Source organism: Eleutherodactylus coqui, chromosome 13, assembly GCF_035609145.1.
Source record: "Eleutherodactylus coqui strain aEleCoq1 chromosome 13, aEleCoq1.hap1, whole genome shotgun sequence".
NCBI classification, from domain to species: domain Eukaryota; kingdom Metazoa; phylum Chordata; class Amphibia; order Anura; family Eleutherodactylidae; genus Eleutherodactylus; species Eleutherodactylus coqui.
In genome coordinates this window covers 12,751,339-12,810,502 of record NC_089849.1, presented here as the reverse complement: position 1 = coordinate 12,810,502, position 59,164 = coordinate 12,751,339, and the positions used below count along the sequence as shown (strand labels likewise).

The window sequence follows — 59,164 nt, the reverse complement described above, 5'->3', positions numbered from 1 at the left end:
GGCCTTACTCAGAAATCTGCAGAGAATTACCACATAACCCATTGTATCGTTGTGTAACGAAAAGTTCGGCAAGTTTCTAATATACTTTGTGTTAGAATTCCTGACCATTTCAGATCACCGTTTGCTGTCAGTGATTGAATACATTCAGAGTATTGCAGTAGATTGTACATGCAATCAGAAGATCCTCAGTTCAAGCCCCCTATGGGGACTGAAAAAAAAAACAAAAAAGAAGATTAATCTAATAATTTTTTATATTAACTAACAACAAATTCTTAAGTGACCCTCCAGTTTGGGGACAAAATTCTGTTCCAGGACCGTAGTGAGGAGAGGTATCTTGCCTGTACTTTATCTTCGCCTCCTGTCCCTTCATTCCGCTGGTTCCAGTTTTGTTTATAAGGTGGCCAATGTGGCTGCTGCAATCTTTAGACTACCAGAGCATCTACTGCATATTGATAGTGTTAGGACTACCGATGCACTGTAGCCACTCTTTGATTGACCATTGCTGCTGATATTATCAGCGCTGGCCAATCACAGAGCACTTCAGAGTCAATTAGATCACTGGAAAATGGTGGCAGCCCCATCATGGTTGTCTGAAAATGAAACCCCAAACCAACGGAACAGAGGCGTTAAAGCATAGGTAAGATAACCCTCCAGTCTGGAGGATTATCCCAGGAACTGGAAGGTTGCTTTAAGTTGAACCTAAAACCCTTTTTCTCAGTCATCGCATCAAAAAAATAAGTATAGAATTTTTTTTAATAACACATTTTTATTTTTATATAATCCTATTTATCGCCATGTCCCTAAAAGTCCGGTTTATTTATATATCACATTATTTATCCCGTACGCTGAGCGCCGACGGAAAAAAAAAAAAACGCGCAATGCCAGAATTGTTACCCCCATTTCCAAATAATTGTAATAAAAAGCAATAAAGGGTAAAGGTTGCCCCACAAATACAAGCTTTTCACAGAGCTCTATTGACAGAAAAATAAAAGTTGTTGAGGTCAAATGACGGTGACAGGAAAGTAATTTTTTTTTTAAAAAGGTATTTTATTTTTGGTAAATAGTACAACATTTTAAAAGTTATAAATGTGGCTCCATAAATGTACTAACCCACAGGAGAACGTTAACCTTGTGAATGCTGTAAACATCCCCCCCACCCCCCCCGCCCCCCCAAATTGCATTTTTTTTTTTTCCTTTTCATCCCACTTAGAATTTTTTTTAAAGTTTTCTAATTCTTTACATGGTACATTAAATGGCATCCTGCGAACTAACAGGCCCTCATAGCAATGATGCTGGAATAATAAAGTTATGACTTTTTGAAAGCCGAAAATAAAATGAGAGCGAAAAACAAGAAGGGGCTGCAGCGGGAAGGTGTTAAGCAGGAGCGGGATCGGTTTTGTGTTTGGTCTCTGGATCTCAACACAATGTTTACATCAAATGCTAGTAAGCATGGACCTGGAAAATGATGAAAAATACAAATATGTTAGAAAGTCAGAAAATGTTTGGCTATACATTGAATAAACTTTATTTACCTCTAACTGGTAAAACCCTCTGAAAATAATAAAACGCCCACGTGCCAGAGACCTTACATACTGCCCCCCCAGGACCTTTCGTACCGCCCCACCCCAGGACGCCAAGTCATTAGTACATGGACTCTTCATTGCTTCATGCAAGTTTGAAGCTGCAGAAAAGTTGCACTGTGCCGACGCATTTCAGAGCCGAGGTCCATAGACTTGCACTACATAATAATGCTAATTCCTGATTGGTAGCTAGGCTTGTGACACCTAGATGCAATGTTACGGTGCGGTGCTGGCCCTCTGAGGGTGTACTGCATGCAGACACTCCCTGCTGAAATTCAGAATAAACATGGCGCAAAATGGAAGACGGTGGACAAAGAGCGTAAAAGTGATTGTTTATGGACTCCGGTATAAGAAAAAAGTTATATGAGACGATTAATTTATATATTTAATGAGCACTTACCGATCCGCCAGATCAATGTCTGTTCTCAGGAGACTGCTAGACGTAGAAGATGCTATAAAGGCATAGTACATACCTGGAACGCAGCTTCAGTGCAGCCCTTTATAAGACGCTTGCCGTGCAGACAACCGAGGTGGCCATTTTTATTCACTACAGTGGCCACGGGAGTAATCTGTAAGAAGACGGCGTTCTGTGGCCTGTAAGACCTTCTCTATCCATAGTATTGTCATGAGTATCGTCTCCAACATGGACTCCTCCTCTGCGATTCCCGTTGTAAACTTTAAACTGTAGCTCTGGTTTTGGACACACTTATGATGTCGTGGCAGGTGACTTGATTTTGCACATTTTGACTTGTATATCAAGTCTTACACTCCAGTCACATTCAAAGCTGCATTCACATTTCTCCAGATTTCCTACTGGCCGTCCAACAGCAGGAGGTTGCAACCAATCTTCTGCTTGTTCAGTGTCTGCAGTGTGTAGAGGCAACATCTCCTCCGCTGCATCGCAGAAGAGTGCAAAGCTGTAAGGCCTCCTGCACGTGGCAGAGACAGGCCCCGGGAGCAGCGGCGTCCGCACATACCTGATTACTTTCATCTGTCCTGCGGATGATCCGCACGGCTCGCCGTCAGACATGTGCAGTGCAGGTATATTTTTTAAACTCCTTATTTTCCTACATCATTGCCCAGCAATGATGTGGAATCTGCCACCTTCCCGCAGTGTCAATCGCGGAAGAGCCGCAGATCGTACCGCTTCCATTGACTTCATTGGAAGCCGTCCGCGTGAAATCTACGCAACAGTCGAGCATGTTGCAAATTTTTTCCTCCGCTTCCGGAAACCGCAATTGGTTTCCGCAAGTGTGCAGGAAGAATCAATTTCCCATAGCATGGTGTGGGCGGTATTTGCTGCGGATCTGCGGTGCGGAAGCCCATCATGGATTCTGCAGCAGATATCTGACCGTGAGCAGGAGGCCTAAAGATATCTTCACATGGCGTAAATTCCCCACGGATTCAGTGCCAAAAGCCGGGTGCTTTCCGATTGATCTCATTGCAACGGGTAGTTCAATTTAAAAATAAGTGACGTTACCTCCTTGCGTTGTAAACTCCGCACATGGATGTTGGCCATTGGCAGAGCTAAATCACTGTGTAGATCTGTGGCAGGATAGACGCGGATTGAGGCCACGGTTTTAGAGGAAAAATCCACGTCAGATTTTTGCCTCGTGAACATACCCTAAGGCTGCCAGCCCACACGCTCGCCAACATGCCATTTTGCTGTAGATGCAATGTGTTTTGTAACAATACTGTCTCGCATCACTTCAGGGAAGTAGCGATCCTCTGCAGGGGCCGACAGCGGAGGAGCACTGAGTTACTCCCATTGTTTTCAAAGGGTGAGACCTAACAGCACCGCATGCACCTAGTACACAGTGCGATGCTGCCGCCGGCCCCATTCAGAACAATGGGCGATATGATGCGAGCGCACGCCCAAAGAGAGGACGTGCCACGTTTATGTTCCCATGGCGTGATGCGGGGGGGGGGGGGGGGGAATCACTCGTGTATGACCCCATTAACAAGAATGGGGGTTGATATTCGTGCAGGATTTGGGCGTCTCACAGCGCATAATTATCGCTAGATTTTTCTCGGCTGTGTGAGAACCGCCTAAGGGTGTGTTCACACGGAGGGTTTTGGCGTAGATTCCTTTTGATTTGAATGGAAATCCGGATGTTTCTGCCACTGATTTAAAAGCCACGTTGTGAAATAAAACCGACGGTTGACACGTCTCTTCTTGATGCGGAAACGCATCACAATTCCACATGCGGATTTTGCTCATGGACGGGGCTCAGGCCACGCGCACAGATAAACGCCGCTCGAAATCGCTGCATCTTTACGGCGATCGTGGGCGGCATTTCTGAACGCTTGTTACAGTGTTTTGACAACCCGTCATTGTGATGAGGTGCATGAAAAAAAACATACCGCTGAAACGTACAAAAATACAACAGACCGCTGTAAAATCGCGTCGTTAGAAACGCCGCATCGTGCGCAGGTCCGTGAGGCCCCATGGAAATCAATGGGAGTGCTGTACTGTGATTAGCGCCACGGATTTTGATGCAGGTTTTCTTCCCTCCGCATGCTGCTGTGTGAATGAACCCGCACACACCGGGGCAACTCAACTGCAATTTTTTGACACATTGTCTTTTTACGGGCCGTTTTCCAAGTTTATGCCGTGTAAATATACCCTCACACGGGGGTTCACATATGGCGGTTTTGCTGCGGATCTGCAGCGTATTTTCTGTTTCGGATTTCGCTGCAGATCCGCACCAAAATCGGTGTCAAAACACAGCTTATTGGGTGCGGCTTGTGACGCTGCTCCGCAGCCGATTTCACACTTTTTAAATAAAGCGATGACGCTTGATGTGAATTTTTGGCTATTTGTGACCGCAGCCTTATAGAATCTCAGCTGAGCACTTATAACGTACGAGTCGGCGCTGCCGGCAGACACCCAGTAGAGCGCAGCTCAGGATGTGACTGGAGTAGAAGACCCTGAAGATCATATGGGGTGTCCAGCGGCTGAGCTCTGCTATACAGGATGGAAGACCCTGATGCAGCGGGCGCTCCAGAATATATTCCTCTCCCCCATAAGCATCTCACTCTTTTATTTGTATCCATATATGAGCAGATATTCAGCCGCAGCTTTGTAGGTGTGTAGAGCAGATACTGATTTACGCACTCAAGTGAAGCTCTGTGTATGCCAGTTACCTGTACCGCCCCCCCACTCCCTGCCATCTCTCCGATGTACATTATTTACCATCCGGCTTCATATTACAATAAATTGACAACAAAATCCTTGTACCTGGCGTTGGTTGGTGTGTCAGTGTTATTACACGGGGCGCGCCGCCCTAGAAGACACGAAAACCTGGGTGACAACAAATATGGCTTCCACCCAGCTCTTTCAGACTCCACGTTTGTCCAGGTAAGTCGTGTATTACCGCTTTATTAGGTGACTGCCCCCTGCTGGAGCTTCAGGATCGGTTTACGGATACGTCTGATACAATGAACGCCGCACGTTCGGTTGGGTATTACCGTGACAGATGCAGCTCTGCTCTATAACCCTCGGGTCGGGTCGTAAATTCCACAGTAAACCGATCGTCCTGCGCCAGAACCGAATGGCGCCGGATGAGTCTGATAGACTGTAGTCTGCGTCGCTTCCGTTAGGCGCTTTTTTTCCAGGCTGAAGTAGTGCAGCATGCGGCATTGTGGGAGGAGTAGCATTGCTCTACATCAATGGCGTCTGTCGCACTGGCATATTTCGGGGCCGTGTGCGGTCTACGGAATCCCAAGGACAGCGCTTCACCCCATTATAGCCTAGGGGGCGCTACACATGGATGCATCTTCCCGTGGATCTGTGGGGTGCGTGAAAAAATTCATGGCGCGGATGAGGAGTAGGACGTATCAATGCATGGCGGCCCGCGTTGTCCGCGTGCCGTCCGATGTGAGTTGGGTGCAGCTCGCACTTACGGTTGAGGGCAGGCTCACACGAGCGCATGGTAGACCGTGTATAAAACACAGCGTGTGGAGCTGCAATCCCCACGATTGTGATCACATATGACCGCGCATCTCACACAGCGGCTTTTTTTCCCGTTTCCTAACAAGATGCATATAAAATGCCGTACATACGCAATTGCGTATGGACAGCGTTTTCATACCCACCCACGGGGAATAGGGCCGGCGCGCCTAATATGTGGTAAAATGGAAGCCGCTGCGGTGCTTTTTCCGTGCGTATTATAGTCGGTGAATATCCATGTTCTTTCATTGACTCCATTCGCCGTGTATTATGTGTGCGTGACACGCAACGAAATTACGCTCCTGCAAGCCTGCCCTAGTACGCACCTACCCATGCTGGTATAAACACCACATCTCCTACACAGAGCAGGGCAGCCTGGATCCTGCGGACGGACCGCATCTGCTCTCTGAGGCCGCAGTAACGCGGTCGCGTGCGGTCCGATATTTATGGAGCCCCATTCATTACTCTCATCTAGGAAACCGAACCAGAATACGGCTAGCCCAACCGTTCTAGTGAAGAAGCGGCCGTGCGGACAGGCTAGTCAGATGCTCTGCGTCCGCGCTCTCTGCGAAATACATGAGTCGGAAATACGGAACGGGCTCTTAGGCTCTTTTCGCACCTGCACCACAGAAATCCTTACTGCGCCAGATCGGTCACACCACAAGATGGCCGCCTGCAATGGCTGACAGAACCCGTTGACATAATTGCGTCCGGTTGGTTCCATCGTTGTTTTACTGGGAATTAGCGCCGTGCGGAACGCTCCTTGTTCTATTTAGTGCGACAGAATTTGCAGCGCAGATGTGAACGCTCCCGATAACGGGACAGCGAGGCGCATTGGGAACATGGCGGTAACTACACAAGGGTGAGTTTGTCTCCGATCCGCTGCTCCCACTGTTACCTGGCAGTGCGGCCCGCCGGAGGGAACGCAGACCGTTTTTGTGGTGGGATCCGGCCCTGTGACATTTTTCAATAGAAGGGGAAGAATTTTTTAAAGGGAAAGTGAACAAAGTGGCGCGGTCTGTAACATATTTGGCGTTTGTCGCCTCATCGTTGGCGTACATACAAGCGGATGCCACATCTGAGGCGCCCATTGTTTGTTTGGCGCACATCGGTGCGTTTTGGGTTCATTTTTCTCTCGTACAGATTGCAGAGCCGAATTAAAAATGGCGCCTGTGTCACTTGGGGGAAGCGCGCCAATTATGCCATTTCTCTAGCGCAAAATTTGTCAACATGAGAGAATTTTAGTCACATTCTACCGGGGGACACAGCCATTTTCTCTCACTATTAATTAGTAATGGCTGCAGTCACTCAGCGGCTGCTGACAGGAATCACCCGCCGCTCTCCAGCATTTGGCGCCTCTCATCACTTTCGGTATATTTTTATACTAATGAACTGCGGCCTACGGTGACCACCGCCCCCATGCCTGCTGCTATTTGGTTACCTAGGCAACCAGACTGCCGCGGCCTCGCCGTCGCGTTGCTTGCTGCCGCTGAGGCTGCTGGGAGATGTAGTTCACTCGAAAGCTTTACGCTCTAATAAGCGCCTGCTTTAAACTACAGTTCCCGACAGCCTCCGCGGCTCCTGCTTGTGACATTCCGCTGCAATGGCGGAGCCTGAGAGGGTCCGGTGTGGAAAGGAGGCGGTTGTGAGCAATGAAAGGTGAGAGGGAGGGGGAAGCGTTACCTTAGTTTGTAGTGACTGTAGAAGAAGGGGGAGCCGTGCTGTGTCTGGAACCACAAATCTCAGCAGGTCCTGCCAAGTGGAATGCTGAGACTTGTAGTTCTACAGCAGAGCTGGAGAAAGCAGGAGACCTGAAGTCGGTGCTGTTATTACACTGCGGCATGTGGTGCATTTTGGGCGTTATTTTTGTGATTTGTTTATTTTCTGCTTTTGCTTGTTTTGAACATTTTCCATCACGTTCTCGGTAGGCGGCGGTTACCATGACTACCAGAGTTCATTTATCGCGGTCGGAAGGCGGCTTGCGCTGCAATCTCTGCTTGCTTTCAGAGAAGCGGTACGGGCTGTAGGCTCCGCCCACATTAGTGTCATGGCTGCCATTCTTAGTCGAGACATTATGGCGTTGACAGCGGTTTTGATACGGATGGATTCCACTGACTATTTGGGTAGGTGCAAACATGGCGGACTATTCCGCCGCTGAACTATGGCGATTCGGCAGGCAGATCGGCGCGTGGAAGGGCGCATTTACGTGGACGCACTCATCCGCAGTACAGAAAAAAGAGGAGCCAGCCAATAAGCAGGGTGAGATCTGTGTAAGAAATGAAAGCTGCGCTGTGATTGGTTGCGGCTCGCGCTCGCCGTGGGATGCCATGTTTCCTATGGACGTCAATGGCGAACACTTGAGATGCTTTCAGACGCGCGAGATCGCCCTTCCACAGAAGCGACGCCATATTTCTCGGCCCGCTGTTGCGCTCGCCCGTGTGAGTGTCGCCTGTGGGCCCCTCCACACGGGGAGGCTCAGATGCGCTCGCGATAACGTGACTTTTTGCGCTGTGAAATCGCACTACCGCACTTGGATCTGCGCTGTTTGCTGTACTTCCTGCGCTGCCGGGGATCCGGTCACATCAGCCCCCGCGCCGGGCAGCCCAACTGGTCCCCGGTGTTAGTGATTTCCCTGCAAAATCGCTCAGTTCATTGCGCAATTTGACGCGGATCGGTGCGCATTAGTGAGCCCCAGAAATAATCAGCAGCTTGTATTGTATTGGTTCTGTTCGCTGCACAATGCGTTCGCACATATTTCGCTGCCGCGCTCGCGTGATTTAGCCATAAAGCTGCGTTTACACGGGGGATTTTTTTTCTGGCATAATCTTTGTTCGTTGCGAGATAAACCGATATCGCACGGGAGAACAATCCATCGTATTCCGTGGCCTCTTCACTTGCGCCACTTTTCTTTGCAGCAATGAGAGGAATTGCGCATGTGCGATGTTTAGGAATCGCCTATTCTTCCCGTCGTGATTCTGTTGCGAGTAAAACGCGTCACTTCGCTGCCGCTGTGATTTTCGCGTCCTTCTTCCCTCTGGGAGTAAAAGATAAATGGATGTTTTACACGCAACAGAATCCCGACTTTGCGAGTTACATATTATCGGTCCGAGTTTCTCGCCTGCAAGTCGGCCCAACAAGGATTTTGCTGCAGATCGCACCACTTGACGTGTCCCATAAGGTGAGGTATTCCCTGCACACAGGATAGGGGGCGCCGTCTGATCGCTGGGGGTCCCCAATCACACTGTAACACCCTGGATCTGGGCAAAGAACTGGCAGAGGGTGGTAATAAATGGCTCATACTCCGATTGGGCCACCGTTGCCAGTGGGGGGCCACAGGGCTCAGTATTGGGCCCCATTCTGTGGCATATATTTATCAATGACCCAATAGAAGGACTGCACAGCAAAATATCAATATTTGCAGCCGATACAAAATTATACAATATAATTAATACAACGGAGGACAATGTGCGGCTACAAACGGACCGAGATAAGCCGGGGGCTTGGGCAGAAAAATGGCAAATGAAGTTCAATGTGGATAAATGTAAGGTTCTGCACATGGGCAGGAGAAACGGATGTCACCAATATACACTAAGTGGGGTACTGCTAGGGAAAAGTGAGATGGAAAAGGATCTGGGGGTATTAGTGGATAATAGACTAAGCTGGAGTAATCAATGCCAGTCAGCTGCTACAAAAGCTAATAAAGTCTTGGGGTGCATTAAAAGAGGTATAGGGGCGAAGGACGAGAACATTATCCTCCCACTATATAAGGCACTTGTCAGGCCTCACATGGAATACTGCGCACAGTTCTGGTCACCGGCGCTCAGGAAAGATGTTACAGTGCTGGAGGGGGTTCAAAGAAGGGCAACTAAACTAATACATGGAATGATGGGACTGGAATACCCAGAGAGGCACCAAAACTGGGATTATTTACCCTGGAAAAAAGACGGCTAAGAGGCGACCAAATAACTATGTATAAATACATGAGGGGACAATACAAGGATCTCTGCCAGGATCGGTTTATACCCAGGACTGCAACGGTAACAAGAGGACATCCGGTACGTCTAGAAGAAAGCAGGTTTCATCACCAACACAGAAGGGGGTTCTTTACTGTAAGAGCAGTGAGACTGTGGAACTCTCTGCCTGAGGACGTGGTGATGGCAAAATCCATAGAGGAGTTTAAGAGGGACTAGATGTCTATATAGAGCGCTATGATATTACAGGATATAGACATTAGGTGACCAGCGGGTTTGTAGTTCCGGGTCTTACAGTCAGGAACTATCAGAGGTTGATCCAGGGATTATTCTGACTGCCACTATGGAGTCGGGAAGAAATTTTGTTTTCCCTCAAAAGGGCTAATTGGCTTCTACATCATTGTTTTTTTTTGCCTTCCTCTGGATCAACAAGGGGAGTGGGGGGGGGGGGGCTGAACTAGATGGACATTGTCTGCCTTTAGCATAACATACTATGTTTCTACTGTGTTTCTCCAAAAATAAGAAACTATCCTATATTAATTTTTGCCTCAAAAGGGGCACAGTGTCTTATTTTCAGGGGTGTCTTATAATAGTAACCTAGCAGCCAGCGTTCAGGGGTCTCGCGCTGGTTTCTGTCACTGCTGCAGGCTTCCGTGTCCTCCTGCACACTGACGGAGCAGTTCTTCCTGATAGCAGGGCTTATATACCCCGCCTCCAGCAAGCTAATGCTCTGATTGCTTAACCGAGCGCCGCGTCAGCCAATGCGAGCCAGCACGCAATTAACCAATCAGAGCATTAGCTTGCTGGAGGCGGGGTATTCAAGCCCTGCTATCAGGAAGAACTGCTCTGTCATCTATAGACTACTGTGGGAGAGTGTAGTGGTCAATCTCTGTGACCTGTGCAGGGAGGGGGAGGAGGGGAGCAGTGCCAATAACCTATAGACTTCTATGCAGAGTGTTGTTGGCATGCTCTGTGACCTGTGTAGGGAGGGAGAGGTGAGCTGTGACCATAACAGATAGACTTCTATGGAGAATATTGTGGGCATGCTATGAAAGCTGTGCGCGGACAGAGAAGAGGGGAGCTGTGAGATCATCTATAGCCTTCTATGAGAGAGTGTTGTGGGCATGCTCTGTGCAGGGAGGGGGAGGAGGTTAGATATGAGATCGCCTATTGTGGATTCTGTGTGATTACCCTACAGAAGAGGAGGTGGCAGACTATCATTAGGCTTAGGGGTCGATGTGCAGGGAGGAGAGGAGGTGAGCTGTGACATCACCTCTTTTGAATTCCGTGTTCTCTACCTATAGGCGTCCCCTTTTTGGGTTTTTGTAAATATAGACCACCAAAAATTCTTTAAAAAACTGTTTCACATAAAAACGGGATTTCTACAAGAGGTCGTTTTCTGATGACAGACGCACTGCGGAAATACCCGGAACGATAGGAGAATCGCCACATATATCACCGCCGGTCGGCAGCCGTCCGTTCCCTTAAACAATGGCCGCCGCTGCCGATCACACGTGTGCTGGGAACAGGCGTGTTTGTTGTGATTGGTTTCGTGTTTTGCACAGCCATGTTACCATATTTATATCCTCGGGCTATTAATACCGGCGGGAACATAATCCCTCTTGGGGACGGGCGCAGGAGCCTCTCGGGATGAGTCTGCCACTCTGTCCCGGCGCGGGCATGACGGGGTGCTGGAATCTGGGGGCTCACAGCAGGTGAGTGCGACTTGATGGTTCGCATGGAGTCGTGGGGTCTTCCATGTATTGTGCTGCCCTCCTGGCAGCAGTGCCAATCTCAAGTAGTGCAGCAGTGCCACGCTGCCCAGTTGTGCCCTCTTCTGTGTCCGGACTGAGCCGTGACGGAGACACCGTATGATGCCTTGAGGATCATGTGACCTGCGACCTCCTAACATGACTATCACCCCTCCCCGCGCTAAATACACCTGTTGCCCTCCGATGTACGGGCGAGCGCTGTCTGCCATCTCTATAGCACCGTATATACGTGGCTGATAAATCGCCTGAGTGCCGCACAGAACCCGCGCGTTGTATTAACCCATTGGCGCCAGCCGTAATCCTGCGTACGTCCGCGTATGGCAGCAAAATTGTACTGCACATGACCGTGTACTAGTCATGCGCAGTAAACCTCTTTGTTTATACTTCCTGTACGCTCCCCAACGTAACTGCGTGTAGGCGTATATATATATATGCGCCTATAGAGAACAAAGGGCCCTATCTCGCGTATATACGCGGCAAAACAGAACATGCTGCTTTCTAATTTGTGCTCGCGTATTACGCAATTCCAACATACTAATGTGAGTGGAACTGCGTAAGGCGATGTAATTGATCACCTGCGAGTTACCGCGTTTAACACGGGCGTACAGAGATTTTTCATGCAGATTTCTGCAGCGGATGCGCTGCGAGTCATTAAATAGATTTTTTTTTTTATTGCTTACGGAAGATCGCGGATTGCGGTTTTGTTTTTTTTCCGTGCGGATCATCTGCGTGGGAAAAAAAAATGCGCAACCCCACCTCCCTAGTTGATTTCAACCTTCAAATCCGCAAATGTCTTTAAATGTATTTGCGGATGCACTGCGGATCGTAAGCTCCCATAGAGATGAATGGAGCCACATCCACGCGTGATCCGCGGTAAAATGGAGCGCGATGCGATTTATTATCCGTGCGCGGCCTCATCAAATCCGCAGGTGGTAAATGAAGTGCGGACGCCTAAGGCTTCCCTATGAGCCACTTGATCTCTGCAAATCAAACCTGCCCGTGGGCATTGAGCCTTACGCTCCTGGAAGACCCCTTATAGTACCAGCGGCGGGTGCGGATCAGCAGAGATATCCATCGGTAGTTCGTCCTTCCCCTGACGGTGTCATTCCTTGTGTTGTCCCCAGCAGCGCAGACTCGGGCCACGGCTTACTGCCCCCCCTCAGCCCCGGACGCTCCAGCCGAAGGCGAACAACCAGCCAGTGTAAGTCGGAGCCCCCTCTCCTCCGAACCAGCAAGAGGACCATCTACACGGCCGGCCGGCCTCCGTGGTACAACGAGCACGGGACGCAGTCTAAGGAGGCTTTTGTCATCGGTAAGACGTTGTATCGCTGTATAACGAGGCATAGTTACCTTTCTGGACCCGAGAAAGCTGCGTGATAACCTTCTGGAAGCGCCAAATGTGAGCCTGTAGATTATCGTCCAGCTGTCTATGGGTCAGAGTGGAGAGACGCTGCCGATTGAACGCACTGCTGGCTGAATCTTATGGCCCTTTTACACGGTAGGAGCTGTCGGGGGAAACAATGCTGACATTGTCCCATAGATGCTGGCTGCTACACAGGAGCGAGTATCACTGACCGAGCTGCCGGCATGGCGGTGGAGCAGTCGGGGAGCGTTCTTCCCCTCCATTCACAGTAAGCAAGCAGTCGTCAAAAAGGGACCGGCTGCCGTTTACACTGAGCGACTCGCCGTTCGGCTTTGTGCGTGCCAGATCTGATCACGTCTAGGCGGGGTACAGTTCTTGGATGATTTCTGTTCGGGGGCAGATATTTAAATGGACTGTCACCATCTTTTCCACCCCTATCCGAGGGCAGCACAAGGTGGTGACAGTCACACTGATAGCAGTGATATGTCTGTTGTATGTATCTGTGCAGTAGTTTTGGAGAAACTTGCCTTTTACCAGCAGCAGCACATACATGGAGTACTACCAAAAGTAGTCCTTGATATTCATGAGCTGCAGCTAGCTCCACCCACCCCGCCCTCCAGGCACTGCTTGGCAGCTGTCTGCCTATTACTGTGCATAAATAGAGAGCTGCCAATCATTGGTTGGAGGGCGGGTGGGTGTGGCTGCAGCTCATGAATATTCAGGACTAGTTCTGTCTCGCTGCTTCCAATAAAGTGCAAGTGTACCCCAAACTCCTGCACAGATCCACACAGCCAACACATCACTCAGAGAGGGGTGCAATAACTTGGTGACCGTCTCTAAGTTAAACCAAGTAATCTTGTAGATCTGAGATCTCTTATTGGCCAACGAAAGGGATGATGTTACAGCGAGCTTTCAGATCCATCCACAAGTCTTCATCTCTTTTGTTGGCCACTAAGAGGTCTCAGATCTACAAGATTACTTGGTTTAACTTTTTACTCTACCGGCTAACGGTAGCTTTTGTCTTGGAGCACCTTGCTGTCTTTGCAGGTTCTCAACGGGAAAGAGTCTGGAGATGCCGTCCTACATTAGATCCGATGTGCGATTTAAATGTTCCCTTTTTGGGCCTTGTATAATGGAGTGCGCCGCTGTCTGACATCCATGGAACACCCCTGGTTTACATGTTGGGAGGGAGCAGCTGTGATAGTAACTCCTTTCCGTTCTCCTCTCCAAAACTATCCCTCCGTTACCAGGACAGCGATGACCGGCGCGTGCGGCGGAGCGCTGTCTGTTTCATCCACCGTTTATGCTTCCTCTGCAGCTTCTCACTTTTTGTCATGGTCTCGTCTGGCAGGTCTGGGCGGTGGCAGCGCATCGGGGAAAACCACAGTGGCCCGGATGATCATCGAAGCCTTGGATGTTCCTTGGGTGGTTCTCCTATCCATGGATTCCTTCTACAAGGTAAATCATCCTTCTTCTGAGAAATAGAAGGGAACGGAATAAGAACTCTCATTGCTATAAATACAGTTTTTGTAAAAAAAACAAAAATAAATCCGGCCCTCAGAAGAAGTTGTCATTTTGCTGAAAAACCCGTCCTGCAGTTCCATCTGAGGCAGATCTGTAAATGATGAGAGTTGTAGTGATTAAGTGAACAATCTTGTCACTGGAGGCCCTAAAAGTGGTTCCCCCCTTGGCCTATAAGAGGCTCTCGGAGGCTCCTTGTGTGCAGTGACCTCTTCTTCCGCTTGTAGAGCTTGTTGGCCACTAGTCGTCTCTACGACGCAGAGGAGAGATTTCACTCCGTTACCAGAGGGGGGCGCATTATTGGGATGTGAGAAGCTGGATGGTCGTATCCATGAATTGTATCCAAGTTAGAGGCAGTACAACAGGGTACTGAAGCCTCCATGCCCACCTGTATCACATCCTGTATCCAAGCTAGAGGTGGTACAACAGGGTACTAGAGCCTCCATGCCCACCTGTATCACATCCTGTATCCAAGCTAGAGGTGGTACAACAGGGTACTAGAGCCTCCCTACAAGGGTTTAGTTTTCTGCAATCACTTACTTATATCAATGTTACAATCGTGTTACAAACCTTCATTTAATTCTGACAATTCCTTCTAGGTCAGATGGTGCTTCATATCCGAAAGTAGTGATGGACATGGTTCTCCTTTGTGCTCTGGCTTTGCACCAAGCTACTGCATGACGAGTTTGACCAGAGAAACGCCACCTTAAAGCAGTTATGTCACTTATATCTGCTATGCTGCAGGAAGCGGACAGCTCTGTACATTGCACAGTGGCCACAGTTAGTACTGCAGGCTGAATCCTAATGAAAGTAAATGGCACTCAGCCTGCAATACCAATCCAGGCCACTGCGCAATGTACAGAGCTGTCTGCAGCAAAACAGCTAGACGTGGGACAACCCCTTCGTCATTCAATGAAGCATAATGTAGGCAGGCGCTATGCAGACATGCAAGACCCTAACTCATTTTGCCCTGAACGTGCAGGCAGATGGGGTATATGGACACTTACATACACCATGCGTTGTATGTAAATCAGCTGCAATCCGTCCAATGGACGGTCTTGAAGCTCATAGTCATCCAGGCTCTCTGCCAATTGTTCCTTCACAGCCCCTCCACTGGCTTCTGATTGGAGTTGTAGACGTCCATCATGAGAGGAGGGGCTGTTGAGGATCGATTGGCAGACGGCCTGGGCGATAATGAGCTGCAATACCGCCTGCTGATGACCACTGATGCACATGATGGTGTCCCCTGGCATTAGTACTGCTGCCCCCATGATACGACCATCCAAGTCCTCCCTCCGATGGTCAAGCGTGCGCAATGAATCCTGACTTTAAGCGCTCTAATATAGTGCCACTCGGTCTGGGAGTGGTCACAGATGCGCCATGCTCATGCCAAGCCTTCAGTGACCCAACAGCCATCGGAGGAATACAGACGTACGCTCGCCATATTAAATGCACGGCCTAAATGTAACACCGTGCACAAAAAATGGGCCAAATCGTGCCAAACGTTTGGAGCAGATCCTGGCGCAAACCAGACCAACAAACCTTTAGTGACTGTAGTCAAAGTTTGCACTGCCTATTACTAGACCTCATTAGGAAGTTTGCCCCATTCAGTGGGCAGTCTTGCAGCTCCTAAAAATGGCATTTATGAAGTTTACTTCATCCAGGAAACTCTGAAAGGTTGAATAGTTCTGCAGGATGTTGGCTATGGCTGTGGAAGTCTTCAGTGGTCTAATTTACTATAGGGGGACGTGTTCTTCCGTATGTATTCTGTGGTCCAGCCCTCGGGTGCCTCTAACCTGTAATCTCTCTCTTTCTGTCTCCCAGGTTCTGACGGAAGGGCAGGAAGCGCAGGCCGCTTGCAACGAGTATAACTTTGACCACCCGGACGCGTTTGACTTTGAGTTAATGATCAGTACTTTGAAGAAGCTGAAACAGGGAAAAAGTGTGAAAATCCCCACGTATGACTTCACCACGCACAGCCGAACCAAAGATTGGGTGAGGAGGTGGACGGGAAGTTGTTAGGGGTCAATTTAAAGGGAAATTCCAAGCATTAACATTTTTTTACACTGAATGGCCACTTTAATAGACCCCCATCTAGTAGCACGTTTGACTCCGCAGCAGTTCATTGTGATGAAAGGAATCTCAGCCCCTGCGGACAGGAAGCTTCTTTTAGTTGCTGCAGATTAGATGGAGGTGCTGACATGATCTGACCAGCTGACAGGAAGGGGTCAGCGATTCATTCTGCTTGCACCAAATTCTGACTCCCATGAGCACGGGGCAACAGAAATCTGGATCCATCTGACCAGGGGATGTTTCTCCACAGCTCAGTGATACAAGTTTTGCGCTCTTTTGCTCCCTGGAGTCTCGTCTTTCTGTTTCTGTTAGACACAATGGCGCTGGCATTGGTCTTCTGCTGTTATACCATCCATGCGGAGGAACGGCGAGTTGTGCGTTCGGACACGTTGGAGCTCCAGCGTTGTATTCAGCTGACTGTGCAGCCTGATGGTCAGAACGATTCCTGACATCCTCCTCCGACCCCTTTTGGTGACAAATTGTTTCCATCCATAGGATCTCCTTTCGTTGGATATTTTTCCTCGTTTGCGCCATTCTCTGTATACTCTCCACACCATTGTATGATAAAAACCCCCACGGTTGGCAGTGAGACCCTGGCTAGTCTATCACCGATGACCGGCCTCGTTGGAAGTCGCTCAGATCGCTGGATTTTCCCATCTAATGTGGATTCACACTGAAACTGATCCACGGAAAACTGGTCATGTGATTTTATGCCGCACTCCGGGGTCACGGGGAGAATTACCGTACAGGGAAGCGCCAATTGTGAGAGGGTCGGGGCTCTAATAAAGGGGCTATTCAGTATATATATTGGCTAGATGATAAAGGTTTCGGCCAGCGTCTTTGGAGAGACCTCTGATATTTTGTACTCGTTATTTTCATCTTAGTGATCATATTTATAATTATTTTCATTAGAAAACCCTTTATGGAGCCAACGTGGTCATATTTGAAGGGATCATGGCATTCGCACATGCTGAACTTCTGAAGGTATGTACGCTATTGTGGGCGTTAGACTTACTATATGCATGTATATATAGTACAGCTGCTATATACTTGTCTGGCCCCATCACTTAGGCGTTGTCTGTTTTCATTGCAGCTGCTAGACATGAAGATTTTTGTCGACACAGATTCCGATATCCGCCTGGTCCGGAGGCTTCGGAGGGACATCTCTGAAAGAGGGCGAGACATTGAAGGAGTCCTCAAGCAGTACCATGCCTTTGTGAAACCTGCTTTTGACCAGTACATACAACCCACTATGCGCCTTGCAGATATTGTTGTGCCTAGAGGTATGGCGGGGATATAACCAGGGTTGGATAACCGTGAGTCGGGCAACTACAAAGTTGTCCCTTGTCCATGTCTTTCAGGTAGCGGTAATACAGTCGCCATTGACTTGATTGTGCAACACGTACATAGTCAACTGGAGGAGGTGAGTGAAAATGAGAACTGGGACCGGACGCAGCGTCAAAACTGAAAGGGGTCGTACCAAACACAACTTATTGCCTATCCGTAGAATAGGTGATAAAAGTCTAATCAGTGGAGGTCTTGCTGCTGAGACCCAACCAATCCTGAGAAAAGGGGTCCTGTGTCCCCCTTTTATACCTCCCCCCCACACTCTATCCAATCTGACGTCCCTGCGGGTGAGTGCAGCAACCTTGCAGTGGTGAGACAAAGAGGGCACAGGACCCCCTATCTTGGGATTGGTGAAGGTCTCAGCAGTGACACCCCTACTGATCAGAATTTTCGGTACAAACCCTTTAAAGGGGTATTCCCACCTTAGCTCACAGGATGTGCCATAAATGCCCAACAGGGACTATGCCAGTTTCCACAAATGAATGAGGTCAGAGTACCCCTCTAAAGGACCAAGTGAGATATTTGCTGCATACATTGCACAAGGGCGCGAGATCTTTTGTGTCGCTGCTGTAGCCACGACGAGCTGGGGACGCAGAGTACGACATGGAAGAGACTAATGTGACGGAGACCCCAGTTTGCCACACTGCCGTGTTATAGACATCCATAGCCAATAAGGCTACCAAGTGTAATCAGCAGTCCATAGTGTTTGTAACCATTGAGAGAGTACATGGAGGGGTGCGCCGGGTTACTCAGGACTTCCCTCAGTGCTGCCGAGGAGCTTTGGGGCTTCCAGTAGTTGCACTTTGTCTGTCTATCTGTGTCCTCTTCACCCTGTCTGTATGTCTGTCCCATCGCTGCAGAGGGAGATCAGTGTCAGGTAAGAGACCTGCAGCTGTTTGCTGTTGCTGCTCTGTTGGTCAGCGCTTCCTGTGGAAAGCTAGTTCATTCTGAGAATTGTGCTATCAATATACCCGATATTACGTGTGGCGGCTCCCATGATGGTGGAGATGGGGACATTACAGCCTTACAGATGCCAAAACAATCAGATTTACTTTCAACTTCTATGTAGCAACATGTATAGTCTATAAACAGTGACTGGCCCCTTTATTAGAGCCCCGGCCGTCTCATGATTGGCCTTCCCCGTATGGTAATTCTCCCCGTGACCTCGGAGGGTGACATAAAATCACATGACAAGTTTTCCGCGGATCAGTCTCAGTGTGAATCCACATTAGATGGGAAAATCCAGCGATCGGAGCGACTTCCAATGAGGCCGGTCATCAGTGCTAGACTAGCCGGGGTCTCACTGCCAACTGCAGAGGGTTTTCTGATGTAACAGTGTGGAGAGTACACCGAGAATGGCGCGATCGAGAAAAACATCCAGCGAAAGGGGATTCTGTAGATGGAACCAACTCATCACCGAAAGGGATCGGAGGAGGATGTCAGGAATCGTTCTGAGCAACAGGCTGCCAACTAATGTGTTTGAACGCAAAGCTCGCCGTTCCTTGGCACGGATGAGCTATAACAGCAGACGACCAGTTCCAGCGCCATTGTTTCTAAGAGAAACAGAAAGACTCCAGCGAGCAAAAGAGCGCAAAACTTGTATCACTGAGCAGCGGAAAAACATCTCCTGGTCAGATGGATCCAGATTTCTGTTGCTGATGGGAGGTCAGAATTTGGAACAAGCAGCATGAATCGCTGACCCCTTCCTGTCAGCTGGTCAGAACATGTCAGCACCACCATCTAATCTGCGGCAAGTACAAGAAGCTTCCTGTCCGCAGGGGCCGATATTTCTGCAGAACGATTTCATCACCACGTGGGATCTACACAATGACGAATTGCTCTGAAGGCCAAAGGAGTCCAACGCTACTATATGGGGGCTGATAAAGGGGTCAGTCAGTGTAGACTATTATATTATATATTCGCACACGGTAGATTTTGTTGCAACAGTTTTCACCATCATGGTTTGACTTCTAATGTGTGGGGGGAGGGGGGCCTTAAATGGGTTTTCCCATAACTTAAAATTGCTTTACAAACACGCTGTCCTTCCTGGCTGCGGCTGACCAGGACATGTGACTGTTGCAGCCAATCCCTGGCTATAGAAGGCCACTGCAGTGTGAGTTTGGCCTTGTCTACTTTAGGCCTTGTTCACACGGGGCAGATTTGCGCCGGATGTTCTGTGCAGACCGTCTGCACCTAAAATCTGCAACATTTACAGGAGCAGCAAAGTGGATGAGAATTGGGGCTCACACACACTTGGGTTTTTGTAACGTTGCGTTTTTTGCTAATGCGATTGTCAATGGGACTTTCTAATGTTAAAAACGCAACTCAATGCACCGAAAACACAAGTGTGGGGGAGCCCTTAAAAAATGTCATCCACCCACTAAGGCTTCCTTCCCACGAACGGATTTCCGCCGCGTAATTCGCGGCGAAAATCCGCTGCGTTGCCCGCAGCTATTAGGTTCTATTAAACCTAATAGCACAATGCTCACGATGCGTAATTCCACCGCGGAATTACGCACCGCGATTTCTCCCGTCCTCACCCGCAGCATGCTCTATTTTCTGCGGGTGAGGACGGGCTGTACGCACTGACGGCTTCCATTGCAGTCAATGGAAGCCGTCCGTTCACGCTATCTCCCGCTGTAACCAGCGGCAGATAGCGTGAAAAAACGCTTTCCCGCCCACCGCCGCGCGTAATATGACGCGGCCGGCCGCGTCACGTGACACGGCCGGTGACGCGGCGGCGGTGGGCGGTGACGCGGCGGCGGTGGGCGGGGAAACAATTTCACGCTATCTCCCACAGGTAAGTATAGGGGCTCTGGGGGGCGCCGTGACGGGCTTCACAGCGTAATATTACGCGGCGGAGCCCGTCACGCTCGTGGGAAGGAGGCCTTACTCTGTGCGGTAATCGATCTGCAGAGCAGAATGTAACTCGCCAGCAAGTTACTTCTAGCAGCAGGTTTGCGGCGCCGATTCCACCTCTTCAAATGAGGGGGTAAAATTCACATCAAAACCTGCACCAACGTCTAATGCAGATTATGCTCTGTGGACTTCCGTTCGCCGTGTCAACATATCCTATTCAGGGACAGAGCTCCAAATCCTCTGCATGAGCATGGAGATAAATTCTCTCTGCCTGCAGCCACCACTAGAGGGAGCCCACTGCATACTCTTTTTAGTACACATGTATACAGTGAGCTCCCTCTAGTGGTGGTTGTAGGCACATAGAATCTAATCCTATAACTGCGCTGGGTATTTGGAGCTCTGTATCAGAAAAAAATTGGATCTCTGATGACTATTGATATATTGAGAAATGACTCCAAAAACTTTTGGACATTCAGTTTACACATAAAGGAGGCAGAATGTCTGGGGGGGGGGGGCTAATTTTATGTTCTGCTCCTCCTTTGCGACTTTCTGATGTTGAACAGTCGGTTCCCGGCTCCTCTTCTGTCTTCCAAGATGGCCACACTGGTTCTCTGACTACTCCATGTATGCACTACACCTGCTCTGTGATTGGCCAGCTCAGCTCACGTGAGCAGCACTAGCCAATCAGAAAGAGCATGAGGTTCATCAGATTACTGGTGCACTGGGTGGTGAGGAGAGAGGGGCAGCCATTTTGAAAAACCGAAGTGTGATCAGGAATTGGCAGATCCTGTGGCAGAAGGCAGTGATATTACTCCAGCCCACCGAACCATCGAGCGGACGGGTACGTAGAGAGGCGCCAACAGCCAGCCTGCCGGAAATACGGATGTAGTCTTTATCTTGCCTCCTGCGGCGTGCTACGTCATCATTGTGGTGCGCCCGTGCCATTTACATAACCCTGCGGTCAGTAGATTACAATGGGCTCCGCAAACAGTGTAAGGCGCCAAATATTCAATGTGACACCCAGAACGCTCGTTTGGCGAAGGATACATCTGTCGCGGTTTAGTCCCAGCTCACGGCTCTGTTCACACTTCATCTTGTGAATACTTTTGGCGTAGCTGGCCGGAAAGTTCCAGGCGTATGGCTTACATGGGCGCAGCGTATGCCAAAGGGCTGTTTGATTGTCGCACGCGGAGCTGCTACCCTTTTTTCGTTGCAGTATAATATCCGTAGGATCGTGTTGCGCTTTACTATGTGAATGGAGTAAAAAAACATAGAATATGCAGTAAATGGTTTTTTTTCCCAATGGCCGCCATATGCCTATCCTGTGGTGCGCCGTGGGTGACGACTCCATGTAGGAGGGGTCTTCTAATTGCAGAATCTGAGATCGCCGTCCATGTGGAATTTCCACGGCAAAACCCGGGCAATGAATGGCATGTAGTTTTGATTTTTTTTTTACCTTCACACTCACGGATACGAATTGCGTATTCTGCGAGCAGAAGAAAAACCTCAGCGTGCTTATTTTTGTCACGAACTCCATACAGACGGCCTCTATTGAAGTCAATGGAGGCCGCCCGACCCGCATCATATAAGCCATTAACATTGTGTATGGGCTGCGGATACCCGCGTGTCGCTAAGCGATGGCGCGGGAAATGCAAGCATGGAAAAAAAACTGTACTGCCGCCTGTGAGCCGCCGCGGTGACTCGGAATACAGTTTAAACAGGTCCGCAGGGTCACCGGCGGGCTCCCAGCCGGAATCCAACCCGTTCGCGTGAGCCCGGCCAATACTACAAAGCGTGCCTAGAGCCGCAGCTGGGTTGGGCTGCCAGTGGAGAAGTGGCGCGGCTTGGCGGCAGGCACCCTGTCCTGTTCCCTCCGTCGGGCACTCGTTAGGCCCCCTGTGAGGATGCAGGGAGTTGGAGAGATGGGGTCCGCGCCCCGCTGGGACGTCTTCCCTTTTGCACCTGTTTGGTGAAACCTGCGACAGTACTGTGTCTTTCACGTATCTCTCCCCTCCGTGTCTCTGGCGGTCTCACACGGGGGCGTTGGGGTATTTTTCCACTCTTGGTCAGGCTGTGTGGTGAGAGCAGGAAGCGGCCCCCGCTTCTTCCTCTCATCGCCGCCCCCAGGAGGCTTCCTGTCACATCTATCTGCTCGCCTGGACGCGGCGCCCCCCGCCTGCTATTTACAGACTTTCATTATTTGAGATAGAGATCGGTGAGAACCGCAGAAGAGCAGAGCGGCCGTACAGCGTGCGAGATACACGGGCGGGCGAAACTGTACCACACAGGATTAGATACAACAGACTGTACCACACAGGATTAGATACAGCAGTATCACATATGGTAGATGCAGAGCTCAGGCATATAGTGTCACACGTGATAAGATTAGATACACCACTGAACAGACAGTATCACACAGGATAGGATTAGATACGCAGCTCAGCAGCACTTTGTCCCTGTAGTTGGTTACATTAGATGATGGGGAGAGTAGTCCTGTGTGGCTGTAATATACCTGACGGGCTTGGATACAGCGGCTCATCAGTAACGGGACGTCAACCACCATTTTTAGTACTTCCTCCTTGGAAGATGTTGTATTGCAGTGCAGTAATGTGCGCCGCGCTGCTCGCCGTCCGTCCGTGCCGACAATATGACGGTTACATATCAGGAATCGCGGAGTCGGCCAGAACTTCTTCCCTCACTGCCGATTGCTTTCCTTTCTCCCCTCTATGTGCCCCTCGTCCCCTCACTCATCCCTGTGTGTATTCTGGGCAGAGGAAGCTACGCTGGGACATGTGAGATCCGTGTTCAGGCTGCGTGTGCCTTCACCTCCATTAACCCCTCGTGTGCTCTGTGTGCAGCCGCTGATCTCACCCTGCTTAACCCACCAGCATGTCCGCCTATGTGATTTGTGTTTCGTATGTCGTCTATAGAGCGCCGGCTCACCTGTATACATCGCTTTTCTTCTAGGTATACTCTGCATACACTGGACGGCCCCTTTATAAGACCCCCATCTAGTAGCGCTGGACTCCTTTGGCCTTCAGAACTGCAGCAATCTAGGGGATGAAATCGTTCTGCAGGAATATCGGCCCCTGCGGACAGGAAGCTTCTTGTAGTTGCTGCAGATTAGATGGCGGTGCTGACATGTTCTGACCGGCTGACAGGAAGGGGTCAGCGATTCATGCTGCTTGTGCCAAATTCTGACCTCCCATCAGCACGGAGCAACAGAAATCTGGGTCCATCTGGCCAGGAGATGTTTTTCCGCTGCTCGGTGGTACAAGTTTTGCGCTGGTTTTCCCGCTGGCGTCTCGCCTTCCTGTTTCTCTTAGACACAATGGCGCTGGGACTGGTCGTCTGCTAATATAATATTAAGGCTTAGTCTTGACATCCCCTGCGGACGCCCCAGAGATGGTGGAACATGTTGGGAGGCTGTCAGCAGTGTTTTCGGCACAGTTTGCTTGGCTGTGCTTCGCCCTCTGCCCTGAGTGCTGATTTAATGATTCCCCTTGATACTGAGGAGGGAGTTTGAGTCGTCCGCTCGGTTCGGAGGGAGCGTAGGGCAGTCGCTCATCTTATATTATGTATGATCCTTTTCCCTGTGATCATATATTTCGAACCGTTTCCTATATTGTGGAGGGAGTTTGACCCTTTCACTCATGTACCTGCGAAATGGGCAAACTTGTTCTCTCATGCGGGTGACTTACCCAATGAGTCCCTATTAGTCCCCGGCAGTCGGGAATCTGGATTTTTTTTAACTTGAGCAAGTGAATTTAAACTTATATCCAATAAGTTATTTTAGGTCACTTGGTGACGGGGTTAAGGCCTTTGGCATTTGTTTTCACTTTAAGTCATTCCTGACATCCTCCTCTGACCCCTTTCTGTGACAAATTGGTCCCATCCACAGAATTCCCTCTTCACACCATTACATCCCAAGACAACCCCCTGCGGTTGGCAGTGAGCCCCTGGCTAGTCCAGCACCGATGACCGGGCCTCGTTGGAAGTCGCTCCGATCGCTGGATTCCCCCATCTAATGTGGATTCACACCGAAACTGATCCATGGAAAGCTGGTCTTATGATTTTATGCTCCGGGGTCACGGGGAGAATTTCCATTCACTGAGGCGTAATTGTGAGAGGAACAGGAGCTCCAATAAAGGGGCCATTCAGTATATAATCCTCCTTTTTTGCACTGATCTTGAGCTAAAACCTCTCGCCCTTATCTATAACTACGTCAAAAACAGGGCAACTCTGAGTTCACAGTTCTATCATCCCCCTGCTGGTTCAGTGTCTGTATGATCTATAGCTTTGTGATCTGCACTGTAGATGGGATCAGCTTATAGTCATTGATGGCTTGTGGGTCCTTACGTACAACATTAATGGGGTATTCCCACTGTATAGGGTTAGCACCCCCTCTATAATGTACATACGACCTAATTGCAGACACCCTTTTAAGTAACTCCCTGCGATCCCGTGGCTATACTTAGGTAGTTCTTCCTTGTATAGCACATCGCCAGGACCGGTGCCGTATACCAGCCGTAGAGGACTGGAGATGGCCGATCGTCCCTCTCTGTACACTAGAAATATCCAGATATCCCCGGTACACCGCCTCTTCCCTGTCTGAATCGAAGTTAGAGGAAAAGTTGTAAAGTAATGTATATAGGTGACCCTACACTTATCTTATGGGTGTTATATATTGGTGTGGAGCATTAACTCCGCAGCTGCCATTAGATGAGTGTTGAGGTCTGTCTGCCCCGTTACGGTCAGATTATGGGCTAGGGCTTATTCACATGGATGTTGTTCACATCCACGAGGACAGCATAGGGTCCTATTGTGGGCGGATGTCTCAGATGGCTGTCACCTATTCAAGTTAATGGGAGTAAAAAAAATTAAAAAAAGTGATGGTAGATAAAAAAAATTGTCCTCCTTCCACTTATTTTTGCGCCAAAGAAAAAAAATAAGATGACAAACGGAAATAAAAATGGTCACACAGCGCACACGGATGCAACATGGACTTACATATGTCTGAATAAGTCCTTAGGGGAACTGTATGTAGTGGCTGCATGTGCAACCATACAGCACACACCCGTCCCAATCATGGTGGGTACATCTGGTAGCATCATAATGGCACAGGTGCCAAGTCATGTTAGGCGCCCCCCCCCCCCAACTTGATCGCTAACGCAAGAGCCATCCCTTCATCCTGCTGCTGCCGTGTGAGGCGAGAAGAGGAAGTAAAGGCTGCACACGCTATCAGGCGCGCTCCTGGCGCTACGCACAATCCTCACCCCAGGTTTTTTAGTTGCAATGAGTGTGGAGGATACGAGGGGTATACTATAGGCTGTGAAGGCTGTAGATCAGTCGTCGGCGTAGGACTGTGACAGTCACAAGGTAGCAACGACTTACCCTTTTCAACAGCTGTGCATGTGTTGGAGTGTATTGGGGGTGGCTTGCTTGGCACTGGTGGATGGTAGGCTTGGCACTAATAACCGTAGACTACCGCATGTCCCTGATCTCACTTGTGCCTCTTCTTCCGACACTAGGGCCGCCTTGGCCTCTGCACATCAGTCGCAGCCACTTCCGAGGACACTCTGCGTCTTGAAGGAGACTCCCCAAGTAAGCGTCATGCACACGATTATACGGTAGGTGATCCGTCTGTCTGCTCTACTCCTCTGCTCCGTCTCTTCTGTTTCCTTAATGATGGAGAATTCCTACCTATTATTCACTGAATTTGGAAAGTCTTCAGACTTTTTTACATTTTATGTTGTGGCCTTGTGTCCCCCCATCGTTCTGCACTCAGTACCCCATAATGACAAAGGGACAACAGAATGGGAGAAATCGTAGTTTTTTATTTAAAAAAAAATTACAATCATTTTGCACTGCTCTGGGGTCTCCTATTTCTCTAGATCATCATCATGTTTCTACACCTTGACTGGAGCCACCTGTGGGAAATTCAGCTGATTGGACATAAGACCCCCTGTCTATATAAGGTATCACCGCTCACAATGCATATCGGAGCCAAAACCAAGCCATGAGGACGACAGACCTGCCTGTAGGGCTCAGAGACAGGATTGTGTGGAGGCGCAGATCTGGAGAAGCTACAAAACCTTTCTGCTGCCCTGAAAGTTCCCAAGAGCCCAGCGGCCCCCATAATACTTACATGGAAGAACAACCGGGACTCTTCCTAGAGCCCCCGACCCATCAAACTAAGTCATTGGGGGAGAAGAGTCTTGTAAGAAAGGTGACAAAGAACCCAACGGTCACTCTGGCTGAGCCCAAAGATCCTGCGTGCAGATGGGAGAAACTTCCAGAAGGTCGACCATCCTGCAGCCTCCACCAATCTGGGCTTCATGGCAGAGCGGCCGGAGAGAAGCCTCCTCAGTAAGAGACATGAGAGCCGCCTGAAGTTACCAAAAAACACCTAAAGGACCCCCAGACTGCGAGAAACAAGATTCTCTGCTCTGATGACACCAAGATGGAACTTTTTGGCCTCCATTCTTAGTGTTCTGTCTGTAGGAAACCAGGCGCCGCTCATCACTGCCCAATACCATCCCTACAGGGAAGCCTGGTGGCGGAGCATCATGCTGGGGGAGCGGAGACCGGTCAGGGTGGATGGAAACCAGGCGCCGCTCATCACCTGCCCAATACCATCCCTACAGGGAAGCCTGGTGGCGGAGAATCATGCTGGGGGAGGGGAGACCGGTCAGGGTGGATGGAAACCAGATGCCACTCATCACCTGCCCAATACCATCCCTACATGGAAGCCTGGTGGTGGAGCATCATGCTGGGGGAGGGGAGACTGGTCAGGGTGGTTGGAAAGCCGAATAGGGCAAAGTACAGAGATAATGGAAACCTGTTCCAGAGAACAAGGGACCTCAGACTGGGCAGAAGCGTCGCCTGCCAACAAGACAATGACCCTAAGACCCCAGCCAAGACAACACAGGAGGAGCTTAGAGACAATGTCCTTGAGTGGCCTAGCCAGAGCCCTGAACCCAATTCAACATCTCTGGAGAGACCTGAAAATGGCGTCCACAGTCGGCCCCTATCCAACCTGACAGAGGGCAGGAAATCCCCAAATCCAGGGGTGCAAACCTTGTGGCATCATAACCAAGAAGTGCTGAGTACGGGGTGTGAATACTTATGTCACTGCAGAATGGGGGGTTTTCATTCTTAAACCTGTCCAGCTATTTCTCCCATTCTGTTGTCACTTTGTCATTATGGGGCCCTGAGTGCAGAAACATGATAAAATGTGAAGAACACTAATAATAAGGCTTTATTAGGAAAGTATGTTGCCAGACAATTAATTTATGACTGAGCGGAGATGTTGGTGTTTTCCACCATTCAGGAACAAGGAGACGAGCCGGGATGAATTCATCTTCTATTCTCGCCGGCTGATGAGGCTTCTGATAGAACACGCTCTGTCCTTTCTTCCATTCAGGGTGAGTGATCATTGGGGAAATCGGTACAATTACACCATGTAAGACCCTCGCCTGCCGATCCTGCTCCTCATTCATTAGTGGGAACTGAAGGCCCTTGTATACCGCCCGATCCCCTGCCGGCCTGAAGAGCTGCGATCGATATAATAGCGTGTTACTCATACCAGCAGACGATCAGCGGGACGCGGATGAACTATCATTCCTACGATCATTGCTATACAGAGTGCATGCCCCAGGGTGAATGACTGTTTTTTATGCCATCATATTCAGTTAGCTGATGATCAGGCAGGCAAATGTTTGTGGCCGATTGTCGGTCCGTGTAAAAGAGCCTAAGGCCGCCTGCACACAAACAGGTCGGATTCCGCAGGCGGGGGCTACTATGAGCAATAATTGCTGCGAAACCGCGGTGCAAATGCCGACTGCGGATTTTGCAAGGCAAGTCCGTTCGTTTGCTGGTGGCCTTAAGCTGAGCAGCAGTTGGGGAAAATTTACGCTGTTTTAAGCAAAATATAACAGGTTTGGATTTCTTGCGACAGTCCTGTTACGGAGTGTCGCGACACAAACACATAGACTATCCTTAGATGTGATGTTGTGATCTTGGTGCCATGCGGCACATGACCCTTTGTAGCCCTAGCCTAATACTGACTGCTTTCTTGAAGAAACAGCATCAGGCCTGGAGTAAACAAGGTGGAGCTGTAGTGTCACATACAACCTGTGGATAAAGGTGGCGCTGTTCTTAAAAGAAAGTCAGGTTTTTCCGCATTTTAACAACTTCTTTAAGAGGGTTAGTCAGGGAGGGAAATACTAACCAGTCCGGGTTCAGCGTTGCTGGCACCTCCACTTACATCCAACACCGGGTCACGTGGTATAAAGGCATTGACATCATCACGGCCAATGCAGGGGGCTGGCTTAGTGATTTGGAATGAGGCAAACAGCTTAGCCCCTCCTTTGTACCAGATGTGATTGAGAAGGGGGCTAGCTTAACAGCCTTTTACGTGGCCCAAAGGTCAGGCACAAATATTCACCAAAACATTTGTTTTCCCGATTGTTGGGCCGTGGAAATGTTCCAGTGATCAGCCAACGAGCAACAAGCGCCTCTCTGTCAGCTGATCACCTCGCTATTCATCCAAATGCTCATTGGTCGGCCGCACGTATTTCTGTGCGAATGGGGAGCCGACCAATGACAGCAGGGCGCTGATGAACGGTCGTATTGACGATTGCTTGCCCTATACAGCAGATCATCAGCCCGTGTAACCATAATGAATGAACGCTGGCTGACATGCGTATTGTTGGTCAGCGCTGGCTGCACGGACAGATGATCCGCGGTGTAAAAGGACCCTAATTATTGAAATGGGATGAACGGCCAGTGCCCTGCGCTAATAGCTACTAGAGCAGTGATGGCGAACCTTTTAGAGACCGAGTGCCCAAACTGCAACCCAAAACCAACTTATGTATCGCAAAGTGCCAACACGTCAGGGGGCGGGGCTTATCACGACATGATTTTACCCCCGTCGTTCTAAAAAGGACAGGGCTGCTTCAAAATAGACAGGGTGCAGATTCTGACTGCTTTTTGGATGTGGAAAATTCTGCAGCATTTCCGCATCCAAAAAGTTGTCAAAATCTACACCCTGTCTATTTTGAAACAGCCCTGGCAGTTTCTGCCACATGTAAACATGCCCCAGTGGTAATAGTGGCCCTCTTAGCGATAATAGTGACCCCCTCCAGTGGTAATAGTGACATACCCCAGCGGTCCCCCAGCAGTCATATTACCCCCCCCCCCCCAGTGGTCCACCAGCAGTCACAATGCCACCCCCAGCTGTCTGCCAGCAATAATGCCCCCCTCCCCTCAAGCGGTTCCCCCAGCAATCATAATACGCCCCCCCCCCCTCCAGCGGTCCCCTCAGCAGTCATAATGCCTCCCCCCCCCCCTCCAGCGGTCCCCTCAGCAGTCATAATGCCTCCCCCCCCCCCCCCCCCAGTGGTTCCCCCAGCAGTCCTAATGCCTGCCCCCCCCCCCCCCCCCCAGCGGTTCCCCCAGCAGTCCTAATGCCTCCCCCCCAGCGATTCTCCCAGCAGTCATGCCTCCCCTTCCCCGCTAGCGATTCTCCCAGCAGTCATAATGCCTCCCCCCCAGCGATTCTCCGATTCTCCCAGCTGTCAGAATGCCCGCCCCCTGCCCCACATACTTACCCCTCCTCCTTGTGGGAGCGCAGCTCCTCTTCTGCCTGATTCCAGGTGCATACTGAAGGCAGCGTGCTGCTGTTGGATGCCTTCTCCTCCTGCTCTTGCGGAACCAAAGTAGGAGACGTCGGAAGAGGGGGGAGAAGGATCCTAGCTGCACACTGACTCAGTGTGCGCCAGGATCAGCACAGAAAGCAGCGCTGAGTGAATGTCAGCAGGGGAGCCGCGGCCCCTGCAGGCATTCACTAAGGCGGTGAGCGGCCGATGGCGGCGCGTGCGAGCAGGGAGGGCTCTGCGTGCCGCCTCTGGCACGCGTGCCATAGGTTCGCCACCACTGTACTAGAGGGTAGGAAGATGCAAAACAACGTGGCCTGGTGTGGGAAGCAGGCTGGAGGTGGAACTACTGGATCAAATATTTTGTGTCCTTTTGATAGCCCCTGTTATTGGTGTTGGCAGCCCAACACTATGGATAAAGGGCCTGTGATAAAGGGTCTCGGCTCACCCCCTGCACCCGGTTGTATAATGGCCATAAACAAGTGAAAAGGGATCATTGTCTCCTACTGAGCCGGAGGGGGATAAGCTCTTGGTCCTTCCTTCCTATGGTATATATCCGTATGATCGGATGCACCAACGCATGGCACCCCTTATCTCTCCCTGGGTACATTAGTAGTCTCTTACTTGAATGCAACATTTATGCTCTTCTAAGGTTTTCCGTTTTGCCTTTTCCATAGAGCTGCACTGTGCAAACGCCACAAGGACACGACTACCATGGACGGACGTATGACGGCAAACGAGTGAGTGATGAGGGGATTCTGAGGGCTGAGGTTTATCTTTAAAAGCCGCACCTGTAAAATAAGTTTGGACCACCCATGATATCATGTGGCGGCAGCAGCAGCAGAATAATAAATTACCAAAGCAGCAACGTGTTCCTGCTGCTTTGTGGCACATGGTTATCATTCACCGTCTGGATGTTGTCCAGCAGGGCAAATCCAGACGGGCATCCACATGCATCTGAGTTCTATCATTTCTGGCCCAGATAACTGGAGTCTCTATTCTAAGAGCTGGAGAAACCATGGAGCCGGCGCTAAGAGCCGTATGTAAGGATGTGAGGATTGGAACCATTCTCATCCAGACCAACCCCAGCACCGGGGAGCCAGAGGTGAGATTTCATAGGAACACTCAATCGGGAGAAAAATTGTAATGGCAATGAAGCAGATTAGGAAAGGCATGAAGTTTGCAGAGTATTATTTACTGTCCACTAAACACTAATAAAACTGCACCTGCACCTACATACAGAAATATAACTACTATAATACTGCCCCCTATGTACAAGAATATAACTACTATAATACTGCCCCCTATGTACAAGAATATAGCTACTATAATACTGCTCCTATGTACAAGAAGGTAACTACTATAATACTGCCCCCTATGTACAAGAATATAACTACTATAATACTGCCCCCCTATGTACAAGAATAGACCTACTATAATACTGCTCCCTATGTACAAGAATATAACTACTATAATACTGCCCCCTATGTACAAGAATATAACTATTATAATACTGCCCCCTATGTACAAGAATATAACTACTATAATACTGCCCCCTTATGTACAAGAATATAACTACTATAATACTGCCTGCTATGTACAAGAATATAACTACTATAATACTGCCCCCTATGTACAAGAATATAACTACTATATTACTGCCCCCTATGTACAAGAATATAACTACTATATTACTGCCCCCTATGTACAAGAAAATAACTACTATAATACTGCTCCCTATGTACAAGAATATAACTACTATAATACCGCCCCTTATGTACAAGAATATAACTACTATAATACTGCCCTCTATGTACAAGAATATAACTACTATAATACTGCCTCCTATGTACAAGAATATAACTACTATAATACTGCCTCCTATGTACAAGAATATAACTACTAAAATACTGCCTCCTATGTACAAGAATATAACTATTATAATACTGCCCCCTATGTACAAGAATATAACTACTATAATACTGCCCCCTATGTACAAGAATATAACTACTATAATACTGCTCCCTATGTACAAGAATATAACTACTATAATACTGCCCCCTATGTACAAGAATATAACTACTATAATACTGCCCCCTATGTACAAGAATATAACTACTGTAATACTACCCCCCCTATGTACAAGAATATAACTACTATAACACTGCCCCCTAAGTACAATAATATAACTACTATAATACTGCTCCTATATACAAGAATATAACTACTATAATACTGCCCCTATGTACAATAATATAACTACTATAATACTGCTCCGATATACAAGAATATAACTACTATAATACTGTCCCCTATGTAGAAGAATATAACTACTATAATACCGCCTCCTATGTACAAGAATATAACTACTATAATACTGCCCCCTATGTACAAGAATATAACTACTATAATACTGCCCCCTATGTACAAGAATATAGCTACTATAATACTGCTCCTATGTACAAGAAGGTAACTACTATAATACTGCCCCCTATGTACAAGAATATAGCTACTATAATACTGCCCCCTATGTACAAGAATATAGCTACTATAATACTGCCCCCCTATGTACATGAATATAACTACTATAATACTGCCCCCTATGTACAAGAATATAACTACTATAATACTGCCCCCCTATGTACAAGAATAGACCTACTATAATACTGCTCCCTATGTACAAGAATATAACTACTATAATACTGCCCCCTATGTACAAGAATATAACTATTATAATACTGCCCCCTATGTACAAGAATATAACTACTATAATACTGCCCCCTTATGTACAAGAATATAACTACTATAATACTGCCTGCTATGTACAAGAATATAACTACTATAATACTGCCCCCTATGTACAAGAATATAACTACTATATTACTGCCCCCTATGTACAAGAATATAACTACTATATTACTGCCCCCTATGTACAAGAAAATAACTACTATAATACTGCTCCCTATGTACAAGAATATAACTACTATAATACCGCCCCTTATGTACAAGAATATAACTACTATAATACTGCCTCCTATGTACAAGAATATAACTACTATAATACTGCCTCCTATGTACAAGAATATAACTACTATAATACTGCCTCCTATGTACAAGAATATAACTATTATAATACTGCCCCCTATGTACAAGAATATAACTACTATAATACTGCCCTCTATGTACAAGAATATAACTACTATAATACTGCCTCCTATGTACAAGAATATAACTACTATAATACTGCCTCCTATGTACAAGAATATAACTACTATAATACTGCCTCCTATGTACAAGAATATAACTATTATAATACTGCCCCCTATGTACAAGAATATAACTACTATAATACTGCCCCCTATGTACAAGAATATAACTACTATAATACTGCTCCCTATGTACAAGAATATAACTACTATAATACTGCCCCCTATGTACAAGAATATAACTACTATAATACTGCCCCCTATGTACAAGAATATAACTACTGTAATACTACCCCCCCTATGTACAAGAATATAACTACTATAACACTGCCCCCTAAGTACAATAATATAACTACTATAATACTGCTCCTATATACAAGAATATAACTACTATAATACTGCCCCTATGTACAATAATATAACTACTATAATACTGCTCCGATATACAAGAATATAACTACTATAATACTGTCCCCTATGTAGAAGAATATAACTACTATAATACCGCCTCCTATGTACAAGAATATAACTACTATAATACTGCCCCCTATGTACAAGAATATAACTACTATAATACCGCCCCCTATGTACAAGAATATAACTACTATAATACTGCCCCCTATGTACAAGAATATAACTACTATAATACTGCCTCCTATGTACAAGAATATAACTACTATAATACTGCTCCTCTGTACACGAATATAACTACTATAATACTGCTCCTATGTACAAGAATATAACTACCATAATACTGCTCCCTATGTACAAGAATATAACTACTATAATACTGCCCCCTATGTACAAGAATATAACTACTATAATACTGCCTCCAATGTACAAGAATATAACTACCATAATACTGCCCCCTATGTACAAGAATATAACTACTATAATACTGCTCCTATATACAAGAATATAACTACTATAATACTGCCCCTATGTACAATAATATAACTACTATAATACTGCTCCTATATACAAGAATATAACTACTATAATACTGTCCCCTATGTACAAGAATATAACTACTATAATACTGCCCCCTATGTACAAGAATATAACTACTATAATACTGCCCCCTATGTACAAGAATATAACTACTATAATACTGCCCCCTATGTACACGAATATAACTACTATAATACTGCTCCCTATGTACAAGAATATAACTACTATAATACTGCCCCCTATGTACAAGAATATAACTACTATAATACTGCCTCCAATGTACAAGAATATAACTACTATAATACTATCCCTATGTACAAGAATATAACTACAATAATACTGCCTCCTATGTACAAGAATATAACTACTATAATACTGCCCCCTATGTACAAGAATACAACTACTATAATACTGCCCCCTATGTACAAGAATATAACTACTATAATACTGCTCCTATGTACAAGAATATAACTACCATAATACTGCCTCCATGTACAAGAATATAACTACTATAATACTGCTCCTATGTACAAGAATATAACTACCATAATACTGCCCCCTATGTACAAGAATAAAACTACTATAATACTGCCCCCTATGTACAAGAATATAGCTACTATAATACTGCCTCCTATGTACAAGAATATAACTACTATAATACTGCCCCTATGTACAAGAATATAACTACTATAATACTGCCCCCTATGTAGAAGGATATAACTAATATAATACTGCCCCTATGTACAAGAATATAACTACTATAATACTGCCCCCTATGTACAAGAATATAACTACTATAATACTGCTCCTATGTACAATAATATAACTACTATAATACTGCCTCCTATGTACAAGAATATAACTACTATAATACTGCCCCCTATGTACAAGAATATAACTACTATAATACTGCCCCCTATGTACAAGAATATAACTACTATAATACTACCTCCTATGTACAAGAATATAACTACTATAATACTATCCCTATGTACAAGAATATAACTACAATAATACTGCCTCCTATGTACAAGAATATAACTACTATAATACTGCTCCTATGTACAAGAATATAACTACCATAATACTGCCTCCATGTACAAGAATATAACTACTATAATACTGCTCCTATGTACAAGAATATAACTACCATAATACTGCCCCCTATGTACAAGAATAAAACTACTATAATACTGCCCCCTATGTACAAGAATATAGCTACTATAATACTGCCTCCTATGTACAAGAATATAACTACTATAATACTGCCCCTATGTACAAGAATATAACTACTATAATACTGCCCCCTATGTACAAGAATATAACCACTACAATACTGCCCCCTATGTAGAACGGATATAACTACTATAATACTGCCCCCTATGTACAAGAATATACCTACTATAATACTGCCTCCTATGTACAAGAATATAACTACTATAATACTGCTCCTATGTACAAGAATATAACTACTATAATACTGTCCTCTATGTACAAGAATATAACTACAATAATACTGCCCCCTATGTACAAGAATATAACTACTATAATACTGCTCCCTATGTACAAGAATATAACTACTATAATACTGCCCCTATGTACAAGAATATAACTACTATAATACTGCCCCCTATGTACAAGAATATAACTACTATAATACTGCTCCTATGTACAATAATATAACTACTATATACTGCCTCCTATGTACAAGAATATAACTACTATAATACTGCCCCCTATGTACAAAGAATATAACTACTATAATACTGCCCCCTATGTACAAGAATATAACTACTATAATACTGCCCCCCTATGTATACTACTGTAGGTACAGCAGGACCGCCTTTCATGGGTCGGATGATTTGTGTTGTTGGTTTGACCCATTTTGACCTCCTCTTCCTCTCAGTTACATTATCTCAGACTCCCGAAGGACATCAGCGAGGACCACGTTATTCTGATGGACTGCACGGTGTCCACTGGAGCGGCAGCCATGATGGCCGTCCGGGTTTTGCTGGTGAGTGATGGGTAATGTGGAGATGTTCCGCGTATAATCCAGTGTTTTGCCCGCTCAGTTCCTCCATCGTGTTTTCCCCTGATAGGACCACGAGGTTCCGGAGGACAAGATCTTCCTGCTGTCGCTGCTGATGGCGGAGCTGGGGGTGCATTCTGTGGCGTATGCGTTCCCACATGTGCGGATTCTAACCACAGCCGTGGACAAGAAAGTCAATGACTTGTTCCGGATCATCCCTGGGATTGGTACGTCCTGCTGGATGATGGAGGCTTCCCTATGTGTTTGGGGCTCAGTGGGCATTGGCCGTCCCAGATCAGTATAGTATTCCCTGCCTCCCCCCATAATGACGGCACGTGGTCCTGCTGGATGGGCGATCACCACACTGTCCTCTTCTGGATCGTGGGGGTCTCAGACGTTGGGCCCCCAACAATGTGGCTCTCAGCCCGGACCCAAATAACATTTTGTCTTCTGTGCAGGTAATTTTGGGGATCGGTATTTTGGGACAGACGCCCCGCAGACTGGAGTGATGAGGACGACCCCATGTGACGCCCCCGCCCGCCTCCCTCACATCCTTGTTCCGTATTGTCTCTGTGGAAGAAATCCTATTTTTTAAGTAATAAAAAAAAAATGTAACAAAGTTCTGTTACCTGCGTGTTGTGGGAGGAGCCAGCGGGGGGAGGGGGGGAGCCCATCCGTGTGGGGGGGGGGGGGGGCGACTGTAGAGCTAGCAGATTGGGTTTGTGCCCTGTGATAGGTAATGGCGCCAGCGATGTGGGTGGCAGCACATTTGGCAGTACGTGGTTTGTGCCCTGTAGGTGACAGTGGAGCTGGCGGTGTGGGTGACAACTGTAGTAGTAGAGTGGGTGACAATCGTTAGCAGCTTGGGGTCAGTGCCTTGTGGATGACGGAGGGGTTCATGCCCTAAGGATGACAGCAATGCGGCTGTGTGGGGTGGTGTCAGTGACATTAGTGCTGGCAGTGTGGGGTTTATGCCCTGTGGGTGACAATAGAGCTGGCAGTGTGGGGTCTGTATGGTGTCGGTGACAATAGGGCTGGCAGTGTAGGCTTTGTGCCTTGTGGGTGACAGTAGGGCTGGCAGTGTGGCTTTGTGCCTTGTGGGTGACAGTAGTGGCAGTTTTGGCTTTATGCCCTGTGGGTGACAGTAGGGCTGGCAGTGTGGGGTCTGTATAGTGTTGGTGACAGTAGGGCTGGCAGTGTGGGGTCTGTATGGTGTCGGAGCAGTAGGGCTGGCAGTGTAGGCGTTGTGCCCTGTGGTTGACAGTAGGGCTGCAGTGTGGGCTTTGTGCCCTGTGGGTAACAGTAGGGCTGGCATTGTAGGGTCAGTGACGGTAGGGCTGGCAGTGTAGGCTTTGTGCCCTGTGGGTTGACAGTAGGGCTCACAGTGTGGGCTTTGTGCCCTGTGGTGACAGTATGGCTGGCATTGTAGGGTCGGTGACAGTAGGGCTGGCATTGTAGGGTCGGTGACGGTAGGGCTGGCATTGTAGGGTCGGTGACGGTAGGGCTGGCATTGTAGGGTCAGTGACGGTAGGGCTGGCATTGTAGGGTCGTGACGGTAGGGCTGGCATTGTAGGGTCGTGACGGTAGGGCTGGCAGTGTGGGCTTTGTGCCCTGTGGGTGACGGTAGGGCTGGCATTGTAGGGTCGCTGATGGCAGCATAAAAAACATTCTTCTTTATTCATATCAAAACTCAAAAAACACACATAACGGGTGGCGCACACGACTGTCCAGCCGTTCACCTCTTAAGGGCCGCCGCCCCTTTGGTCACAGCTTCATGGACAACCAAAAGTGGCAGCTTATAAACACAGACGGACGAATCCTCTCACAGCAAATCTAATGAGGTTCCCATGGTGACATCTACGTACCAAACCGGATCGCAGTCACAGCGGAAGCTGATAGCCCTACATGGTCACATATACCAGTCCATATAGAGCCGCTCCTACCTGCCCGGGCGACGGGTGCCCAGATGTAGCATCCAGTTCACTCCTCCGCTCAGTGCAAACTTTCTGCAGTTCTCTTGGAGGTAAAACCCGTGGAAATTAAGTTACAGACGATGCAGAAAACTTTGTATACAACATATTTCGTGTCGCAGTTTGAGGGCTGTAGCTGGTGGCAACACTGGACAAGCCCTAGACCTCTCCCCCCCTCCCCCCGGCCGCTGGTGGTCACGGGGCCCCAGACCCCTCCCGGCCGCTGGTGGTCACGGGGCCCCAGACCCCTCCCGGCCGCTGGTGGTCACGGGGCCCCAGACCCCTCCCGGCCGCTGGTGGTCACGGGGCCCCAGACCCCTCCCGGCCGCTGGTGGTCACGGGGCCCCAGACCCCTCCCGGCCGCTGGTGGTCACGGGGCCCCAGACCCTCCCGGCCGCTGGTGGTCACGGGGCCCAGACCCCTCCCGGCCGCTGGTGGTCACGGGGCCCCAGACCCCTCCCGGCCGCTGGTGGTCACCGGGCCCCAGACCCCTCCCGGCCGCTGGTGGTCACGGGGCCCCAGACCCCTCCCGGCCGCTGGTGGTCACCGGGCCCCAGTACCCCGGCTGCTAGTAAACAAGCCACAGCAAATACAATCCACCACTCCTGCCTACTTACTTACTTCAATTCTAGTTGGCATGGCATGTAGACCATGCAGTAGGTTTACCTGCACTCCTATGTAAAACCACAGGTGGGCGGCTTTTCTTATGATTGGGGCCTTGTTGACCTGGGGAGGGGTCTGCACTCAGAGATAACCGGTAGGGCCTCCGCTGCTGGGACGGTCCAGTATATGTGACAGGAAACCCCACTGACCACACAGGAAGCCCGATAGGCAGGTCTGGTAGTCGCCAATGACACCCCACCCAGCTGAGGTCTATAAGGTCTGACGGAGCTGTGATATTACATAGTGGCGATGGAGCCTGCCAGGTGAGTGATCCTATCCCCCCTCCTAATATCACGCCACGTGGTAGATTAGATGAGCAGAACCCCCCGGGGAGCGGGTCTGGGGGGCTACAAGAACGTACAAAGAAGGGTTCTCCTTTAACCAAGATGTGATGCTGAAGAATTAAAGGGCTCCTCCAGTTTTGTAGTCACAAGTGTAGTTATTGTAATACGCAACTTTTTTAATATACTTCGTGCTACACTTCCTCTGTTTCCATGATCTCTGCTTGCTGTCAGTGAATGGGAACGTTGTTGTTTACAGGCAGAGACTGAAAACCTTTACAGATATTACTTTCCACAGATGAGGGTTTGTTCCAATTGTATCCGGTCTACAACCCCCCCCCCCCCCCCCCCCCCCCCCCTGTGGACGGAGGCTTGTTCACACGAATGGGAAGCTTGCTGGGTTTTGTGCGATGTGATAGGCATGCGAGCGCGATGCTTTTTTTCCCATTGAAGTCTATGGGAATCACTTGCGATACTTTTCACACGTGGGAAGGCTGCGATTTCAGCTTTTTAATCAAAAACACATTGCATCGCCATGAAAATTGCTCGATATTGCGCTTGGCAACGTGTGGCGTGTCTTGGCCCAATATCACACCCCTGAGTGTAGCCTGATATAATGTATCAGCGCTGGTGACCTGTAACAAACTATCAGCACAGGAGAGAGATGTGTGCACCGCACAGAGGATTGATACATTGTAATGAATCCCAGCTGTGTGAATTAATTCTAATATTTCAATTCAGTGACAGCAAGCAGAGATCCTGGTGGAGAACTGAAGCACAAATTAGAAAGCTGCAGAAAGTCTGTCCGCTGGGATAATTGGCATTCCTCTAAAGCTCTTGATTACTGGCGGTACGGCGTGTTATATATTAAACACATAAATATATATATATTACACACACACCAATCCTGACTACTTGCCTAAGACCCCCTATAGATGCGGCATACGTATATATATACACATTATATGCATTTCTACTTATTATTTGCTTATCTATTGGGGTAGAATGTGTAGCGTATCTAACCAGAGTGTTGGTGTTATTGGGGGCTCCTGCATGAGAGTATCTGACTAGATTGTTGGTGTTATCGGGGGTCTCCTGCATGAGTATCTGACCAGAGTGTTGGTGTTATCGGGGTCTCCTGCTTGAGAGTATCTGACCAGAGTGTTGGTGTTATCGGGGGTCTTCTGCATGAGTATCTGACCAGAGTGTTGGTGTTATCGGGGGTCTCCTGCATGAGAGTATCTGACCAGAGTGTTGGTGTTATCGGGGTCTCCTGCATGAGTATCTGACCAGAATGTTGGTGTTATTGGGGTCTCCTGCATGAGTATCTGACCAGAGTGTTGAGTTATCGGGGGTCTCCTGCATGGGAGTATCTGAACAGAGTGTTGGAGTTATCGGGGGTCTCCTGCATGGGAGTATCTGAACAGAGTGTTGGAGTTATCGGGGGTCTCCTGCATGGGAGTATCTGAACAGAGTGTTGGTGTTATCGGGGGTCTCCTGCATGAGTATCTGACTAAGTGTTGGTGTTATCGGGGGTCTTCTGCATGAGTATCTGACCAGAGTGTTGGTGTTATCGGGGTCTCCTGCATGAGTATCTGACTAGAGTGGTTGGTGTTATCGGGGGTCTTCTGCATGAGTATCTGAACAGAGTGTTGGTGTTATCGGGAGTCTCCTGCATGGGAGTATCTGACCAGAGTGTTGGTGTTATCGGGGGTCTCCTCCATGAGAGTATCTGAACAGAGTGTTGGTGTTATCGGGGGTCTCCTGCATAGGAGTATCTGACCAGAATGTTTGTGTTATCAGGGGGTCTCCTGCATGAGAGTATCTGACCAGAGTGTTGGTGTTATCGGGGGGTCTCCTGCATGAGAGTATCTGACCAGAGTGTTGGTGTTATCGGGGTCTCCTGCATGAGAGTATCTGAACAGAGTGTTGGCGTTATCGGGGGTCTCCTGTATGAGTATCTGACCAGAGTGTTGGTGTTATCGGGGGTCTCCTGTATGAGTATCTGACCAGAGTGTTGGTGTTATCGGGGGTCTCCTGTATGAGTATCTGACCAGAGTGTTGGTGTTATCGGGGTCTCCTGTATGAGTATCTGACCAGAGTGTTTGTGTTATCGGGGGTCTCCTGTATGAGTATCTGACCAGAGTGTTGGTGTTATCGGGGGTCTCCTGTATGAGTATCTGACCAGAGTGTTGTGTTATCGGGGGTCTCCTGCATGAGTATCTGACCAGAGTGTTGGTGTTATTGGGGGGTCTCCTGCATGATGTGTTCTCTGTAGTTTATTTTTGTGTCGCTCCTTATTTTCTTCTCCGTATGTTAGTACAAGGACACGGAGGCTCTGACCGCGAGGCGGGGGCCTTACCAACGTCCGCGGTATTCCTACATTGCCGGTTACTGTCCCTGAATGCGGTTGTGCTGCGGGGCTCTTCTATCTGGTAACTTGTGAGGTGCGACACAAGCGCGGCCTCCTCCACTACATGTGAGGCAGGCAGCGCCGCGCTGCAGTCTCCGGCTGTGCCTTGTGTCGCAGCTAAAGTCGCCGGACAGCCTGAGCCGATCGGGCACTTTTTTTAATGTGTGTTTTAGGCCGCCTGCAGACGAGCGGAAATCCCGCCGCGGGATTTCCCGCGGGGATTTCCGCCGCTGAAAGTCTGCATAGGAGTGCATTACAATACGCACTCCTATGCAGACGGCCGCGGTTTGGCCGCGCGAAATCTCGCGCGGCAAACAAACCGCGGCATGTTCTAATTTTCTGCGGGCACGCACTCACCTGGCCGCTGGCTCCGGTCTGCGCATGCTCCGGCTGCGCGGCAGCCGGCACATCAAAGAGCCGGGGCCGCCAGGCGTGGGTGAGTACGCGCTCGTCCCTGCAGGCTCTGGGTCGGATCGCGCGGCGAGATTTCTCGCTGCCGGATCCGACCCGCTCGTCTGCAGGCGGCCTTATCCATATTAATTACCGTTTTATCGACTCGGGCCGATGATTGTATCTCTTCTCCAGCGTAAAATGTGACATTGTGCAGACGTTCGGTCACTTTGTATACCAGCAACTGCAGGAGTGCAACTGGCACAAGTTTTGCAACTTTTTACGAAGTCGCCATTCTTAACCCCTTAGTGACGCGACCTTTTTTCTTTTCATTTCGGTTCTCCTCCCTGCTTAAAAAATTAAAATTAAAAAAATAATAAAAATCACATTTTATTTGTCCGTCGCCATCGCTGTCTGTCGGCTCATATGTAGCGGGACGAGATGTACTATTTAATGTATCATATAATGTACTGAAGAACTTTTAAACATTTCTAAGTTTAGAGAAATGGAAAAAGGAGACAATTACACCCACTGGGGGGGGGGGGGGGGGGGGGGGGGGGGCGCTGCTTCCCAACACCCCTAACAGTCTGGTCAGATGCTCCTCTCTACTGGTGGTCTGTAGGGGGCGTCCTGAGCCCGGTCGCCTTGTGCGCCCTCACACATCCACTGGTCCCACCACCTCCTAACAGTCTGGTCAGACCCTCCTCTCTACTGGTGGTCTGGTGGGGGCGGTCCTGAGCCCGGTCGCCTTGTGTGCCCTCACACATCCACTGGTCCCAACACCCCCTAACATTCTGATCAGAACGGCCCGGTGAGGACAATTCATGGATACGACCCTCCAGCTTCTCACATCCCAATAATGCCCCCCCTGTGGTAACGGGGTGAAATCTCTTCTCTACGTCGTAGAGGTGTCTAGTGGCTAACAAGCTCTACACAACCGGAAGAAGAGGCAACTACACACAAGGAGCCTCCGAGAGCCTCTTATAGACCGTCCATCTAATCACCACAACTCTCATCATTTGTATATCTGCCGAGATGGAACTGCAGGACGGGATATGCAGCAAAATGGCAACTTCTTGGGGGGGCGAGTGTTTTTTTTTTTTACAGTGAATTGAGTGAATAGGCCTGCGGGGCTAAAGGGGTTTTCCAGGTAAAGGAAGTGTAGAGTAGAATATAGTGTTTGCAGCTTTAACCCCGGTAATGCCGTGCTCCACTGGGCAGGTGACCACGGCACCAGCAGATCATCTGACGTCCCTGGCGATGATCACCTATTCTCCCTGTGGCTGTACCGCACACTCCCCTAGTGGTCAGCATGTCACAGTGTTGTGTGACTAGGTTCTGACAGTATGAGGAGAGAGGCGTTTGGGCTGCGCTGGTGGAGTTACAAGAAAATTTAAAAATTCCCCGTGACATAAAGGAAGCCCCGCCCCCTTTATCAGTTAAAGGGGTTGTCCCGCGCCGAAACAGGTTTTTTTTTTTTTCAACCCCCCCCCCCGTTCGGCGCGAGACAACCCCGATGCAGGGAAGTAAAGAAAGTTTACCGGAGCGCTTACCTTAATCCCCGCGCTCCGGTGACTTCAATACTTACCGCTGAAGATGGCCGCCGGGATCCTCTGTCTTCGTGGACCGCAGCTCTTCTGTGCGGTCCACTGCCGATTCCAGCCTCCTGATTGGCTGGAATCGGCACGTGACGGGGCGGAGCTACACGGAGCCGCTCTCTGGCACGAGCGGCTCCATAGAAGACTACAGAAGACCCGGACTGCGCAAGCGCGGCTAATTTGGCCATCGGAGGCCAAAAATTAGTCGGCACCATGGAGACGAGGACGCCAGCAACGGAGCAGGTAAGTAAAAAACTTTTTATAACTTCTGTATGGCTCATAATTAATGCACAATGTACATTACAAAGTGCATTATTATGGCCATACAGAAGTGTAAAGACCCACTTGCTGCCGCGGGACATCTCCTTTAAGAGCCCTCATGTTCTGATTTTGGGTCAGTAGAGCTGAAATCGGCCGGGACCCTCATCCGTATTACGGGAGCATCAAGGCCCCTGGAATCTGCTCACGTGGTGCCGGCCTTATACGAGGTTTTATTAATAAATTTTCATCATCTGTGACCTAAAAATACAATAATTATCATTAACTCCTTAGTTCACCAGGCAGTTTTTCATTCTCACTTTTTCATCTCTTCATTCCAAGAGCCACAACAGTTTTTTTCCACAATCCCGGCCGTACCAGAACTTTTTTGCAGGATGTTGTATTTTTTTAATGCCAGCGTTAAATGTATCGCGATATATGAAAAAATTACTTAGATAAAAATTGAAAAAAAGGGAATTACAGTAGATTTTGGGAGGTTTCTTTATGGGATTCCCCGTTTGGTAAAATTGACGTGTTCACTTTTCTGCAGGTTTGTACAATTACAGTCAAACCAAATTATACATATTTTTTTTTCTTTTCTTTCTTTTAATGTTGTATAACTTTTAAAAAATTGACCCCCATAACTTGATTTTTCTGTCAGTGGGGCTGTGAGAGGGCTTTATTTATTTATTTATTTATTTATTTTAGTGGGGGTGAACTGCAGTTTTCATTGGTACTTTTTTTTTTTTTTTTTTTTAGCACTTTAGTAAATTTTTTTGGAAGAGATGGGATGCCAAAAAAGCAATTGTTGCATTGCATTTTTTTCAATGGTGATAAAGTTTTTTGGGTTTTTTTTACCCGCACATTTTTTTTCACTGTGCAGAAAAAAAGGGCAATATTTTATTCGTTTTGGCTTTTACGGACATGAACATAGCAATTTTATTTTGTTTACATTTTTGTGGGAAAAATTAGAAAAAATGTGTTTTCCTGTTGTTTTTTTTTATATTATTGTGAAACTTAAGAATTTAATTAAAAAAAATTCCTTAAAAACCTTTTCTATTTTTGGTTTTGTACTAGTCCCTGTTGGGAACTTGAAAATGTGATTTGTTTGATCACTTGTACTATATGTTACATCGGCTCGGTGCACTAAAGCGCCAAGCCTCAGTATGGCCATTAGGTTGCATCGGATCCCCACAGGACGCGCTGGCTGTAACACCAAAGGGACAGTGAACTGGATTCACAGACAGACATAACATAGGACTAACAAATTGCCAACACACTCACGGGAAATCCCCCGCATGCATAAGTAGATGGAATTGCTATAAGGACGAGGAATTAGTTGGTGAATTGGACAAGTCACTTAAGCCGTGAGCCCAGCTTCAAGGGTCCTCGTTGTCCCTACTCTGAGACAACTAACCCCAGGAGAGCGACCTGCCTGCAAGCAGGGCGATCACTCCAATAGGGGTGGCCCTGCACCGGAACATAAGGACCTCACTAACCCTAGATGGTAAAATGCTCCAAGCAGCACAGGACACAGTTCACACTCACCATGGAACCCATACACCAGGAATTGCATACAACCCAGAACCAGGCTGTTAACACCACACACAGGTTAATGCATACTAAACAGAACACTAACCCCATTCAGAACTCGTGTGCATATAGATAGCAAACTATAGCTAGTCCCAGTGTCTTCACACTAGGGAAATAGAGAGTCAGGCATATGTGCTGACATAGGGAATAGTGTCAGGCATCACCCATCTGACATACACATAAGACTTTGGACGTCTGTAGGCCGCACCTGTCCAATGGAAGGGAAAAGGGTGGTCTGCATCAGATGCAGACAAAAACTACAGGTGTCCAGACCGTCCTCAGGGAAAGTGAGAGAAACACCACAAACTATCATGCATAACACCCTTTTCAGAGGAACTGGAATATTTATTTGCAACAGATCTGAGAGATTGGCTGACAGGAGAAACTTTACATCCAGCCAGCTCAATTATCCCTCACCTGTGAAGCTGTGCTGCTGGAAATCCAAGTAGAACAACAGGTCCCAGCCCCACAAACGAACACTATATACTGCAATACGTTTGTACTGCAGTATAAAATACTTTTTATTGTTACCTGTTAAGCCACAGACAGGGCTTAATAGGTATCCATGCATGGAAACCCAAGCCTGCCATGCCAACCCCTCACTCGGCGAGGATACCCTACTGACTGCTTCAATGCTGAGGTTAATGTGATTTTGGCATCTATCTCCAATCCGGACTGATGCCGGCAGTAGCTGTTGAAAACCTGACACCCACCAGCTATGGAGCAGACTCAGCTACCAAGCTTGCTCCATACATACTTCACAACAATATGATGTATGTTTACATTATGCGGTTAGGAAGAGGTGAAGGGGTGTTGGAATAGGAAGAGTCTGGATTAAACGTGACAGTTTAGGGATTAGAGTTATTTTAATCATCGATATGCAACCAAACTGAAGAACGTGCCAAAGTCTTCTAACTAAAAGATGGGGATATCCCGAAGGAGAGCTGAGAAGTTACTAATAGAGATGAGCGAGCACGCTCGGTTAAGGCAGTTACTCGAGCGAGCATCGCTCTTCTCAAGTAACTGCATACTTGTCCGAGCAGATTCATGGGCGAGGGGGGGGGGGGGGCGTCAGACAGATCTCTCTCTCCCCCTCTACCCCACTCTACCCCTACTCACCCCCGCCACCCCCGAATCTGCTCAGACCAGTATGCAGTTACTCGAGAAGAGCGATGCTTGCTCATCTCAAGTTACTAACCTAGAAAATGCAATAAACAGTCACAGAATGTGTTAACCTTGAATATTCTCGATCCTTACAAGTGAGTTTTATATACTTCTGCATCACTGTCCAATAATCCGGCACCGATCAGGTCTCATTGATGCTGGATTAAAGGTGTTTTGCTCCTATATGTATATTTGTCTATATCGCTTATATTTCAGACTCGGTGACTACTTACCTTCACACTCTCCTTCCTTTCTAGACAATATCCCCTGTGCTATTCCCTTAGGTCCACTTACTGCTGTCCACCATAACTTGAGAAATGTCCCCAGGACTGTCTGACCTGAGAATGGAGGAAAATGACGATCAATCTCAGGTCTGTCAGCCCAAGGAACATATCTTCAGAGCACCAAGAACTAGGATCCAGACTCCTCCATCGCAGCGGAAGATCTGACGACAAGCGACAGGACCCAATAATGTAACAGTATGGCCGGATTATGTGTAATCTGTACAGATGGACATTTATTCAGGTGTTACTTTCATTCATTTCTTACCTCCAAATGTCATAAGAGATGGACTTTAATTACAAGCGCCGGAAGCAAAGCTGGGCATACGTTGGTAACCACTGACTGTATTACACAATTTTTTAAGAAAGGGTGAGCCCCTGGAAAAAAAATTCTCTGGGGGAACCCCAACAAATTTATCCAGACCTTCCCCATCATCCTCCCACTGAAGTAATTATATCCAGACCTAACCATTCACCCACCCTGCCCAGAATAATCAATTCCTGACCTTCCAAACTCCCCCACCCATACAGAATAATCACATTCAGACCTTCACCTTTCTCCCATCCACAATAATTGCAGCTATAGCCTCACCATTTCTCACCCAATGGCTTAATCATATCTAGAACTTCACCATTTACCCATCCCACCCGAAGTAATCATATCCAGAACTTCACCATTCCCCCACCAGAGTAATCTCATATAAACCTTCATTCCTACACCCAGAGTATTTACATCCAGAATTTCACCATTCCCCCACCCTACCAGAGTAATCCCATCCGGATCTTCATTCCCACACCCCACCAGAGTAATCCCAGCTGGACCTTCATTGCCATTCCCCCACCCCACCAGAGTAATCCCATCCAGACCTTCATTCCCACACCCCACCAGAGTAATCCCATCCAGACCTTCATTGTCATTTCCCCACCCCACCAGAGTAATCACATCCAGACCTTCATTCCCATTCCACCACCCAAATCTTCACCATTCCACCACCCCACCAGAGTAATCACATCCAGACCTTCATTCCCACACCCAAACCTTCACTATTCCACCACCCTACCCAGAGTAATCACAACTAATACTTCATCATTCCTCCCCAGTAATCACATCCCAAGAGCCAACTATACCTACATTGATCATAGCAGAAGGAAGACAACAGTACTGACAGCGAGTATAACTGTGTAATGGCCATGCCTCCCCTCCCCCATCTCTGGTGGTCAGCATTGGGGACAGTACTTCTAGCAGATGCGCCTAACATGTAGCATGTCTGATAGATGCACATTCAATTTTTATGTTCCTCAAAGTACTAATGTGTCCGAGTGCCCCTGGACGGTTCATATGGCACCCTGCTTGGGAATCACCGGAGTAGTGGTGGTGCCTGGAATTGCAGCACATGCAGAAAAGCCAGGCGATGAATGAATGTGTCGTCACAAGCTGAAGAAGAGGCCGCAGTGATGGATCATGGAAGAACAGGACAACTGTAGCCATATTGTCCATCAGATGCCGTATCAACCATGACAAAGTTTGAGTAACTTCCTTTTGTCACTCTGTATTTGCCACTTAGCTCTGATCATATCAGCCGCAGCGCCCGGAGCTTATTTTCTTGGTGCTGTCAGTGGCGGCTCAGATGACAGATTCATGGGGGGGGGGGGGGGGTATAGTGATGACGGCTTCCTGCCACTTTTCGCTCACACACAGTTTGCAGTCCTGCCCCGACATCACATCATACGATGATCTGATCATTAGACAAGACAACAAATCTGTCACACGCTTCACTTTGGGAACAATCGCAACAGGCGCTGAAGGAGTCATCTATGAGAATGGCATCGGAAAGGCGGTATCATGCCAGTTCTGTGCCAGAGCCGCAAACGGCAGATGCCAATTACACTGTTGGTGGCCTCTTATAGCATCGGTTGAAGCCTAAGTCATCAGAGACAACTGCAAGCGCTGCACTTTGTGTGACTTCTTTACATACTCTGTGTTCGAATCCCTTACCGTTTTTAATATCTCTGCTTGCTGTCAGTAAATATGGACATTCATGTTACATCCAGCCGCTGGACGTGTGCAGTACAGATTTTTTTTTTTTAATTCCTGCTTTTCCTGGGTCATCACCAGCGATGCCGTGGAATCTGCGACCTTTCCGCAATGTCAATGACTTCAATTACTATAATAGAGCATCCTGCGATTTTTCCTACGCAAGCTGAAACCGCATTTAGTTTCCGCTCGTGTGCAGGTGAATCACTTTGCCATAGCATGCTATGGACGGTATTTGCTACGGAACACGCAGCATGATCCATTGTAACAAACTATCATTATAGGAGAGAGATTTGTGCTGCTGATGTGTTCGGCCGCCGATACATGAACAGGTTGGATTCTGCATGCCGGATCCAGCAGCAGAATCCGACCCTGTGCCCGGCCGGTGACTCCGGCTACCTGTCCGGAATCTTCTTAATCTGTACCACGGACAATAATACATGATGTTATAGCGAGCTTTTAGACCTCACAGGGTCCGTCATCAAGGCATAAGGAAATGGATCTCAAGAGCCACATATATTCGCACACACGCACGCACGCACGCACGCACGCACGCACACACACACACACTCACACTCTCTTTAAAGAAATCCAACCATAGATGTGAAGGTTTTCTGGTCCCTGAATTAGTGTTAAGAGGTCATCAGGTCGGCGCTGTTATCTGTGTTACAGATTTCTCATACTTCTCATTCACGCATGAATTTTTTTGAAGAATTTAACCCTCTGCTGAAAGTGTCAAAAGTTGTTATAAATTTGTATTCCCAAATTCCTCTATGGCTTTGTGATCTGAAAATGGCTTTCAATATAACAACTTTCATGTCTTCCAAGTTGTGTTCATGACTAGAGAAGTGCTCGGCCGCAGGGAATTCTGTCCTTTTCTCTTTAATTGAGTGGCGATGAGATCTCATCCTCGCTTTCAGTATTTGTCCTGTTTCCCTGATATAAAGCCCCCCAACAGGACATTGAATGCACCAGATAAGGTACACATCATCAGACGTGGAACATGTGAATATCCCCGGGATCTTATAGTCCTGCTGTGTGTTGGGGATCCGTATCCTGTCCGCAGTCAGTATATGTGAGCAGGTCTTACAGCTCCTTACATTACAGGGAGAAGTTCCGTTTTGTGTGTCAGAGGGCAATGCACTCCGGCTTATAGAGTTCCTCACATTTGAAGGTTGGCTGTAACGTAAGAGGGGAGGGTCCGGGAACATGGTATTCAGGTGGTCATCCTTGTGTCCCGGACCCTCCCCTTTCATGGAATATTATGGACAGCTTTGGGCACCAATTCTCTAAAAGGACATATCAGAGATTGAGCGAGCACAAAGGTGGCAACTAAAGTAATAAATGGAATGGGCGGACTACAATACCCAGAGAGGTCATCAAAATTGGGATTATTTATTTTAGAAAAAGACTGCTGAGGGTCGACCTAATAACTATGTATAGATATATCAGGGGACAATACAGCAATCTCTCCCATCATCTATTATACCCAGGACTGTAACAAGGGGGCGCTCTAATAACTATGTATAATATATCAGGGAATAGTACAGAGATCTCTCCCATCATCTATTTATGCCCAGGACTGCAACAAGGGGGCGCTCTAATAACTATGTATAAATATATCAGCGGACAATACAGAGATCTCTCTCATCATCTATTTATACCCAGGACTTTAACAAGGGGGCGCTCTAATAACTATGTATAGATATATCAGGGGTCACTACAGAGATCTCTCCCATCATCTATTTATACCCAGGACTGTAACAAGGGGGCGCTCTAATAACTATGTATAGATATAGCAGGGGACAATAAATAGATCTCCCCCATCATCTATTTATACCCAGGACTGTAAGAAGGGGGCGCTCTAATAACTATGTATAATATATCAGGGTCAGTGCAGAGATCTCTTCCATCATCTATTATACCCAGGACTGTAACAAGGGGGCGCTCTAATAACTATGTATAGATATATCAGGGGCCAGTACAGAGATCTCTCCTATCATCTTTTATACCGAGGACTGTAACAAGGGGGCGCTCTAATGCCTATGTATAGATATATCAGGGGTCAATACAGAGATCTCTCTAATCATCTATTATGCCCAGGACTGTAACAAGGGAGCGCACTAATAACTATGTATAATATATCAGGGATCAGTACAGAGATCTTACCCATCATCTATTTATACCCAGGACTGTAACAAGGGGGCGCTCTAATAACTATGTGTAGATATATCAGGGGTCACTACAGAGATCTCTCCCATCATCCATTATACCCAGGACTGTAACAAGGGGGCGCTCTAATAACTATGTATAATATATCAGGGGACAATACAGAGATCTCTCCCATCATCTATTTATGCCCAGGACTGCAACAAGGGGGTGCTCTAATAACTATGTATAAATATATCAGCGGACAATACAGAGATCTCTCTCATCATCTATTTATACCCAGGACTTTAACAAGGGGGCGCTCTAATAACTATGTATAGATATATCAGGGGTCACTACAGAGATCTCTCCCATCATCTATTTATACCCAGGACTGTAACAAGGGGGCGCTCTAATAACTATGTATAGATATAGCAGGGGACAATAAATAGATCTCCCCCATCATCTATTTATACCCAGGACTGTAAGAAGGGGGCGCTCTAATAACTATGTATAATATATCAGGGTCAGTGCAGAGATCTCTTCCATCATTTATTTATACCCAGGACTGTAACAAGGGGGCGCTCTAATAACTATGTATAGATATATCAGGGGCCAGTACAGAGATCTCTCCTATCATCTTTTATACCGAGGACTGTAACAAGGGGGCGCTCTAATGCCTATGTATAGATATATCAGGGGTCAATACAGAGATCTCTCTAATCATCTATTATGCCCAGGACTGTAACAAGGGAGCGCACTAATAACTATGTATAATATATCAGGGATCAGTACAGAGATCTTACCCATCATCTATTTATACCCAGGACTGTAACAAGGGGGCGCTCTAATAACTATGTGTAGATATATCAGGGGTCACTACAGAGATCTCTCCCATCATCTATTATACCCAGGACTGTAACAAGGGGGCGCTCTAATAACTATGTATAATATATCAGGGGACAATACAGAGATCTCACCCGTCATCTATTATACCCAGGACTGTAACAAGGGGGCGCTCTAATAACTATGTATAGATATATGAGGGGTCAGTACAGAGATCTCTCCCATCATCTATTTATACCCAGGACTGTAACAAGGGGTCGCCCTCTACATCTAGAGGAAGGAAGGTTTCTACACTGACATAGAAGGGGATTCTTTACTGTAAGGGCAGTGAGACTATGGAACTCTCTTCCTGATGATGTGGTGATGGTGAATACGATATAAGAGTACAAGAGGGTTCTGGACGGCTCTCTTGAGCGTCACAATATTACATGTTATATCACTGATTATTTCAGAAGGGTCGGAGATCTGGGGATTATTCCAATCGTCAGATAAACAAGGAAAATTGGCTTCAAACACATTGGTTTTTTTTGCCTTCCTCTGGATCAACATTGGGGGTAATAAGCTGAACTAGATGGACATTTGCCTGTTTTCAGCCGAACATAGTATGTTATATTTCTTTCAATCCCCCGCTCTGCACTTCCTCCTTTGCTCGTCTCCACTAAGCTGTCCTGCTGTTGGTAAGCAATCTTGGCCAAGGGCTGATGAGAAAAAGGCCATCCCTGGTCGTTCCTACTGAGCACGCCCGACCTGTAGTGCTGGAGTAGCTGCAGGACGTATTTGGGGCAACTTGTGAACTAACATCTCTGACTCTCCAGAAGAAGGGAGCGGCTTATAGTGCAACACACATACAAGGCAAAGAAGAACCGCACTGCAGGCTTTAATAACATTTCATTAGCATTCATTTGACAACTTTGTGTAATTGGGATATCCCTTTAAGGGCTTATTCATACAGGCAATTGTAATGTCCGAGTGTGAAGCTGACAGAACTCAGAAAACTGTCCAACAGGCTTCACACCATATTTACTGCGTTTTAGAAACTTTCAGACATTGTCAACAAAGGGGCGTTCCTTTATTAGAAAAGGGGAGTGGCCTACATTGCACCAAAGGTTTTGGGCATAAGCCAACTAAAAAGGATCTACACTCAGACTAGACTGTTCTAAAATTTGCCAGATTTCTCATTCAGCAGTCACAGAGTTAAATCTGGCACATTTTAAGACATTCTAATTAGTGCAAACTTAGGCCTAATTCCCACGTATCACGCACCAGAAATCCGCGGTGTTCCCCCGCAGCTATTAGGTTCCATTTAACCTAATAGCTCAGGGCTCACGGGGCGGAAATCCACGGTGGAATTCCGCCCCGTGAAATCACCCATACTTACCTGCGGCATGTTCTATTTGCCGCGGGCGTACATGCGGACTGCTTCCATTGCAGTCAATGGAAGCCGTCCGTCACGCTATCTTCCACTGGGGGGCGCCGTGACGGACTCCACTGCGGAATTCCGCTTGCGGAGCCGTCACGGCCGTGGGCACTAGGCCTTATAGGGGTTGTACCAAAATGGCAAGTTATCTCCCATCCGCAGGATAGGGGAGAACCTGCTGAGCACTGGGGGTCTTCCTCTTGAGACACCTACCAATCCCCAGCATGAGACTCCCGTGTCCCGCTCTGTCGCTGAAGGGGTCGGCTAACTAAAAACGGACTACTGCCGCGCAACTTGTCACTCAGTGCAAACGGGAGTTGCGCAGTCGATGACCGACTCTGAATGGAGGCGGATGGAACAATATGCGGCCCGCTCAGCTGTCTGACCATGACTAGCGCTTACGGCCCTGACCGTCGTACCGTGTAAAGGGCCCCTAAGACTAAGTCTTAAAATTAATGCAAAAAAGTCTATTCTAAATTCAGAGCTTTTTATTAGCTTACGCCAAAAATTGTGACAAAATTTTGGCACAGTTTGTTCAATTTTTGCACAATTTGGGTCCCTCCACCCTTTTTTTTTTACAAATGAACAGCCTGCGTGTGTGCGCTTTTTTCGAACGCACCCATTAACTTCTATGCGAGTGTTAAATGACATCCATTGGCCCAATGACACAAAAACTGATGTAAAACCCCACAAACAGCCGCCGTGAGATCCGCCGGTTGTTCACTGACCGAACTTGCAGTCACCGGTGTGAATGAGGCCTGAAAGTGGTTGTACCACAATTACAGGTGGGAGGATAGATTTCCTTGGTTGTGCCTCCGCCTGTCACTCTGGGGGGTCTCTTCTCCCCCCTCCCCACCCCCACCAATGATGTTAGTGGGACCGGACATGCATGGTCAGCGCTCCATTTAGTCTCTTCCTCATTGCAGGGGAAGCTGGGGGTTCAGTAAACCCACAATGAGGAAGGGGGCGAATACAGACCCCTATTATGAGATCAGTGGGGGTCTTAACAATGAGACCCCCACTGATCAGCAAATTATCCCCGATGCTGTGGATAGGGATAATTTGTAATTGTGGTACATCCCATTTAAAGGGGTTGTCTAGGGAGGTAAAATACTTAAGAGGTCCGCCATGTCGGAGCGGTCACTCCCGGCCTGATTCTGACACTGCGTTGTGTGGTACGGCCCCCATCTTTGCACCTGACACATTATCGAGGGGGCTGGCGTTTATAACTAAGCCAGCCCCATTCTGTTATGGCGGATGTGGAGGGGGCTGGCTTAGTAATTACAATGAGCCACAGAGCCCCCTTGCTGCTGACGGGCACCAAGAGAGGGTTCAGACGTGAGCAGTGGAGTTTCTGACTCGGCGGGTCCGTCTGTATGGGGATTTTTCCCTCCCCGGCCAACCGCTGTGATGGGCCTCTGTGCAGACTTATAGGGATACAGTCCTGCTGGGGTCCTTTAGGTACCATTTACAAGACCGTGACGCTGCAGCCTGCAATCCCAGTCCAACCTTTCTATAAGGTTGTGCTATCGGATGCCACAGTATATGATGAGTGTGAATGTACCTGCGCTCCCCGCCAGCTGCAGAATTGCCATCATAGACCGGATGCCTGGCACCTGCGCCAGCACCCTGGACAGCATCGGCAGATTCATGACTCTTCCCATCAGATGCTGCTGCTCCCTGGAGGCGCCTCTTCTCTGCAGCAATAGACTGATTAGCAAAGACTGAGAAAAGCCCAAGGCAGGATGGAGGGGGCACATATATACTGTGCATGTTACTTGTATATGTATCTAATGAGGAGATAATAGTGACTCCCCCTCCGCTGTGACTGATCTGCAGATAACAGGTAACTGCTCAACTTACAACATGAAGGAAACAGATTCTGTCTGCTAGAAATAAAGTGTTACTTATCCTGTATTATACTGCAGAGCTGCACTCACTATTCTGCTGGTGGAGTCACTGTGTACATACATTACTTATCCTGTACTGATCCTGAGTTACATCCTGTATTATACTGCAGAGCTGCACTCACAATTCTGCTGCTGGAGTCCCTGTGTACATACATTACTTATCCTGTACTGAGCCTGAGTTACATCCTGTATTATACTGCAGAGCTGCACTCACTATTCTGCTGGTGGAGTCACTGTGTACATACATTACTTATCCTGTACTGATCCTGAGTTACATCCAGTATTATACTCCAGAGCTGCACTCACTATTCTGCTGGTGGGGTCACTGTGTACATACATTACTTATCCTGTACTGATCCTCAGTTCCATCCTGTATTATACTCCAGAGCTGCCCTCACTATTCTGCTGGTGGAGTCACTGTGTACATACATTACTTATCCTGTACTGCTCCTGAGTTACATCCTATATTATACTCCAGAGCTGCACTCACTATTCTGCTGGTGGAGTCACTGTGTACATACATTACTTATCCTGTACTGATCCTCAGTTACATCCTGTATTATACTCCAGAGCTGCACTCACTATTCTGCTGGTGGAGTCACTGTGTACATACATTACTTATCCTGTACTGATCCTGAGTTATATCCTGTATTATACTGCGGAGCTGCACTCACTATTCTGCTGGTGGAGTCACTGTGTACATACATTACTTATCCTGTACTGATCCTGAGTTACATCCTGTATTATACTCCGGAGCTGCACTCACTATTCTGCTGGTGGAGTCACTGTGTACATACATTACTTATCCTGTACTGATCCTGAGTTATATCCTGTATTATACTGCGGAGCTGCACTCACTATTCTGCTGGTGGAGTCACTGTGTACATACATTACTTATCCTGTACTGATCCTCAGTTACATCCTGTATTATACTCCAGAGCTGCAATCACTATTCTGCTGCTGGAGTCACTGTGAAGCATAATAAAGGATAAGTAATATAGGTACAGAGCTGATCTTCCAGCATCATGCATAATTATGGGTTCAATTCTGAAAATGGTTTTCTCCAGTACATGAAAGATGCATCCCTAAAAGGCCATGACAAGAGGCAGCACAGGAGCGGGAAAAAACCTAAGGTCTAAAAAAGAAAGAAGGATCTTATCCATTTATTTTACACTTGGAGCATCTGTTGCTAAAAATGTTTATTAAATATTCACCATGTCTGTGCCAATACCGCCTCCACACCTCCTGCTCAGCAGACAGGATAAGGATGTGCAGAGCAGAGGAAAAGAACTGGAAAGCGTAGAGTATTATCGGTATCATTACACTATTACTACAGCAAGAGAACAAAATACAACGTACCTACTATAATACTGCCCCCCTCTGTGGAAGTATACAACTACTATAATACTGCCCCCTATGTGGAAGTATACAACTACTATAATACTGCCCCCTATGTGGAAATATACAACTACTATAATACTGCCCCCTATGTACAAGAATATAACTACTATAATACTGCCGCTATGTACAAGAATATAACTACTATAATACTGCCCCCTATGTACAAGAATATAACTACTATAATACTGCCCCCTATGTACAAGAATATAACTACTATAATACTGCCCCCTATGTACAAGAATATAACTACTATAATACTGCCCCCCTATGTACAAGAATATAACTACTATGATAGTGCCTCCTATGTACAAGAATATAACTACTATAATACTGCCCCCAATGTACAAGAGTATAACTACTATAATACTGCCCCCTATATACAACTACTATAATACTGCCCTCTATGTACAAGAATATAACTACTATAATACTGCCCCCTATGTACAAGAATATAACTACTATAATACTGCCCCCTATGTACAAGAATATAACTACTATAATACTGCCCCCAATGTACAAGAGTATAACTACTATAATACTGCCCCCTATGTACAAGAATATAACTACTATAATACTGCCCCCTATGTACAAGAATATAACTACTATAATACTGCCCCCAATGTACAAGAGTATAACTACTATAATACTGCCCTCTATGTACAGGAATATGACTACTATAATACTGCCCCCAATGTACAAGAGTATAACTACTATAATACTGCCCCCTATGTACAAGAATATAACTACTATAATACTGCTCCCTATGTACAAGAATATAACTACTATAATACTGCCTCCTATGTACAAGAATATAACTACTATAATACTGCCCCCTATGTACAAGAATATAACTACTATAATACTGCCTCCTATGTACAAGAATATAACTCCTATAATACTGCCTATGTACAAGAATATAACTCCTATAATACCGCTCCTATGTACAAGAATATAACTACTATAATATTCTCGTGCATAGGGGGCAGTATTATTGTAGTTGTATTCTCGTACATAGGGGGCAGTATTATAGTAGTTGTATTCTCGTACATAGGGGGCAGTATTATAGTAGTTGTATTCTCGTACATAGGGGGCAGTATTATAGTTGTTGTATTCTCGTACATAGGGGGCAGTATTACAATAGTTGTATTCTTGTACATAGAGGGCAGTATTACAGTAGTTGTATTCTCGTACATAGAGGGCAGTATTACAGTAGTTGTATTCACGTACATAGGAGGCAGTATTATAGTAGTTCTATTCTTGTACATAGAGGGCAGTATTATAGTAGTTCTATTCTTGTACATAGGGGGCAGTATTATAGTAGTTCTATTCTTGTACATAGGGGGCAGTATTATAGTAGTTCTATTCTTGTACATAGGGGGCAGTATTATAGTAGTTATATTCTTGTACATAGGGGGGCAGTATTATAGTAGTTCTATTCTTGTACATAGGGGGCAGTATTATAGTAGATATATTCTTGTACATAGGAGCAGTATTATAGTAGTTATATTCTTGTACATAGTGGCAGTATTATAGTAGTTATATTCTTGTACATAGGGGGCAGTATTATAGTAGTTATATTCTTGTACATAGGAGCAGTATTATAGTAGTTATATTCTTGTACATAGGAGGCAGTATTATAGTAGTTATATTCTTGTACATAGGGGGCAGTGTTATAGTAGTCATGTTCTTGTACATAGGGGGCAGTGTTATAGTAGTCATGTTCTTGTACATAGGGGGCAGTGTTATAGTAGTTATATTCTCGTACATAGGGGGCAGTATTATAGTAGTTATATTCTCGTACATAGGGGGCAGTATTATAGTAGTTATATTCTCGTACATAGGCGGCAGTATTATAGTAGTTATATTCTCGTACATAGGGGGTAGTATTATAGTAGTTATATTCTCGTACATAGGGGGCAGTATTATAGTAGTTATATTCTCGTACATAGGAGACAGTATTATAGTAGTTATATTATTGTACATAGGGGGCAGTATTATAGTAGTTATATTCTTGTACATAGGAGGCAGTATTATAGTATTTATATTCTTGTGCATAGGGGGCAGTATTATAGTAGTTATATTCTCGTACATAGGGGGCAGTATTATAGTAGTTATATTCTCGTACATAGGGGGCAGTATTATAGTAGTTATATTCTTGTACATAGGAGACAGTATTATAGTAGTTATATTATTGTACATAGGGGGTAGTATTATAGTAGTTATATTCTTGTACATAGGGGACAGTATTATAGTAGTTATATTCTTGTACATAGAGGGCAGTATTATAGTAGTTATATTCTTGTACACATGGGGGAGTATTATAGTAGTTATATTCTTGTACATAGGAGGCAGTATTATAGCAGTAATATTCTTGTACATAGGGGGCAGTATTATAGTAGTTATATTCTTGTACATAGGGGGGAGTATTATAGTAGTTATATTCTTGTACATAGGAGGCAGTATTATAGTATTTATATTCTTGTGCATAGGGGGCAGTATTATAGTAGTTATAT

At 47.1% G+C, this 59,164-nt stretch overlaps 1 protein-coding gene across 1 annotated transcript; it reads left to right on the top strand.

Annotated features, from left to right (window-relative positions):
• The first annotated feature begins 11,122 nt into the window (after positions 1-11,122).
• UCKL1 (uridine-cytidine kinase 1 like 1) lies at positions 11,123-36,893 on the top strand. The gene is given in 16 exon segments (XM_066587607.1): positions 11,123-11,218; positions 12,400-12,587; positions 13,990-14,096; positions 15,984-16,154; positions 17,145-17,216; positions 17,326-17,515; positions 17,594-17,655; positions 23,211-23,230; positions 25,970-26,068; positions 27,772-27,865; positions 30,775-30,837; positions 31,080-31,202; positions 36,161-36,268; positions 36,354-36,510; positions 36,742-36,777; positions 36,780-36,893. Coding segments are annotated over 16 exon segments (1,587 nt in total). The 5' UTR covers positions 11,123-11,153; the 3' UTR covers positions 36,812-36,893.
• Positions 36,894-59,164: the final 22,271 nt, after the last annotated feature.